Raw genomic sequence first — 60948 nt, 5'->3', positions numbered from 1 at the left:
TGACCCTAAACCTGGGCCCCACCTTGTGACCTATCTCCTTACCTTGACCTCTCCTTCTGAGCCCCAGATCTGTATTTCTCTCCAGAATGGACACCCCACTTGGACTTCCCTAAGTCTGGCCCAAATCTCTCTTCAACCCCTTACTTACTTCCTTACCCCCCCGAATCATCCCCTTACCGTAACTTACTCATCTCACTCTTAGACCTGTTCCCCCACGGACCCTTTTTCTCATCTGACTTCTCACCCCAAACCTCCCACTCATGTCTTTTTCCTTGACCCCAAACTTCCCTTTCAGACCTCCCTACCATAACCGGGACCTCCAAACCCTACCCTTGCCTCCCTGGATATGTCTGACCTCTCTACCTTTGTCAGCAGGGGCTGGGGGCCAGAGAAACCAGCTACAAGAGGCAAGCATGGAGAATGGAGAGAGGAAGAAGCTGACTTCCACTTTGTCCGATGGAGATCACAAAGAAGAAAATAGTCTGTACCTTTCTTGTTCTGCATTTTCCACAGCCTTACTCAAAGGAGCAGGCATGGGGGCTTGGGAATAGTGGAGGGGGCCCAGATTCAGTTGCCCTCGGGGCTCCTGAGGCTTCGGAGGACGTGAGAATCAGATGCGTTGGTTCTGTGAGAGACTGCTCTGGCAGTACAGGGTAAAGCCCTTTGTCCTAGTGGGTCACTGCACTTGCTCTTCAGACGTGGTTCGCATTCACTAACGAATACTAAATATCTATAAGTAAAATCACGTGTCATAGACGGTTACACATTTAGTTTTAGGAGATACAGTTCGGGGCCTGGGATGCGGTACACACCTTTAATCCCAGCACGTGGGAGGTAGAGGCAGGATGATTTCTGTGGATTCAAGGCAAGCCTGATCTACAAAGCCAGTCCAGGGTAGCCAGGACTCTGTTACACAGAGAAACCCTGTCTGGAAAAACAAAACCAACCAACCAACCAAACAAACAAACAAACAAACAGACAAGAAGATTAGCTCAGGCTTACCAGCCGGGGCATTTCCCATTGGCCACGCAGCTGGCATTGCTCTCGCCTTTAGATCACTCTGGTGGGTGCTACCAGTCTCTCTATGGCTTTTTTTTTTCCTATTTTTTTTCGGAGCTGGGGATCGAACCCAGGGCCTTGCGCTTGCCTAGCCACTGAGCCAAATCCCCAACCCCTCTCTATGGCTTTTTATTAGCAGTTCTCTTACATCCACGATGGGGAAGTGTTTACTCCGAATCTTGGCCACTATTAGTAATGAGTCTTACTGGATTTCAGGCATTCCTTGTACATTCTGGATACCAGCTCGGTGTTGGGTTGATGCATTATAGATGCTCGCGAGGATCTGTGGTTGGGGTTTAGCTGGTTGGTTGATTTTGCTTTTCTTTCTTTTTCTGCTTATTCGTTTGGTTAGTTGGTTTCATTTTCAAGATAGGGTTTCTCTGTGTAGCCCTGGCTGTCTTGGAATTTGCTATGTAGACCAGGCTGGCCCCAAACTCAGATCTACCTGACTCTGCCTCCCTAGTACTGGGAGCAAAGACGTGCACCACCGCTGCCGCCGCCACCCCTCCCCCTTTGAGACAGGCTCTCGCTATGTAGCTCTGGCTATCCCGGAACTCTCTCTATAGACCAGGCTGGCCTAGAACTCCTACCTCTGTCTCCCCAGTGCTGGGCACTATATATCCTGACTGTCCCGGAACTCACTATAGAGCAAGACTATTTTGAACTCATAGAGATCCACCTGCCTCTGCCTCTCAAGTGCTGGGATTAAAGAATACATCACAATGCCTAGCCTGTGAATTTCTGGTGTTAAGAAGACCTACTTACTGATCTTTTCCTATAGTGAGAGCCCTTCTGTCTTCTACCACCTCCTTGCAGAAGGTAACACCCTTTGCCCTGCTCTTCCTTTAGAAGCTTTGTCATTTCACGTCTTACAGTTCAGGTCTGCCACCTAATGGGACTGAGGAAGACAAGACTTGCTAGTCTCATCCTAAATTTGAGTATTCAGTGGCCCAGCTGATGCCTGGCAGTGTTTCTTCGGGGGGTCAAAGAGGTGTAGGTCTTTTGGGGGGCTAACCATCTGTAGTCCTACTCTTTCTGTTCATTCTTTTCCCACGCCAGTGTTTTCATTGCAGAGGCTTCATAGTGAAGGACTCCAAAGCTGGCCTCCAAGGTTGCCTAGGTTCTCGTGGACACACTACTGTGTAAAATTTAGGACCTGATTAACATGCACATGCACATACACATACACACGCACATACGTAAAAACACATAAACATATATATTCTGCCAGGGCTATCGTTATTGTTTACATTGAATTTATGGGTCAGTTAACATCTTAATATTAAATCTTTGAAAATAGAAACATTTAGTTATCTCATTCCTCTCAGCAGTGGTTTATAGTTCATTGCGCAAGTGTACAGTGTGTCTTTTGTTTGATTTAATCCTTTATACTTGGTGTTTTTAAATGCTGCCATAGATGGCTTTTTAATTTCATTTTCATGTGTGTGTGTGTGTGTGTGTGTGTGTGTGTGTGTGTGTGTGTGTATCTGCCTCTCAAGTGCTGGGATTAAATGTAACCACTGACTTTTCCACCCATGCCCAAGTTCCTGAAATAACATAACTGAGAACGTAATGTTTTACAGGTAAAAGCCTAGGTCATAGCTTGTTCCCCAACGAGCTTGTAATTCATTTAATCAATTTGTTCTATTCTGAGAGTGCCACATGGTCGGTTACCTCATCTCAGCATCTCAGTTTTATGAGGCCAATTGATCCACATATCAGCATTAGAGGTGAATCTCTCTGGGCCTGACTCTATTCCAGAATCCTTTCTTCCTGGGGGCACATCCCACCTCCTATTTTATGCCGAAGCTAATAGGCCAACAGCTTTTTATTGACAGGTGATGCTTCCACCCAGTGCACAAAAGATTCTCTCTGTATTTAAATATGTGCACTACCAGGTGGTTCTCTGTGAGTTCGAGGCCAGCCTGGTCTACAGAGCTAGTTCCAGTACCTCCTGGGCTACGTAGAGAAACATTGTCTGGAAATAAAAAAGTTTTCCGAGTGTGTGTGTGCGCATGCGCGTGCGTGCGTGCGTGCGTGCATGTAGAGAAGGCAGAAGAAAGCATCTGATCCCCCAGAACTCAGATTACAGGCATTTATGAGATGCCTTGTAACATGAGCACTAGAATATGAACTCTGGTCCTCATGACTGAGCAGCAAACACTCAAACTCAACCACTGAGCTATCTCTCCAGCCTCTGCTTTTAAGTTGTTCAATTTTAACAATTACCAACTGTTATGTATGTTTTCTTATGCGTCTGCTAGGTCGTCGTGTTAATTTTATATGTTAATATGGCGCAGTATGCTAACAGCTTCTCAAGCGCTAAACCAGCTCTGCATTTTGGGATAAACTCCATTTGGCAGTGTTTTGTTTTTGTTATTTCTCCCTCTCGCTAGATTTAATTTATGAATGTATTAATTAGGGTTCTGTCCATAATTAGAGATTAGTGTGCACTATTCCTTCCTTGTAATGTCTTTGTCAGGTGTCGGGGTTAACAGTATAGCTTTATGGTTTACATAAAAAAAATTCCCTTAAATACTTGATAGACTATAATATTCCAATTATGGAATTAATGTCTTGAATGGGAATAAGCGGATCTGGATTTTCTGTTTCTTTGATGCCCGTTTCCATATGTATTTTAAAGAAAATGTCCATTTCATATGCGCTGCCCAATTGTTGGCATGTGTGTGCTAATAAAGTTTTATTATTATCTTAACATCCACAGTCAGTAGCAATATCTCCCTCTTGTTCTCGATGTTGCTAATTTGTGTCCTATGCATTCCTTTCTTAATTTTCCTAGATAAAACTTCCTCTGATTAAAATGTTCTTTTCCTTCCTCCTTTCCTTTTGATTCTCCTCGGTATTGGGATCCAACTCAGAGTTGTACACGCTCGGCACGTGCCTGGCCACAGAGCCTCAGCCCCGGTACCGCCCCACCCCCAAATGTCTCACATATCCAACTCTCTCTTGTGCTAGTTTTCTCTAGAATACTTTTCACTTCACTGAATTTTGCTCCTAACTTACCCTTTCCTTTCCTCCAACCTCCTTGAGTGGATCGTTTTCTTTCTACCCTCTTGGGCTAGCATAACGACAACTTTTAACGTGTCTTCTTTTCTGAAATCTGTATTTAACAACCGACAGATTCCCCTCAGGTTACTACTTGACCTGCATTGTAATGCTTTGATATGTCATATTTTTTCTTTTTTTTGTCGGAGCTGGGAACCAAACCCAGGGCCTTGCGCTTGCTAGGCAAGCGCTCTACCACTGAGCTAAATCCCCAACCCCCATATGTCATATTTTTAATTCATTTTTAATTGATTAATCAATTAATTTTTATACTCCAGATTTTATTCCCCTCCCAGTCCACCCCCCTCCAGGGCTCCACACCCCATATCACCCCCCTACAGTCTCCCTCTCCACAAGGATGTCCCCACCTCACCTCGCCAGACCTCTATGTCAAGATTTAATTCATATTTTTTTCAAATTTACATTTAATTTGTCCTAAATGTGCTACGAGTTCTGGAGCATTTAGGGCAAAAATCTACTTGTTTTTATATACTCCTGGTTTGATTTTGGTAACTGGGAGGAAATTCAACCTCTGTGCTTTTTTGTCTCTGTGACAAAAATCTCTCACGAGTCGACTTAAAGAAGGAATTACTTATTTTGTCTCAAGGCTTAAGAGGATTCAGTCCATCATGGTTGACAGTGTCAGGAGGCGGAGAAAGGGAAGTAAGAAAGGAAACCAGGCAACACATAGCCCTAGTGACACCCCCCTTGAGACCAGACACCTAGAAACATGAATGCACCACAAATGTAGGCATCTTTCAATCTACATCTCGGTAAGCTCTGTTGGGTGTGTTGGGGCTTGGAGGCTGAGTCTTGGATCTCTCTGTGCTTAGGAATGTGGTCGCTCATCCTGTCGTCCAAATTGCTGTCTTGTGCTGCTCTTTTTGCTTAGTCTTTCATTTCCCAAAAGAAGCAAATTCAAATGCCCCAGTCGGCTATGGCTTCGCTTCTGTCAGTGTTTCTGTTCGAAGCTATACTATTAGCTGCACGTACATTTAGAACTGTTACATTTTCCTGACAAATTATTTTTACTGAGTTTATTGATAATCTCTAAATGTACCTAAGGCTTTCTAATTACTCTCTCATCCCCCTCTACCCTCTATCAATTCCCGGCCCCCTACAAGTCCCTTTCCCAGATTCATGTCTCTTGATGTATTCAGCATCCCACTCAGTTCAGCCAGTGATCGACTGATCATCAATTTGGAGTCACGCACTGGAGTCTGGTGGGCTCACCAGTGGGTGGCCCCATCTCTCAGAATGTGTCCAGGGCCAATAGTTCATCTGTGAGGTATGGGGCCATCAGACCCTGTCCCTGACTGTTCACAGACCCACTTCTGGCAATCCAATCCGGTGTGAGTTCGTGACTGTTGTCTTGCCAAGAGATGGCAAGAAATCCTTTTCCGCAGTGTTCCTTGGGCCTTGGGATGGGTGTTAATGACGTTTACTGGCTGAGCATCCAACTGTCACCTATCAACACTTTGAGCACGAGTTTGCATTTACTGCTATTCGCTGACAAGAGGGGCTGTCCTCATTACAGCTGAGATAGAGTTGTATTTCTCTATTTATTTTTACTTTTACTTTATGTATATGAGCACTTGTACCTGTGTGTGTATATGTGCACCGTGTGTGTGCAGTGCCGATAGAGACCAGGGAGCATCAGGTACCCTGGAACTGTAGTTACAAACGCTTGTGAGTGGCAGTCTCTCCAGCCCCACTACACCCATTTTTAATGTTATAAAAATGTCTCCCCTTTGTCTTTAGTGATTTTTAACTGTTTTAAAATAAATATGTATACCTATTTACATATTTACTCTCTAAAAGGACATTTTTATATAACCAAATACTCTCTTCACTTTCACAAAGTTTACAATGATTCCTTAATAAAAAAAATATAACCTTAGGATATGTTTGTATCTCCCTGGCTTCCCTCAAAATAACTTTACAGTTGGTTTGTTCATATCCGGATCTCCTTGACCACACACTGTCCTTCTTTTAATTAATCTTTCCTCTGGTATGGCCCATCTTCCTATGTTCAGGGTGTGGACTTTCTACCCAGGATGTCCTTGATCGGTGGGAAGCCTTAGGTTGATCTTGGCTCCATTCTGCCTTCCTGTGGTAGTTCATCTGTTCCTCTTACCCTTAGCTGGGCCCTGGATCTGGAGGGGACAGCTGTTGCCTCAGATGGACTTTCCTGGATGCTTTGAGTTGGTTCAGTTTCACCATATACATTACATCTCAACCATAGTCCCCCCCCACCAACTCCTTTCCTCCAATCCTCTCCCTCAGACCAGCTCCTCCTTTGTTTCTCTACAAAGGAAAACAAACATCAGGTCTCCCAGGGATAGCCACCAAATATAGTCTAATGAGATACAGTAAGACTGGGCACAGACCCTCATATCAAGGCTGGACAAGGCAACCCAGTAGGAAAAGGGTCCCAAGTTCAGGCAGAGTCAGAGACACCCCCCCGACACACACATTCACTCCCATTGTTGGGAGTTCCACAAGCACACCAAGCTACACAACCATAAATCATATGCATGGGACCTAGCTCACACCCATACAGGGTCTGTGTTTGTTGCTTCAGTCTCTGTGAGCCCCTATGAGTCCTGCTTAGTTGGTTCTGTGAGCCATGTTTTTGTGGGGTCCTGAACCCCTACAGTCTCTTCTCCCTCTCTCCTACAGGTTTCCCCTGGCTCTGAGTAGTGTTTGGCTGTGGGTCTCTGCATCTCTCTAGCTTGCTCTCTGTTGCTGTCCTTGGTGGTCATCCCACAGTACTAGTATCTCCAATACGGTAGATCTCCGTTGAAACTAAAACTCTACCTCACCAATGGCCTCTCCTGGTCTTTCTTCAGGGTGATTTCAATGTCGCCACACAACGCCTAGTCTCAGCTAGGCCCTAGTCCATGGCCCTTCATGACTTCCAAACTGGTACCATGTGGTGAACTCCTTAACATTATCAAGTTCGGCTGCCGGCTTGAGTTGCAGCGTTGGGCCTTGTAGTGACCCTGAGGAAAATCTCACCAATGTTGGTCTTATTAATCGCAGCTGATTTGTAAGCCCCAGCCAACCCTCATCCATTGTTCCAGTCAAGCAAGATTTTCCATAAAGTGGTGCTTGGTCTCTTGTTAGTCACAGCTTTGTCTTCAGCTCCAGGTTACCAGAAATCAGATTTTAGTCTAGCTTTTAAATTATTTAATATCACAATCACAGTTGCCCCCTCCCTCCTCTCCTCCCAAAACCCCCTCGCCCTCCTCACCCTTCTCCCATTCTTCCTCCGTTTCTCTTCAGAAAAGGAGAGGCCTCCAATGTATATCAACCAGCCCTGGCACATCACGTTGCAGTAAGACTAAGCCTATCTTCTCCTGTTGAGGCTGGATGAGGCAGCCAAGTAGAGGGGAAGAGTCCCAAAGGCAGACAATAGAAGCAGAGACATCCTCTGTTCCCTCTGTTAAGAGTCCTACATAAAGCCAAGCTGCACAACTGGAACATAGGTCAGTCCCATGACTGCTCCTCCCTGGTTGGCGGTTCAGTCTCTGTGATGCCCTATGCACCCAGGCTAGTTGATATTTTGGGTTTTCTTGTGGTGTCCTTGAGCTCTCTGGCTCCAACTCTTCTTCCTCCACATCTTCCACAGGATCCCCCAAGCTCCTCCTAATGTTTGGGTGTAGATCTCTGCATCTGTTTCCCTCAGTTACTAAGTGAAGCCTCTCTGAGTACTATTATGCTAGAGTCCTGTGTACGAGTACAGCAGAATATCATTAACAGTACCAGGGGTGGCCGCCCTCTCATGGCATGGGACTCAAACTGGACAAGTCATTGGTTAGCCACTCCCACAATTTCTGCACCTTTACTCCACTACATTGTGTAGTAGGAACAAGTTTTAGGTCGAAGGCTTTTTGACTGGCTCGATGTCCCAGTCCCTCCACTGGAAGCCTTGCCTGGTTACAGGAATTGGCCCATTCAGGCTCATATCCCCATTGCTAGGAGTCTTAGCTAAGGGTCACCCTCATAGATTCCTGGGAATTTCCATTGCCCTAGCTTTCTAGCTCATCTCAGAGATGCCTCCCCTAATTCCAGTTGTCTCTCTCAGGACTCTCTCCCTCCGTCTTCACCCTACTTTATTTCTCCTGTTTCTATCCACATCCCCTCCCTCACCCAGTCATCTCCCCCCCACACTTGATTCCTCCCCACCCTCTCCCCCCACCCAGTCCCTCCATGTCCCCCACTGTGTCTATTCTATTCCCTTCTCAGTGAGATTCATCCATCCCCCCCTGGAGCCCTCCTTGTTACTTAGTTTCTTTGAGTCTGTGTGTTGTAGCAGGGTTCTCCTTTACAGCTAAAACCCACTTATAAGTGAGTACATACCTTGTTTGTCTTTCTCGGTCTGGGCTACCTCACTCAGGATGATGTTTTCTAGTTCCATCCACTTGCCTGTAAATCTCATGATATCATTGTTTTTAATGGCTGAGTAATACTCCATTGTGTAGATGTACCATTTTCTTTATCCATGCTTTGGTTTAGGGACATCTAGGTTGTTTTCAGTTTCTGGCTGCTATGAACATCGTTGAGTAAGTGTCCTTTTGGGAGGGTGGAGTTTCTATTGGCTGTATGCCCAAGAATAGCTGGGTCTAGAGGTAGATCAATTCCCAATTTTCTGAGAAGTCCATATTGATTTCCAAAGTGGCCGTACAAGTGTGCATTCCCATCAGTGATGGAGGCTGTTCCCCTTGCTGCACAGCACGAGCTATCACTCAAGGTTTTGATCTTAGCCATTCTGACTGGGGTGAGGTGGAATCTCAGAGTCAGTTTGACTTGCATTTCCCTGATGGCTAAAGATGTTGACCATTTCTTTAAGTGCATCTTGGCCATTAGAGATTCCTCTGTAAAGAATTCTCTGTTCAAATCTATACCCCAGTTTAAAATTAGATTATTTGGTTTGTTGATATATATATATATATATATATATATATATATATAGATATATATATATATAAATCAGTCCTCTATTAGATGTGGAAGGTTGTAAAGATCTTTTTTCTACTCTGTAGGCTGCCATTTTGTCTTTTTGATGGTGGCCTTTGCCTTACAAAAGCTTTTCAGTTTCCTGAAGTCCTATTTAACTGTTGATCTTAGTGCCTGTGCAACTGGTATTCTGTTCAGGAAGTTGTCTCCTGTGTCAATGTGTCAAGGCTATTCCCCACTTTCTCTTCTATGGGGTTTAATGTATCTAATTTTATGTTGAGGTCTTTGATCCACAGCTGATAAACACCTTCAGTGAAGTAGCTGGATACAAAGTTAACTTTAGAAAACTCAGTAGCCCTCTAATAAACTAACAAACAGTAAACAGGCTGAGAACAAAATCAGGGAAACAGCACCTTTCACAATAGCCACAAATAATATCAAATACCTTTCTATAACTCTAAACAAACAAGTAAACAACCTGTATATAAGAACTTCAAGTCTTTGAAGAAAGGAATTGAAGAAGGAAAAAGGAAAGATCTCCCATGCTCACGGACCAATAGGGTTAACATAATAAAAATGGCCCTCTTACTAAACACAATCTACAGATTCAGTGCAATTCCCACCCAAATTCCAACACAGTTCTTTACAAACCTTGAAAGAACAGTACTCAACTTTATACGGGGGATAGAGAAAACAATCCTGTACAATAAGAGATCTTCTGGCGGTGTTACCATCCCTGATGTCCAGCTGTACTACAGAGCAATAATAATAAAAACCTAATGGTATTGGTACAAAAACAAATGGGTTGACAATCAGAATGGAATTGAAGACCCAGAAGTAAATCCACATACCTGTGGATACTTGATTTTTGACAAAGAAGCCCAAATTATACAATGTAAAAAGAAAGAAAACGGGGTTGGGGATTTAGCTCAGTGGCAGAGCGCTTGCCTAGGAAGCGCAAGGCCCTGGGTTCGGTCCCCAGCTCCGGAAAAAAAAAAAAAAAGAAAGAAAACATCTTTAGCAAGTACTTCTGGTCTACCTGGATGTCTGAGTGTAGAAGAATGCAAATAGATCCTTGTCGAAACCAGATTCTTAATTTAAAATACTTTTAGCTAGCTGACTTAGACATGGTAGCACTTGCATTAATTTCAGCAGGCAGAGGCAGGCAGATCTCTGTAAGTTTAGGACTAGCCTGGTTTACATAGTGAGTTCCAAAACAGCCAGGGCTAGATAGAGAGATTTTATCTTAAAAAATAAAAAGTCACAGGAACATCTCTGATCGATTGCTTCCCTCTGAAACTTCACAAGCCAGGCCTACATTGTCTGCACTCTTAGCCTTCTCTTTCAAGTTGCCACATAGATCGATAAACCCTGAACACTTGCATCCCAACAGTCCACACTCCTCCACCCCCAAAAGCTACACAGTCAGGTCCAACAGTAACATCCCCACATCCCTGATACCAATGTCTGCCTTAGTTTGTTTTCTACCACCATGATAAAATACTTGACTAAAAGTAACTTGAAATGTAACCTAATTGACCAGGAAAAGCCAGGGTAAGAACACAAGGTAACAACCTAGTCAGGAGCTGAAGCAAGAGACCGTGAAGGGATTCTGCTGACTTGCTTTCCAAGGCTGTTCAGCTTGCTTTTCCTACACAGCCCAAGAGCTCCTAACCACGGTTGTTGGCACCAGAAAATGGCCCGAGACCTCTCCCAGCAATCATCAACCCGGAAAATGCCCCACATGGAGAAATGGCTAGGCAGTTAAGAGAAATAGCTACTCTTCTAGAGGACCCAGGTTCGATGTCTTAACACCTACCTGGTAGTTAACAACCATTTTTTAACTCCAGCTTTGGGGGAAATCAAAGCCATCTTCTGGCCTCTATTGATTGGCACTGCATAAATACACACTCTGTGATTTTTGTGATATATCAGGCAAAACACTCATACACATATTTTCTAACATACTTAGAAAATACTCCCACAGACTTGTCTACAGGTCAGTCTGAGAGTTGAGGTTACCTCTCCCCAAGTTGACAAAAACTGGCTGGTATGTCATGTTGTGACGTTCCAGTGGGTACATCTCTGTGTCTTTTTGCCGTATCCTGGTAGTCTTTCTAAGAAATCATTACTAGCATGTCCATAGATTCTTTGGGGACTTTTGTGTGTGCATATGTGTATTGTGAGTGTGTGCGTGCACATGTGTGTGTGCCCCTGCACAGAGTATGCACATTAAGGCCGGAGGTCAGTGTTGTGTGATTTCTGCATCATTTACTGCCTTATCTTTCCCTGGGATTAGGAGAAAGTTCGGTGAGCATGAGTGTTTCTCATTCCCTTTTTATCTTCGCAGCCAGGACTCTTGGCGCATCCAGAAATCACTGATTGGCTAGACTGGCGATTCGCTAACAAGCGAGTTCCCGACCTGTCTGTTCCCATCCCCCACAGTCAGGATTACAGATACGCATGACCAAACCGAGCTTTTTCCATGGATAACAGGGATCCAAATCCCAGTCCTCGTGCTGGGTGGCAGACACTTTGCCAACTGAGTCATCTCCTCGATCTGTATTCTGGTCTTTAAATGTTGCCAACACATCTGAAATCCCTGGTAGTCAGCCTCTCCTGACTCCATTCCTCCAGTGAGCGAGTTTGTCCCTTCTGTAGGGGAGAAGCGTGACAACTGGGAACTGGTGGTTAGTATCGGTTATTGTCATCTTGACATGATCTGAAGTCACCTAGGAAGCAAGTCTTAAGGCTTAGGGAATATTTAGTTTGGGTTGTCCTCTGGGCATTCTTGTGAGGGAATGTCAGTTAACCTCAGGTTAACTGGTATGGGAAGACACAGGGGAAGAGTGGGCAGCATCATTCCCTACGCTTGGATCCTGAACTATATAGTAAAAGAAGAAAGCTAGATGAATGCCAGCCTTTGTCATTCTCCGCTTGTCATCACATGTAATGTGGTCAGCCCACCATGATGGGCTGTACCCTGGAAGCATGCGCCAAAATAAACACTTTCTCCATCCCTTAAGTTGTTTTTGTTGGGGTGTTTTACCATAGCAACAGGAAAAGTAACCAAAAAAAGAAACCAAAACACCAGGATTGGAGCCAGGTTTGCTATGGAGCTGAGAGATTTAAGCCTGAATGGAAATTTATTTATAGTAATGACTTTTCTTTAAGTTTTAAAAATTGTGTGTGTGTGTGTGTGTGTGTGTGTGTGTGTGTGTGTGTGTGTGTCGATGTGGGAGTATGTACACATGAATGCAGTTGGCAGAGGCTAGAAGAGGGTGTTGGAACTGGAGTTACAGGCAGTTGTGAGCCATGGGATAATATATACTGAAACTCAGCACTGTAAGAGTATCAACCATTCTTAACCCTGGAGGACCCTCTCCAGCCCCTGGTAACAGTGTGTCTATACCTATGGGGAACTAGCCATTGAGATTCCACTATGTCCACCAAGCCTGAATGAAAGCCAATTTTCATTACTGATGTTTTGCTTCTGTATTAACATCTCTTTATCTGTAATGTGACTTCTCTTCCTTCTCTTCATATGGTTTATGGCAATGTTGACCTTCAACCTAGCCACAGGAGGCTCCAAAGTGGCAACTGCTTCTTTACATGTGGCCAGAGTTTGCTCAGCTCTTGGGCTTGATCTTGTCATCTATGGCCCGTAGGCCTGTGGTCTCATTTTCTTAGAGGATTCAGGCAGGATTCAGGCACCACAGACATGGCAGGTCATGGGCATGCCTCTCCTTCTAGCAAGTGTTGTTTAGGATGAAGGGTGGACAGAATCTTCCTCAATGCATCAGGCTTGGAGTGTTCTGATGCAAGAGTTTCGAATTCAGATTTGGCCGCGGTATCAGCATATTCTTTTTATCTTCTCTTTGTATTTTCCAAGGCATTTGGATGTTTTATCTAAATTTCAAGTTTATTACCATGAAGTTCATAGTTACCTCAGTACAGAAGCACATCCCTCACCCCTGAAGGACGAGAGAGTTTATTCTGGAGTCAGATGTGAGTGACCATAGGCAGGAATCTAGATCTAGAGTAACTCGAATTCCGTGTTCTACTATGGAACACAGTTGCATGAAATCTGGGTAGTTACAAAACACACTCATGAGTTGAGATATTTGCAAAATAATTGGTTGAGCCACAGGTGGCAGCGAAACAGGAAAATTGCCTCAGGGTTCAAATGACACCTGATGACATTTCTAGATTTGGATTGATGGAGGCTAGGGGTCTCCTAAGAACGAATTTTAAAGCCTTGATCATCTCAAGGATGTTAGGTCAGACCCATGTGGGCAACAGATGGCATTCATAGGACTAAAAATAGCCCAAGATAATCACACTCGGGTCTGCAACGTTTTATCTCTCCACATTGTCATTTGGCCTTGTAGGATATTTAACACAGGTACAATATCTCTCCTCTGCCTTCTGGAAACTCTGGACATTCACATCTTTTAGTTTTTAAGTATCTAAGGAGTTCTCTTGTTTGTTGTTACTTTTTGTCTTTCATCTCTTTTTAAAAAGTATCTTTTATATTTTATTTTTAATTATATCTTTGGGTCATTATGTGTTGATGAATGCAGGAACCAGCAGAGGCCAGAGACACTGATGTATCAGGCAGTCATGAACCACCATTCGTGGGTACTGGGAACCGAACTTAGGTCTTCTCGGAGAGCAGAATGTACTCTTAAAGGCTGAGCTATCTCTCCACCCACTTCATCTTTTTAATCAATAAATCTCACCAATGAGTTATTGATTTTACTAGTCTTAAGCCTTCGGCTTGGTAAATCTGATTTACTGTGTTGAAAATGTTTCATGGGCTGGGGAGATGGCTCGGTAGTTAAGAGCACTGGCTGTTCTTCCAAAGGACCCAAGGTTCAACTCTCAGCACCCACATGGCAGCTCACACAGCTGTCTGTCATTCCAGTTCCAGGGGATCTGATGCCCTCACACAGACATATATGCAAGCAGAACACCAATGCACACAAAATACAAATAACTACTTTTTTTTCTTTTTCGGAGCTGGGGACCAAACCCAGGGCCTTGCGCTTGCTAGGCAAGCGCTCTACCACTGAGCTAAATCCCCAACCCAAATAACTACTTTTTAAAGAAGAAAATATTTCATTAATGTCTGTCTCCTTTTCTCTAACAGTTTCTTTGAGCTTACCTTTACTGTGTCCTTTCTAGCTTGCTGAGATCTATGCTTAAATCATTGGTTTGTTTGTTTGTTTTTGTTTGGACCTGGTTTCTTAAGACACCGTCTCTTATCTATGTCACCTGCCCTGGAGTTGCTATAGCCAAGAGTGCATGTCACCTCCATATTTTCCCGCTTCTCCAGCTGCCAAGGTTGGAAATGCAGGTGTGTGTCATCGCACTCAGCTTTGAATCCATGTTTTTAGCCTTTGTTTTTTCTCTTTTTCTTTTTAATTTTTCAAGACATGATTTCTCTGTGTAGTCCCGGCTGTCTTGAAACTCACTTTGTAGGCCAGGCTGTCCTCAAACCCAGAGATCCACCTGCCTCTGCCTCTTGAGTGCTGGGACTAAAGATGTGCGTCACCACGCTCAGCTCAGCCTTTATGATTTTCCGATAGGTGCGTTTATATCTGGAAATTTCTTTATAGTCACAGCTTTTACTATATCACACCAGATTTGAAATTTGGTGTTTTAGCTGTCTTTGGCTAAACAGATGAAGTAAGTTACACCTTGGGTTTGTTTTTGGTTTTGTTTTTTTTGTTTTGTTTTGTTTTGATCCACAGATCATGTAGAAGTATACTTGCTAATCTACACATGCTCAGGGGTTTTCTGTTATTTTATATTGATTTCTGACTTAATTGCTCTGTGTTCGGGAGAGTTCTTAGGACTCTCAAACCCTTTGGAATTGGCTGAGAGTTTCTTTAAGACCGACTTTAATGACTATTCTAGAATAACAATGAATGCGTTAGCGTTGAACACAGTAAGTTCTGCTGGCTGTCCCGTTCATCTTTCTGTTCATCCATCTGTTACTGAAAGCCAACTACCTCTGTGACTATGGACTTAATGATTTCTCCTTGTTTGATAACCTCTGTTCCGTTTTGAAGCATTATTATTTGAGCATCTTTACTGACTTGCTTTCCTTGCACATTCTCCTATGCACCCCTACACCTTCCTATACACCCCTACACTTTCCTATGAACACCCACACCTTCCTATGTACCCCCACACCTTCCTATACACCCCTACACTTTCCTATGAACACCCACACCTTCCTATGCACCCCTACACTTTCCTATGAACACCCACACCTTCCTATGCACCCCCACACCTTCCTATACACTCCTACACTTTCCTATGAACACCCACACCTTCCTATGCACCCCTACATTTTCCTATGAACACCTACATCTCCCTGTACACCCCGACACTTTCCTATGAACACACACACTTTCCTATGAACACCCACACCTTCCTATATACCCCTATACCTTCCTATATACCCCTATACCTTCCTATGAACACCTACACCTTCCTATGAACACCTACATCTCCCTATGCACCCCTACACCTTCCTATACACCCCTATACCTTTCTAGACACCCCTATACCTTTATAGACATTGCTACACCTTCCCAGAATAAGCCACTCCTACACCTTTCTATGAACCCCTACACTTTCCTATGCACCCCTGTTCTCTGTCCTGGTCCCCATCTTTATAGAGGACTTCTGTCAGCTCTGGTCTGGGCTTGTCTAAATGGAATCCTTCACTCTACACCTTTTGTGTCCAAGCAGTGTATTTGTAAATATTGTTCCCCATCTATGGCTTGGCTTTCCATTTTCTTATAATTTTTGTGCAAGCTATATACATCTGTACACATTTATGTGCATACACATTTATGTGCATACACATGTATATGTATATGTATATCTGTAAAGACCAGAGGTCGAACTTGGGTATCATTCCTCTGGAGTCGCCTGCCTTGTTTGGAGACAGGGTCTGTCCCTGGACTTGGGGCCCACTGATAGGTTAGACAGGCTGGCCAGCAAGGCCTAAGGATTCTCCTGTCTCCATTTCCCAGTGCTGGAATTACACAGACACCATGCATAGCTTTGTCCGTCTGTGTTGGTGATGGGACTCAGGTTCTCCTGCTTGCAAGGGAAGCGCTTTGTCTTAGTCAGGCTTGCGTTGCTGTGAAGAAACACAATGGCCACAGCAACTCTTATAAAGGAGAACAGCAATCATGGCTGGCTCACAGTTCAGAGGTTTAATCCATTGTCACCACGGTGGGGAGTTTAGCTGCACACAGGCAGACATGGTACGAGCTGAGAGTTCTTCATCTGGACTGGCAGGCAACAGAAAGAGAGGATTACACTACGCCTGGCTTGGGCTTTTGAAATCCCAAGGCCCATCCCCGAGTGACACACTTCCTCCAACGAGGACACGCCTACTCCAACGAAGACACACCTCCTAATAGAGCCACTCCCTCTGAGCCTATCGGGAGAGGCATTTTCATTCAAACCGCCACACAGTTTACCAATTATACTATAGCCCCAGTCTCAGAGCATTTTAACCTCAACAGCTCCAAATGTACCAGTTCTGACTTGTGTGTGTGTGTGTGTGTGTGTGTGTGTGTGTGTGTGTGTGTGTGTGCCTGCCCCTGAGAATGTTTCTCTAGGTGAGGTTGTGATGTGTTCTGTTAGAAGCTTTGTGTGGCTTTCACATGCTTCGGAATACATTCTGAGCCTCCTAGAGTGGATTCAGGGCGGGGAAAGCCACAGGAGGGGCAGGTGGGCAGGGTTGGTTTATGCTTTCTGAGCTTGTCCAGGAGACCGGGTCAGTGTGGTCTGGAGAGATAAGTTCATTTCAGGGAGGCAGCAGCTGTGAAGACTCCACATTTAGGGCTTGGGGAGAGAAGGGGAAGTGTGAGGGGTATGAGGGCAGGGGGATGCTGGTCAGCCAAAGGCCTGTGATGCATGATGGGAAGACGCAGTGTACCCCGCAGACATGGCCTGTGGAGACCCAGCAGATGGAGAGGGGGCAAAGAAGAGGGAGGCCTGGGACACAGCAGTGGTTAGCATGTGCCTATGGGAACAGTTGGCATCAAAAGGTTGCCAAGAGAGAGGCTGGTGTCAGGGAGGGCATCCAGAGTGGAGGAGACATTGGGGGACTTCCTCCAGGCAGGAGAGAGGATGGCTACTGAGTAAAAGCCAAGGACTTGGGTGGGGATAATAGGGGTCTGAACTTTCTCTCATCACACATTAAAAACAGAGAGAACCAAGACTACCCAGTGCAGGTTAGGTGTGGTGGTGCACGCTTCAGACCCAGAAGCAGGTGGGTCTCTGTGAGTTCAAGGCCAGCCTGGTCTACAGAGTGACTTCTTGGACAGCCAGAGTGATGGTAGAGGGAACCTGTCTCAAAAACAAAGAAACAGGTAGAGATTAAGCAATGCCAGAGTGGCTGAGGGGCTGAGGGGAGGGTGTGTCAAAGACTCGCAAAAGGTAGCAAGGGCAAAGAAGACTGAGATACACAGGGAGTGGGCAGAGGCGGGTGGACATGAGGCCTCTGTGTGCGCCTGCTGTCAGGCTGGAGTGACTGTCTGAGCCACGTGCCCTTTCCTTTGCCTTGATGTCTGTTTCTCTTTTGCAGAGTTAAAACAAGGAATTCCCCAAGATTTGTCTTCTTCCCCCAAATTAGACAGATACAAAATAGCAAGACAGTTAACAGAGAAAGCCATCAAGGTAAATGTGTTTCGGGACTCATGAGGGGAGTGGGGGAAGACATTCTTTTTAAAAAACAGGAAATTGTTTTGGAATTACATTTGGGTGTTGGCCTGACTGGATTCTTCGTCCCATGTGGAGATGGTGCTAGTATCACTTTGGAATTTGTCTGAATCTCCCGTGTAGCCCCAACAGCCAGCTCCTCCTTGTGCCCTGTGAACAGGTGGTGGGGTGGTGGGCATTTGGATGACTTTCCCATTGAACAGTAGTTTGGTGGGGCCCTCTGACCCATAGATATCCTGGCATCTTCTGAGTATTCTCCTGGACAGGGTCAGATCTTCCAGTGGGACAAGGTCTCTGTTACCTGGCAAGACAAAATGTATCCATAGAAAACATCGCTACAGTGTCTCTGTCTGGGATCTCCGTGTTGGACCCTGGGCTCAGCTTGTCTCTGTTCATGTCTGTGTGATGGGCTCTGGGCTCAGCTTGTCTGTGTCTCTGTGACAGAGTCTGGACTCTGGTGGTGGCTTGGTTTGCTGACCAAGATCAGGCTGGCTCACTCTCTAAGCTTCTCTTCTTCCAGCTGTTTGGGAATTGGGTGAATCCCTCCTCTGTGGGGATGCTCTGAGCTCCAAGCCTCTGTTAGGAATACCCTGATGAGTTTCGGCCCCCAGAACACTGACCATGTGTCCATCAGAGCCTATGGCTTAAGGCCTCAGTGACAGCTGCAAAATTCTGTCACAGATTTGGGATGATGCCAGTGACTTTGGTATGTCTTGTCACCATGCTGATTAGAGTTCAGGGACAGTGTCCTGCATGTGTGCCCTATCGGGATCTGTGCATGTGCTGCAGGACTGCAGTGGCTCTGAGCCACTCTTCCTGCCTGACCCCAGCTAACCCTGCCTGTCCCTGACACTGCTAATGACCGAGTACACAGGTCACATCCCAGCCTTCTCCAGGTGGCTTGGGGTGCCCACGTGAATGTGAGCTTTTTTGTCTGTGGCTACACAAACTACCCGAGGCCTTGCACTTTATTAAGAAAAGGACTGTACTTGCCACCCAGCTTTAGAGGCTGAAAGCCAGAGCGTGAGTAGTTCCTCCTGTCTGGCTCTGTCCCCGTGCGGCAGATGGCATCATCATAGGCACACGTGTAGGAGGAAAAAAATATTTGATAAAGGAGATCAGTGGGAGATGGGGACTTGGCTCATCCTTCCTTAACTACTCACTGCGTGAGAGCTCCCTGACACTTACCCTTCCCAGGCAGGTCCCCACTCCACTCTGGTGACCACGCCCCCAGCACATGAGTCCAGCCTGCCTGCTCATCCACAACCAGTCAACCATCTCCAAGGGATCAGTCAGCATTCTGACAGTTTCTGGGTGGACCCTGCCCCTTCCTCTGTTTCCCGCTATTTTTTCTCTTCCTGCCATTCTGAACTCAGGGGCCCACAGCTTTTATAAACATCTCTTTTGTGTGTTAAAGACACCACAACCAAAAACATCTTGGAGAAGAAAGGGTCTATCTCATGCTACAGGCTTGTAGTCAAGGCAGGAACCTGGAGGCGCAGACAATGAAGCAGAGGCTCACTCCTCACTGGCTTACTCCTCTGGTTGGCTCAGCCTGCTTTCTTAAACAACTCTGGACCCCTGTGCAGGGGGCGGCCCCGCCCACAGTAGGCTGGGCCCTCCCACCTCTATTGTCAATCAAAAAAATGCCCCCATGGGGAGGCACAGTCCAGCCTTGTGAGGGCATCTTCACAGTTGAGGTTCCTCTTCCCAAATGATTCTAGCTTGTGTTCTGTTGACGTAAAATCAGCAGGACACTCACTTTTCCGTAAGAGACAGCCACACTGGGAGTCCACAGTTATTCCTTGACCCTCAGGCATTGCATAGCTGTGTGTCCCACCTGAATCCCAAATCCAGAAATCCTGAGTCATGGCTACAGCTGCTCAGGAAGTGCTGATTTCCCGGTTGTCTTTTGGCCCCCTTGAGTGTGTGAATGAGTGTGTAAAGGTGATCACCTCTGTAATCCCGACCCAGTGATGAAGAAACCCAGTGCAGCAACTGTGGGGATTACACGTTTGAGCCCCCACGCGTGTGCAAATGCGCACGCTCACCCTTCTACATGCCGAGGGCATTCCTGTGCTCTCAGGGCAAAGCGTGTTGCCTCGCCATGGTGCAGTCTGGTCCTCTCACTCTGGGAACTCACCTCAGTCCCTTTATAGCTGAGGACCTCGGTTAAAACACTGACGTTTTCAGGAGAAGAAGATTTTCTCCATCTACGGACACTACCCTGTCATCCGGGCCACGTTGAGGAGAAAGGGCTGGGTGGAAAAGAAGTTCAATTTCTTTCCCAAACCTCTTCAGAACGTTGAAGGTGAAGGTAGCATCTTGTCCCACGAAGGGGACATATACATCCTAGGTGTACTGACTTAATACTCACTGGTATCTGTCTTCATGTATCCACCAGCTTCCCAACCTCACATGTCCTAGGCAACCGCACTCCTACTATGGTACCAGTCACTTTCTGGTGTCCCCATGCCCACATCTCGCCCTAGTCATCCTTCCTCCAGGTCCATCCCCCACCAAGGACATTCCTCCCCAGACTCATACCTCAAGCCTCTACTGCCCCCAACCCTGGTCCTCATCTGGTCCTCAGCATCCCCTCAATCCTGACCTAGCACAGCCTAGGTGGGGTGGTGCACAGGATGCTGGAGGGAAGGCCACAGGTGGCCTCCACAGCCGCTGCCCCAGAGGAGACCTCGCTTGGAGCTTTTAGTAGTCGAGCGGCCATCCCTCCCTAGCGGGACTCCAACCCTACAGGGAGTTGGGCGAGGAACCTGTGTGCAGTGGCAGCAATGTCTCCCTTGTGTTTCGTTTGCAGATAAAAGTGCTGAGACCAAAGAAAATCAAGAAATAGCCCTGGAAAGATTCGATGATATTCACGATGTGATGGTAGGCCCTGTGGCCTGGTACTGGGGATACCATGGCCTTTCAAAGTAAGACAGCGCACACTGGGCGGAAGAGGGACTCCCGTATAGGAGCATGGGGCATCTGGCTTCCCTGTATCCTGCCCCTAGCTCCTGCATCCCACACTGACCAGCACAAGTAAAGGTCTATGTGGCTGTGGACTATGAGGGGCTGAGCGGCGGGGTCAGAAGTCCACATATTACAGGATGGAGGCAGAGGGTGCCTGGCCAGTGACACAGCAATTGTGGCCCAGCTGCCCCTAGCCTGGCTTCTCTGAAGCCCTCTCAGTATCTTCTATGAAGAAGACAAAAAGGTCAGTGACAGGGTGAAGTTTTTGCCAGACATGTAATTTAAAAGATCAGGTGTCCATAATGTCTGTGTATATCACACATCACTAAACAACCATATCAATGGACAGAATCAGCTCACAGGTGGTCAGGCCGTAAACACACTAGGTTGATGGAGTTAACACCATTTTGTAGCCAGCTGTGCACTCAATCTAATTTATTCTCCTGTGAGTACCGGATCCGAGCCTTTCCCCTGCTCTACTGTGGGGAGAAGCTGCCTCCTAGGGGTTCTGGGAGAAAGCTTCCTCTGGACCCTTCCTCTGCTCCTGAATCTCACAGAGACCAGGCTGGGAAGAGTTCAACTTCACCTTCAGCCCCGACCTGAGAAAAGCAGCTGGCTTCTGGGCAGCAGACACCCTGCGTGGTTTGGGTTGTCCTCATACCAACGTGTGTGGCCCTCAGGAGCCGTGGGACTTCAGTTGAGATGAAGCCTTCAGCCAGAATCACCCCAGTCTAGATCCCATCCCCCCGACCCTCAGCCATGTCCCAGCATGTCAAAGAAACGGAGCCCCGAATGCTGGATGTTGATAGATGGCTCTTCTTGCCAGTCCAGGTTGGTAAAGAACGAGATACCGTACCTCCTCTGGACCATCAAAAGGGATGTCGTGGACTACCACAGCCTGACGTGTGACCAGATGCTAAACCACTATGGGAAGACAGCATCATTCACGACCAAGGTGGATGGGAGGGCCTGGGCTCAGTCTGAGCTGGGAGGACCAAAAGGAGTGGTCACATATAGGCTTCTCCCAGGGACACCCCCCTCACCTCGTATCCCACATGCCCACCTGCCCACCCGCACCCCTGTTCCTCCCTCTGTCTCTGGGTACTCTCAATGCCATGGAAGGTCCCTTCCCAGGGAACATGGGCTGAGTCAAACGTGGGTCCCCAGTGGTATTCGCTTTGTGTGGGGCTGCCCACTGAGGTACCTGATGCACTGCTCTCTCTGGAGATTGGACTCTGCCTGAACATGAGGAGTCTGCCTTGGTACGTCCAAGCCAACCCGAACACCTTCTTCCCCCGTTGCTATGGCCTTTGCACTGAGAGCGAGAAGCAGGAATTCTTGGGTGAGTGACCTATGGCCTTCTGAGGTGTGCCACACTTCCCTAGGGCCAAGGCTACATCTCTGGTCCACTGGGAAAGGTATGTCCACAGGCGATGTTGACAGCCTGGGAGAGCCACCTGAGGCAGACAGAAGCTGTAGAGCTAAGTATTCAGATCTTGAGGGGACCCAGCACTGGCTCAGGGCAGTACCACCTACCTCCGATCTCTGTGTGGATATCTTTCTGCTCAGAGCCTAGGTTTGCAGGATGCACAGCTGTGCCACTCTGCCTATGTGCTGAGTTCAAGCAAGATCCCTCACTAGAGGAGAGCTATGGTCCAAGGTGTCCAGAGAGACCCCTTAGATTCCTCAGAGGATCCTAGCAGTGCAGCAAGGGGGAGTACAGGGAATATTCCCCAGGTCTCTGAGGGCAGGGACAACAGAGAACAGTGGAGAAGGGGAGAGAACAGTGGCTGCAAAGAGCAGCTGTTGGGATGGGTGTGGACAGGTGGGTGAGCAACGCATGGGGAGCACCCGTCGAGTGAGGCAGGGAGGCCCACAGGCGTGCTCTGCTGCCTCTCTGCTCTGGGTGGGCAGTGGGAGCGAGGCCTCGGTGTCCTTCCAGATGACTTCCGGCGTACAGTGGCTGCCAGCATCCTCAAGTGGGTAGTCCATCACCAGAATTACTGCAACAGAGTCAAGGGCAAGAGTAAGAAGGAGGAGGCCAAGAATGGTGACCCCAGCCCCAAGAAAGGTACACGGCTATGGGGCGGGGCCCTTAGGCCTGATGGGGCGTGGAGTCTCTGGTCAACAGGAAAGATCTTTAGCTGGTGAGGCAGTTGGGCACTGTGGCTTTGGCGGTCCGACAGGCATGGAGGAGGAGACAGTGCTTCTGGCTTATCTCCGGTTCTCACGACCTATCCTCTGTTGACAGTCGGCTTGGTCATCCTTTTTGCAGAACGTAGCAGTAGCAGGCACCATTATTTCAAGATCACATTAAATCCTGCCCCTGCCCCCATGCCCCCACCACACTGGCAGCGTCTAGCCAGTGATCATTGCTGTGACCCTCCGTATGGCCCTGGAGGTACCATGTGATATAGCGGCAATGCTATGTGATGTGGGCACACAAGCAGTCTCTGGGGTTTAAGGGTTTCTGTTGTTGATGACGTTGTTGTCTGCTTTAATAACATTTGTGGGTTTCTCCTCCTTCTCCCTCTCCTCCCCTCTCTCTCTCCTCCCTCTCCCCTCCCTCTCCCCTCCCTTTCTCCCTCCCCCTTTCTTCTTCTTCTTCTTCTTCTTCTTCTTCTTCTTCTTCCTTCTTCTTCCTTCTTCTTCTTCTTCTTCTTCTTCTTCTTCTTCTTCTTCCTCTTCTTCTTCTTCTTTTCTTCCTCTTCCTCCTTCTCCTTCTTCCTCTTCTTCTTCTTTTCTTCCTCCTCGTCCTCCTCCTCCTCGTCCTCGTCCTCGTCCTCGTCCTCGTCCTCCTCCTCCTTCTTCTTCTTCTTCAGCTAACAGCAAAATTGAGAAGGCACCTTGGTTTCTTATCCACCCCGGTCCCTGTGCACCCCATTGTCAATGTCCCTACTCCAGAGGGGACATTTGTTAAAGCTGTTGTAAAGTAAACTTTGGCATGTTCGAATCTTTAAAGGATGTGTTTAAAATGCAACTTGTTAATAAGGCAGCTTCCAGCTCTGAGAGGAGGCTTTTGTGGAGTGGATGTGAGTTGGTTGTGGCTGAACTGTAAGTCAAGACATATAACTAAGCCGCTCATGCCAGGCTGAGGTAATTTCTGCAACTCCTGGTCCTTTTTCTCATTTCCGTGGTTCTTGCTTTATCAGGATGTCTACAGCGGAGACATCCTGACTGCAGCCTGTTCACACCGGCTTCATGTACTTAGCAACAGGCTTTGAAGTTTCTTCCATGCTTGCTGCTTTGTGGTTAGGGCTGAACAGTTCACCAACGGGGTGTGCTGGGTCATTTATCCCTTCACCCACAGAAGGACTCTTCTCACAGATAAAACTGCTGCAGACCTCTATGCACAAGTTTGCACAGCCGTAAAACTTCAGCTTCTCTGAGGGAACCAAAAGGAGTGTGATCGGATGCAATAGCTCGTCAAGCGCTCGGCATCCCTTTTCTAGGATGTTTCATGTGCAGATACCCAGGTGACTGTGTTGCGGATTTCAACCATCAGCTAGGTCTGTAGTTGTCACGCCGTTGTTTCATTTGTCGTTCATTAGTGACATATGCCATCAAACATTGTTTCATATGTCATTTGCCAGCAGGACATCTCTTGGGACAGGTCCGTTTTTTAAATCGGGTCGCTCCATTTTCTTACTAAGCTTTAGGAACTCTTTGTATACTTTGGGTAGCGTCCCTTTATCAGACGTGTGCAGATGTAACCAACCCCCCTGCCAGTCTTTGGATGTCCTCATTCCGCCAAAAATGACTTCTGCCCAGCACATACTTTTCAGAATTTTATGAAGCCAGCTTACCAGCAATTTCTTTCTACATCAAGCCTTCAGTGTGGTATCTAAGGCACACGACAGAAAGCTCGAGGTTCCCCCTGGAGTCTCCTCTGTTTTCTCATCTAAGAGTTTTGTGGCTTCTCCTCCTCGTTTAGACCTAATAACCCTTTGGAATTAGTTTTGAAGTTGAGATCTGTATCTAGATTTGGTTTGGTTTTTGTCTTTTTCTTTTAGAGATTTGTTTTTATTGTTTTTAAGTGCGTGCGTGTGTGTGTGTGTGTGTGTGTGTGTGTGTGTGTGTGTGTGTGTGTGTGTGTGTTGTGTTCATAAACAGGGGCCAGAGGTGCTGCTCTGATCTGGAACTGGAGTTACAGGCAGCTGTGAGCCTCCTGACACCGGTGCTGGAAGTCAAACTCTGCTGCTCTTCTGAGCGTGGGCCCTAAACTACCAAGCTGGTCTTCTGGCACCACCTAGCCCATCTTCCAGAACCTTCCATCACCCCATCACTCGTCCCAGACTGGTGTCCGGTGCCAAGCTGAGAATATATATATATATATATATATATATATATATATATATGTATGTATGTATGTATGTATGTATGTATGTATGTATGTATTGTTTGAGAAGATATCTTTACCTCGTTGTTTTGTTCCTTTGTCACATGCATGTTGATCAGGTCTGTGTGTGACTTCTTTGGGAAAAGGTTCTATTCTACTCCATATTCCATAATCTACATATTCTCATGGTGATACCGTATTGTTTTAATGACTGTAAGTCTTGGACCCTCGAATTTTGCTTTCTCCTTTGGTACGTAACGCGCAGTCCTGGTCTTTCACTTTAGCAGTTGTGGACATTCTCCATGTGTCTTTCTGGGATGTTGGTTGCGTTTAGCCCAGGCTGGGGGGAACTGGCACTTTCATACTGGCCTTTCTTGTTTGTTCCTTGGAATAGTACTCCCTGTTAGTTCTTCGGTACCATTTGTTAGAGACTGGAGTTTTCCTCTTATAGATGTTACGCTCGCTTTGCTAGATTCATTTTTACCTAGGAAATATACTTCTAGCTGGGCAGTGGTGACACAGGCCTTTCATTCAGCCTCTGGAGGAAGCAGCAGGCAGATCTCTGAGTTTGAGACAGGCCTGGCCTCAGAGTGGGTTCTAGGACACCCTGGCTACACAGGGAAATCCTGTATATCTCACATACACACACACACACACACACACACACACACACACACACACACACACGAGGTTCTACTGTGAATAGAAATTTTTAAACTTCAAATTCCAGTTGTTCCCTACCTATGAAAGGACCCTAGCAACTTTGCAGGACCCCATTGAATCTTTCGCCTTCTTCTACCAGAGAGAATCCTATCATCTGTGCCTGAGGACCACTTGGCTCCTTTCCAGTCCTGTCTTATTGCATGTTAGTCTGACTACTTGCTGGAAATCAGTGGCGAGTGGGGACTCTACAGGGATGCCCCCTCTTTCAACTCCAAGATTAGTTCTATTCAAAAACTAATAGTTTTTTTCAATTGTTTTCCTGTTTTCACTTTCTACTCTAATTTTCGTATTTTCTTCCATTTACTGAGTTTAATTTTCTTTCCTTTTTCTCACTTCCCAGCAGTCACTGAATTAAATATTCTAAGCCGTGCTCCGGTGCCATCCCGCATGCTTTCTAAGTCGTGACTTCACTTTCACCTAATCGAAGCTTCCCTTTGTCTTTTCTTTACTGTGTGTATTATTGTTTTTACTATTTTTGAGACAGACCCTCACTGTCCTAGTTAGAGGACATGTTTTCTGGGCTTTTTTTTCTGTTTGGTTTGGTTTTTTTTGGGGGGTTGGACATTTTTGGCATGTTTTACGGCCAGGCTAGGATCACTGTGGAGAAGCATGTTTTTGCTGCTGTTAGTGGATGCTGTGTCTTATTCAGGGTTCTATTGCTTTGATGAAACACCATGGCCAAAAAGCAAGGTAGGGAACAAAGGGTTTATTTGGCTTACACTTCCAGATTCCAATCCATCATTGGAGGAAGTCAGGACAGGAACTCAAGCAGGGCTGGAACCTGGAGAGAGGAGCTGATGCAGAGGCCATGGAGGGGTGCTGCTTACTCACCTGCTCCTCGTGGTTTGCTCAGCCTGCTTTCCTACAGAACCCAGGACCACCAGCCCAGAGATGGCCCCACCCACCATGGGCTGGTTCCTCCTCATTGGTCACTGATTGAGAAAATGCCTCACAACTGGATCAACTGAGACTCCTTCCTTTTTGATGACTCTAGCTTGTGTCAAGTTGACACACAAAACCAGCCAGTACAAGGAGCATGGAACATCAGTTAGAGCCAGTTGACAGCCGGTGCTTTTCAATTATGCTGTCTACCGATTTTCTGCCTACTGCCTCTCGTGTCCCCCCTTCCCAGGCTAGTCTTCTAACTTGTCTGGACCTTTGTTCTTCTCTCTCTCTCTCTCTCTCTCTCTCTCTCTCTCTCTCTCTCTCCTCTCTCTTCTCTCTCTCTCTTAAATGGTTTCCTTTTCTCTGTAGATTAAATTCAGGACCTCACACATACTGAGTGTCTTACCACTTATGGCCCAGCCCTTGTTAAATGTCAAGGCAGAGTCATAGAGACTTAGGCTGGTCTTGAGCTCAACCAGATGAACCTTCAGCTTGTGGTCAGACTCTTGTGTAGCTGGGACGGCAGCCCTGAGCCACAGGCTCATCTGGACCTGCCCATTTCTGATATAGGGGTGTCAATGTCTCCTTTTAGGACTGTGGGCATATTTCAGTTTGTCCTTGAAGCTGTGTCAGCTTTTTGCTGCTTTGAAGCTCTGTAGTTAGAGACGTGTGTGATAGTTATTGTTATATCTTCCTGGAGAACTGACTCTCTCATCACATAAAGTTTCTTTCACCCAGGTTGGGGATTTAGCTCAGTGGTAGAGCGCTTGCCTAGCAAACGCAAGGCCCTGGGTTCGGTCCCCAGCTCCGAAAAAAAGAAAAAGAAAAAAAATATTTAAAAAAAAAAGTTTCTTTCACCCATGATCACTTTCCTGCTCTGCAATCTGCTTCGTTGGGTAGTAACACATCTTTCTCCCCTTTCTTCTGATTAATGTTAGCATAGTGTATTTTCTCTTCTCTCATCTCTTTATCTATCTATCTATCTATCCATCTATCTATCTATCTATCTATCTATCTATCTATCTATCTATCTATCATCTGTCTATCTATCATCTATCTATCTATCATCTATCTATCATCTATCTACCTATCTATCTATCATCTATCTATCTATCATCTATCTATCTATCTATCTATCCATCCATCCATCTGGTTTTTTGGGACAGGACTTCTCTGTGTAGCCCTGGCTATCCTGGAACTCACTTTGTAGACCACGCTAGTCTTGAACTCCCAGAGATCTGCCCGCCTCTGCCTCCTGAATACTGGGATTAGCATTGTACACCAGCATGCCCGGTTCCATCGCTTTACTTTTACTCTAAGATAGCTTTGTATTTTAAGATGTGAGTTTCTTTTTAATTAACTGATTATATCTTATTATTTAATTAATTGACTTCACATCCCTTCGAAGTTTCCCCTCCCTCCCTCCTCCCAGTCCTTTCACCTCTTCCCCCTCCTGCCCACCTCTTTCTCCTCAGAGAAAGGAGGGCCTCCCATGGATATGACGCACCTAGGCATATCAAGTTGCGTAGGACTAGGTGCATCTTCTACTGAGGGTAGACAAAGCAGCCCAGCTAGGGGAAAGGGATCCAAAGGCAGGCAACAGAGTCAGGGTCAGCCCCTGCTCCTGCTGTTAGGGGTTCCACTTCATGGGGGTTTCTTAGAGAAACTAGTTGTGTCTTGTGTTCATCTACTCTGTAAATCTGTGTCTCTCTTTTTTTAAAAAGATTTATTTATTTTATGTATGTGATTACGCTGTAGCTGTCTTCAGACACACCAGAAGAGGGTATCAGATCCCATTACAGATGGGTGTGAGCCACCATGTGGTTGCTGGGAATTGAACTCAGGACCTCTGGAAGAGCAGTCAGTGCTCTTAACGGCTGAGCCACCTCTCCAGCCCAAATCTGTGCCTCTTAACTGGTGTGTGTGTATTGGTATTGTATTGCCATTGGTAGTGAAAGTGATTGTCAGTACGGTGGGATTGATTAGAGCTGTCATGGTGATTACTGTTTTCTCTCTGTGTCTCTCTGTCTCTGTCTCTCTCTGTGTGTGTCTCTCTCTGTCTCTCTCTCTCTTTCTCTCTCTCTGTCTCTGTGTGTGTGTCTCTCTGTCTGTCTCTCTCTCTGTCTCTCTCTGTCTCTCTCTTTATGTGTGTGTGTCTCTCTCTGTCTCTCTCTCTGTCTCTCTGTGTGTCTCTCTGTGTGTCTCTCTGTCTGACTCTGTCTCTGTCTCTGTCTCTCTCTCTGTCTCTCTCTCTCTCTCTCTTTATGTGTGTGTGTCTCTCTCTCTCTCATCTCCCCTCTCTTTCTGCTGTTTCCTTCTCCTCTCCTTTTCCACCCTTTATGACACGCCCTTCAGAGCGCATGCCCGCAGCCAGGTTTTCCTACTCCCATTCATTCTGTTTCCACTCCAGTGAGCCATGATTCTCCATATTCGTCTGCCTGTCTCCGATTTGGGGGAAACTGGTTTTGTCTTTGACCTCACTTCTTTGGAAGATCGGGAGTTGTTGGTTGTTTAGCTCGGCTTTTTACTCAAGAGAAAGTACTGGCATCCACACCTCTCGTACATGGAAGCCAGAAATGTCGCATTCATTCTTAAATGGCTTATGTTCTGTGGGTTTCAAATGCCCCTTGTCCTCTCTGCAACTGCCACATAAACTTTGCAGCATGCTCAGTGAGCCTGCACCCCTCACAGCAGTCCTCAGTACCATGCCTCTACCAACACTGTGCCTGAAGCCCCCAGCTGTCCCTAGAGCGTGCCTCATCCCTGCGGGCTACACAGCTGGCCAGGGCGGAGCCTCAGCCTGTTGGCCACATCCTGGAGACCACTCGAAGAGTCTGCTTTCTGTCTGTACTTTCTGAGACTCAACAATGGTCCTGAGTTGTGGGGTTGAGAAGGATGAGACACCGTGTAAGGATTCAGGTGCCAGGACCTACCAATGACCTCTGTGTGGTCCAGGAAGCTCTGTAGCAATGGGAATTAGCAAGTACAGCATCTCAAAAGGCTCACAAGTGTCAGAGCAACACAGGTCTGGCCACAGAGCGTGCGATCGGAAAGTGTGCTTTTCATGACGATTCGAAAATACTGTCTCCTCTTCATCATGGCAGCCATGAGCTCCTGACGGCAGTCGTGGCACTGAACAGTGGGATTGACAGAGGAAGCTCCTGAAGGGAGGACTCACCTCCCAGGGAGAAGGGCAGAACTGGGGGGAGGGGTGATGGGAACAGGAAGCAGCCTCTGTGCCCCTGGTAGTGATTACACTCAGTGTGTGTGTGCTTGGGTTCCAGATCCTGAAAATCCTGACCTCAAGTTACCAAGCCTCTCAGGACAGGTTGTAGACACAGCATGCAAGGTGTGCCAGGCCTACCTGGGACAGCTGGAGCATGAGGACATCGACCTGTCGGACGCGAGCGCCGAGGCCTTGTCCGAGGAGGAATGGAACGACCTGACACAACAATACTACTTGCTGGTTCAGTAAGGCCACCTTGCTGCCTTGGCACCACAAGGTGTCACCGCACGCACACACACTGGGATGCATGTCTGGGTGCTGGAGCACATACCTGGGTATTGAGGGCACTTGCCTTGATGTGAGAATGCTTGCCGAGTGCAGGGGCGTCTGTCTGAGTATTAGGGTACTTATCTAACTTGTGACGTACCTGTCTGAGGTTGGGATATCTCCTGAGTCCTGGGACGCCTTCTGATGTTACAGCCCCTGCCTTGGGGTATCATGGGTGCCTACCAGCTGTTGGGGTTCCCAAATCTTCTGTTATTCGTTGAAAAGAGGACACCTCCCGTGGATGTCTTTGGGGGATGCCATCTCATTTTGTACCTCCCCCAAGTCTTTTCATATTTGAGCCACTTACACCCACAACAGCGCCGGTAAGTTTGTACTGCTCAGGGCCTGGAGGACTCTGCGTGGGGAGTGAAGGTGGGATGAGGTCTTCATACTGTCCCGGATGCCGGTCACCCCTCACCACCCAGGCCCACATGCTGATCTCCTTATAACGACCACCAGCCTTCCACCCCTTATGACAACCACCAGCAGGAAAAATGGGGTTGGAAGCAACCCAGGCACCCTAGGGGAACAAAATCAGGGAGGCAATGTGTGTTTCAAGGGTCTGTGGTACCCCACATACCATCCTGATGTCTTTAGCCTTTGGTCCCTCTTTTTTTTTTTTTTTTTTTTTTTTTTTTTGTTCTTTTTTTTTTTCGGAGCTGGGGACCGAACCCAGGGCCTTGCGCTTCCTAGGCAAGCGCTCTACCACTGAGCTAAATCCCCAGCCCCCCTCTTTTCCTTTGATATCAAGCATTTTCCTTTTCTCTTCTCCCCACTCCTTGCCTCTCTCCTCCCTTCCTCTCTCCTCTTTTTCCTCTTTTCTATTGACTTATGCCTGTGATCCTAGCACTCAGGAGGCTGAGGCCAGAAAAGCACGAGCTCTGGGCTGGACTAGGCTATGCCTTGAGTCTGAGGCCAGCATGGGCAAGTTAGCAAGACTCTGTTTATTTTTTTTAAGCCAACCCTGAAAATTACAATGTAGTTTTTGAGTCTAGCGCAAGTCACCACACTCAATACCTTCTTTGTGTTTTGCTTTTCCTCTTTAGAATTTTCACTGCTTCCCAAACAAAACATGGCAACATGACCTGTGTGGCTTGCTGCCCCCTGTTCCTGACACTCTTGTTGTTCATTTCTGACTATCTTTCTTTTATTCCCCTTTTAAAATATCTGTGTGCGTGTGTGTGCGTGTGTGTTCGTGTGTGTGTGTGTGTGTGTGTGTGTGTGTGTGGCTGGGTCCAGTTACTGGATCATGAGCCATCTGACGTGGGTGCTGGGAATGAAACCTGGGTCCTCTCCTAGAGCATTAAGTGCCGTTAGCCTCTGAGCCATCTCTCCAGATGCTCTGTTTGAAAAGGGATGAGCCGCACTGGTTGCTGCTTTCAACAGTTACTCTCAGCTTTTGCACATCAGCCATTACTTTGGTTCAGAAAAGAAAATCCCTTAATATGCTTTCTAGCAATGCTCTACTGATAGAAAACTTTCTCCAGCTTTTTTTTCAATCTCAAAAACCTAAAAAAAAAATTCATTTTTGAAAGATGTTTTCTCCAGGATAGAGTTCTCGGTTTGCAGACATAAGCTGCTGTCACCGTGGAGATGCTAGCTCTATGGTCTTCTGGCTTGTGCTGCTTTGTTTAGACATTTTCCGGCTGGTATTTCTGCTCTTCTCTTTCCCTTTGGCTGCCTTAAGACTTTTGTGCTTGGTTTTTAGCAATTGTTTTTATCACGTTCCTAGGAATACTTTTCTTTGTGTTTATTCTTGTTTAAGTGTGTGGGGTCTCTTTTAAGTATGAGTTGACGTTTTTCTCTCCGAGTTGGACCCTGGCTGATATTTCTAGAAGCGTTTATTCTCTCTCTTCTCTTTCTTCCTTCCTAACGAGGCTGGTTATATCTTCATATTTATTAGCCCCTAACACAGGAAATTGTTAGCTGCAGTTAATGGGAAAAAAAGTTGACGAAAGTGCTTTGCATTGACTTGAGAGCTGTGTTTCTCAAAAAGCACTGTGAAGAGGACTAAAACGGAAGCCGCGAACTGAAGACAGATCCACTGCCCACAAAGCCCAACAGAGGTTCAAATTTAGAAGCTGCAGAGTTAGCTACAACAAGTTAGGGGGAAGAAATGAACCAAATTAAATGCTGAGTTTGCAGATTGCTTCTCTGTCTCATACTGAAGCCCTGAGGTCATTCTCCAGGACCTCATAAACTAAATGTGGTGACCCAAACATTCGGGTTGGACATGACTGTCCACCTGACCCCATATCCTTGTTGGTGACCTCAGACTCGTAGGAAAAGGCCTGACTTAGAAACCCATCATAATCTCAGGATGTAAGGGCAGGAATAAGTAGAGATGTCTGGGAAGCTTTCAGATTTGAGGGTACACTACTGGCGCCTGGGAGAGAGGCATCTACCACAGTACCTGCAAGGACACGGGGTCAGGAGGCAATAGCAGGAGGGTCAGAAGTTCAAGGTCATCTTCATGCTCACAGCAAGTTCAAAGCTATCCTGGGCTCCACGAGACCCTGTCCCAAGAATAATCATGGGACAGACTCTTTATTCAATACAAATCAGCCGTCCAGTCAGACTAGATAGTAGCCAGCACTGGTGCTTTCCAAAAATGCAGCTTAAAGTCACAGCGAAGCCTTAGTGGTAGCTCCCGAAATCCCAGGAGGATCTTGAACTCAAAGCCAGCTTGGGCTATATATGAGACTTGTATCTCAAAAGCTGCAAAAGGAAAAAAGAAAAAAACAGAAACCACCCATGACGAGACACACCAAGACAGCTGAATGAAGACTCGAGACGCCGAGTATCGGCCTGAGTAAACAGCTCCAATGCACCACTGACAGGAGTGTTGAGCATCAGCGTTTTGGAAAAGCAAGAACTACATGCCCTGGGACCCAGCTCTTTTACCCCTGCAGAAATGGGGCAGCCTCAGAAAGACCCGGCGAGCCCAGACCTGACAGACGCTAGTTAGCTGTGTCACAGCAAGGGTTGCAGAAGGCAGAGCCATGGACAGATCTCCGAGTTGTGAGGCTAAGAGACACTACATAGGAGAAAAAGAGGAGAGGAGGTGGACAAAGGGAAGAGTGTGTGGGTCCGTGTCATCCATGTGGTGTAAGGTTCAAGAAAGGGAGAGCTTGTCCCTGTGGTCGAAAGTGCAAGTGATAACTAGCTACCATCGGCTGGATTATAACACCAGAGAACTTTCTGAGCAGCCCAGGCTGTATGCAGCTTGAGCTGGCGGTGATGGCACAAGAGTACGGCTGAGCAAACGTGCCCAAACTTCTCTTTTCCTGTGTGAGCTTTCTGTACTCAGCCACATTTTCTTAAACTGCTACTGAAGAGAGCCCACTAGGTGGCAGCATTGGGCTCCCGTGTGGTATGGTGTGACTGTTAGGTGAGCAGGCTCTGGGGTGCTTTGCTGTGACTGCCCACTTAGGAGTGCCAAGACCTGTGGAGAGCCTTGGGGCCTGTTTGATTCTTATTGAGACTTGCAGATTCTCACATGGACGCTTATGCGTCAGGACCCAGAAGGCCAAGAGACTACACGTCATGGGACCTGCAGGGACCCTGTCTGTTCTTGGATGAGCATGGATATGTCTAGAATCTGAGCATCCGTTGGTTCCAAAACGAGCCAGGCTCCCGCCCCATTTCATCAATCTCTCGACTTTTATAGGGTTCATCCTTTCTTTATGTGACGTCGGTAACATGGCGTGGTGACACACGAATCGAGTGCTGGCTCACCTTCAGGGGTGACTTCCAGGGCCCAGCCTCCAGGGTCCTGCAGAAGTCATGAGGCTTCCTTCCCACTGGGACAGCAAAACGCTTGTCTTTCTGGAGCACAGTAGTAAAAAGCATTCATGCTATCAGTCCACACCAATAAAACCATCCCATTACACTAGTCCAGCCCAGCTCTATGGCCCTGATGGTGGTGTTGGGACACTTGGGGTTCTCTGTACCTGTTTGCACCATGTAGTAATTATGGCAGAACTGTCCCACCATTATGGAATTAACCAACATGTAACACCTGCAGAGGAAGCTCGCATCTGGTAGAAGAGGGGCGTGGGCTCTGCTTGGTATCTGGCCAACAAGCGGCAAGATCACTCCATCACAAACCAACCTGTTTCCTGCACCCGGGGTCAGAAACTGACCCCACTAGGACTCTTGCTGTCTTGAAACTCTAACGCACCTAGCCAGAGATTACCATCATTTACTTTCTCCTAAATGCTGCCCCTCCTTTCTCAGCAGGTAGAAACAGCACAAATGCCTCCTGTCCCCAAACCCTAGCTTCCACCTCCTGGCTGCAGCCAGAATGGTGGCTGAGCAGTAGACATGGGTTAGGCCTTTTCCTACAAGTTTGAGGTCACCAACAAGGACATGGGGTCAGGTTGACAGTCACGTTCACAGGACAGTAAGCTCTACTGTGGACAGGTAGGTCCGCATTGCAGTTTGTCTCCCTTTCGAAGGAACTTTCTGACAACAACAGTACAGGCGGTGTCTTTGCACAGAGACCCACCCATCTCTGGTTTTCCTTTGGTAGAGGATTGGTGTCCATTTCCATATATACAATTCATATGTCAGGGTGGTTTGTTTGTTTGTTTGTTTTTGTTTCAACTGGGTCTCTTATTGTGAAACCTTGGCTGTACTTGCTATGTTAAACCCTGCAGGTTTAAAACTCAGGATGATTCTCTTGCCTCTGCCTCTGCCTCTGCCTCTGCCTCTGCCTCTGCCTCTGCCTCTGCCTCTGCCTCTGCCTCTGCCTCTGCCTCTGCCTCTGCCTCTGCCTCTGCCTCTGCCTCTCTGCCTCTGCCTGCCTCTGCCTCTCTGCCCTCTCTGCCTCTCTGCCTCTCTGCCTCTCTGCCTCTCTGCCTCTCTGCCTCTCTGCCTCTACCCCTCTGCCTCTCTGCCCCTCCTCCCCGTCTTCCCTCTGCCCCTCTGCACCACCATGCTGAACTTAGGTCCTTACTTCTCGACACACCCTGTCCAGGTACAACCTCTAAGTCCGTGAGCTCAGGCATCCTCTGCTGCCCTTGATCCTTTCTTGCCGTACCAGCCTGTCCTAGAGTAAAGGCATCCATCAGTCACTGAGGCTGAGTGCTCTCAGAGCCTCACGTCCTTTCTGGATCTTGCTTTCCAGTGGCAATGCGTCCATCACGGATTCGAGAAGTTACTTTGCTCAGTGCCAAGCTCTGCTGAGTAAGATCAGCTCTGTGAACCCCCAGACCGAGATTGATGGGATACGAAACATCTGGATCATTAAGCCTGCCGCCAAGTCCCGGGGCCGAGGTGAGTTCAATGGGCAGAGCCCTCCCCACGATGCAAGGCGCCGAACTTGACAGCCAGCAGCTCTGTGGTGGAGGGAGATTCAAGAAAAGCGCCAAGGTCAGACGAGTATCCAAGCAGGGCTAGAGGAGAAGGAGCCTCATCTCTGGGGGCCTGTTCTGGAGTTTGCTATTTTAGCTCGGATTTTTCTCATTTGTATTCACTAGTTAAACAACCCCAGAGTGTCGGCTTTCATGTTACCTTGATCTTAGCAATAGGCTTATTCTAGCTTCTAAAAAGTGTGTGGAGGATCTTCATCTCAAACAACGTACCTCCTGTCCCCCGGATCCAGGGTAAAAGCACCTCGGAGGCAAATTCTGAACACCTCATAAACTTTGCCTGGGAGTTATTCACATATTCACACTTACCTACCCAAAGTATAGCCAGAATTACATTCTCTTCTCTCTTAATGGTGTGTGTGCACATGTGTGATGGTGTGCACATGTGTATGTGAGCATATGCGCATGTGTGTAATTTCCTAATTTTATTTGTTTCCAAAGTCAATGGTCTCAGTTTTTCCTATGAGGGATTTTTCTTCTTGTCTCTGATTTAAACACTGTTTGTTTATTTCCAGGCTTTCCTGTGAAATAATAAAATATTTACGGCTACCAAATTTCCTCTGTCTGTGACATTAGCTGCATCCTCTTGTCTCTGTTAGAAAGCTCTGTTTTCCTGTAGTATTTAAACAGACTTTTTAGTTTGTTGGTCTCTTGACTTATTCTGAACTTTTGTAACTCACAGGTTATTTATGTGATTTAAAATATTTTTAGATTCATTTATTTTGTGTGTATGAGTGGTTTCTTTTCTTGCATGTGTGTATGTGAACCATGTGTGTGCCTGGTGCCCGTGGAAGAAGAAGGTGTCAGAACCCCCAGGAGTTACAGGTGATTGTGAGCCCCCATGTGGGTGCCTGGAATGATCTTGTTAATAGCAAGTTAATAAAACTTGCTATTAATGTGTAGATTTATCACATCCAGGCCCAGAGTTGTTCTATCCTGGTTTATTTTGCTTCCTGAACATAGGTGGTCCATTCCCATCTGGCGTCCTGTAGACAGTCAGGGTGATGCTACTACCTTGCTCTGTAGCGCTGTAGTGCTGCGTTCCTTCCTGGGCTCTGGACTAAGCCCCCTCCCCGTCCTAAGAAGTCTCTGTCTCCTCCCACCTGTTAGGCCTTCTTCTCACTGAAGACTCCATCCTCAGGGATGCTCTGTGGACTGTTCAGACATGCGGCTCTCAATAAGTGTAGGTTGACTGCTTGTGTCCTTGCCTAGTGCTGGTGGCCCTTGGTGACTTCCCAGGTGACTTCAGCAGTTCATTTCATTTTAGGCAAGGTCTCAACTTGCCATGACTAAAGAAATGGAAGCCATGTGCCTTGTGAGAACTCACCTTGTGCCCACAGGACCCTGTGGATGGAAGCCTCTCTCTACCTTCTATCATCAGAATTGATGACCAGATGTGCTGTGGAATGGTCCCCCAAATCTCAGCAGAAACTCGTGTTCCTGGGCAGATTGCAAGGGTGCTCTGCCTATCTTGTGGCCTCCCTCTTGTCCTACATTGCCATGACAGGGGAAAGTGAGCAGCAGGCTCTGTCACTGTCATTAAACCCTGCATAGCTCACAAGGAAACACTTTGCTCCTTCCTGTCTGCTGCACAAGTCAGGCAGGCCTACTTTAGGGCCAAAGAGTCTGCCTATGGGTAAAGGAAACCAATGGGGATAAATTAAAGACCCCCTACCTGTGCCAGTTATCCCATTTGGCTGGTCACTCCTGTGGCATTAGCCCTTACTGGTCTCCAACGATCCTGCTCGGAGAGCACACCAAACCCAAAAGCATGTTCTTGAGTGATTCCCTGGTCTGTTCTCACTTAATCTCCATGTGCTCTCTGGAGTGTAGGGTTGGCCCCACGGCAGGAGAGAGGAACACATGGCCTAGAGTGTAAGGTTGGTGCCATGGTGAGAGAACTGAACAAGTAGTCAGTGCCAACTGTGTGTAACTTTGTCCCCTGAATGTACTCTTGGTGCTGGACCGATGTCAGGGTTGGGGTTGGGGCCTATTTGGCTGCCTGGGGACTGTGCTGCACTGGGCCAAGGTATAACCTCTTGTTCTTGGAGATATTGTGTGCATGGACCGTGTGGAGAACATCCTGGATCTGGTGGCCACAGACAGCCAGACCACGAAGGACAACAAATGGGTGGTCCAGAAGTACATCGAGACCCCGATGCTCATCTATGACACCAAGTTTGACATCAGACAGTGGTTCCTTGTCACAGACTGGAATCCCCTAACCATCTGGTTCTACAAAGAGAGCTACCTCCGGTTCTCCACGCAGCGCTTCTCCCTGGACAAACTGGACAGGTCAGCAGTGGGAGCTCCATGTTCCTCTAGACACCTAGCAGGAGGGAGGCCCTTGGGGAAGTGTGGATAAGGCACCTCTGACTCTTTGCCACGATGAATCCTCTAGGTCACTGCCAAAGCATCAAAGTTATCCAGACTACCAGGCTCAGGGGGGTCTGGGGATCAACAAATACATCCCAGAGAGGGCAGGATATTGAGACCTATCTGAATCCTCAGGGATGACTCAGGGCTCCCCCCCGCCCCCCGTGGTTTAGTGATTGTCCCTTGACAGGCAGGACTGGGAACCTGGATGCCCTAGGGGACTCTGAGAGGGAAAGTTGGAATCCTGGGAGGCTGAGGGTTGCTCAATTGAAACTTTGCTGGGAAAACTCTCCCCTCAACACACCTGGAGTCACACCTGTTAGGTCACACCTGGAAGAGGGCTGGGCAGAGCCAAAGGCAACCAACCTCCCCTATCTGTGTGTGGCCTCTGGACAAGGAGTCTAGAGCAGGGTCTAGAAGCTCACTGTGCAAATGGAACCCGGGAGCAGCACGCAGCCTCTAAACATGGGCTCAGCTGAGCCATCGAGCCATGAACTCTGGCAATATTTTACGCTCCCTTTCAGCTTTGGCTGATAGGAGATTCCCAGATGAATGGGCTTAATTCAGCTGCACCGACAGAAGTTAAAGAAGTAATTTGAAAGCTACCATATAGGTGGCTGCATCCTTTAAACGTTCTCCTTTCTTACATAGGTCTGTGGAGCAGGCCTCATTCTGGAACTGGAAGAAGGTTCCCAATGTGGCATGCCTACCCCATCCTGCAGTTCAAGTGAAAACTCCCTTAGTTCTAAATAGTGTCTTACAGTTTAAAGGTATTACTTGTTTCAAGTGTGTGTAGAGCTCGGCAGGAGCATAAAACTAACTCACTGGAAACATTAGGTAGGTGGCTCATCATAGGTTTTACAGACATGTGCATTTGGGGAAACTGAGGCATGGGCAGATTTCTTTTTCCTAGTGGTTGGTTCTGCATTGGTGGACCTCTGCTATGTCCCAGTTACAATCCGTGCTGTTCCCCAGGCTGGTTAGGGGTGAGGTGGAGGGGGTCCATGCTGCTTCAGGGTAGCAGAGCAGTCCCAGGTCTCCTGCACCAGGCTTTATGACTTCGGGGCAAGCTGGGGAGACTGTACTGGCTCTGTGTGATGGTTGCTGGCATACAGCAATCTCACAAGGACCTTGCCCACAGCGCCATCCACCTGTGTAACAACTCCATCCAGAGGCGTCTCAAAAATGACAAAGAACGAAGTCCACTGCTACCTTGCCATAACATGTGGACCAGCACCCGCTTCCAGGAGTACCTGCAGAAGAGGGGCCGAGGAGGCACATGGGGTAGTATCATCTACCCGTCTATGAAAAGAGCTGTCACCAACGCCATGAGGGTGGCCCAGGACCATGTAGAAGCCCGTAAGAATAGCTTCGAGCTCTATGGAGCAGACTTCATTCTGGGGCGAGACTTCAAGCCCTGGCTCATCGAGATCAACTCCAGCCCCACCATGCACCCCTCCACTCCTGTCACAGCTCAGCTCTGCGCCCAGGTGCAGGAGGACACCATCAAGGTTGTGGTGGACCGAAAACTGGACCGAAACTGTGACATCGGCAACTTTGAGCTTCTGTGGAGGCAGGTGAGGATAGCAGCCACCCTTCCTAGGCTGCTAGTGTCTGCCCACAAGGTGGGTGGGCTTGGGCTCCTGGGTGGCAGCCACCTCATTTTCAGTCACTGGGAAATGGGGGACACGAATCCTGTTTCTTGGGTCTAGACAAAGTGCTCCTGGCTTCATGCAGGACTCTCAGGAGCCTGGCTCTGCTGATCTGCCCCAAGCTCACCCTTCTGTGTGCACCTAGCAAAAGGTTTACTCTAGACATGGAGGCTGAACAGCCCTGTCACTTGGGCCCTCTGGCTTTCACAATCTAGCCTTTCTACCTGTCGTTTCTCCTTGTCCCAGCTTTATGGGTAATAGGAGAGGCCTTTGCTTGACTAGCTGGGGACGGTTCACAACCCCCTGGGCCCTTATAGACTTCTCTCTTCAGAGCCTCCTTCTGAAATTTCTCTAGCACCTTCCCTTCAGGGATGACCCAGCAGACTAGGCATCAAGGTCAGGCTTTTGTCTCTGGGCTTCTGTCTACCCTGTGGTTTGAGCCCCGGGACCTGTAGGAAGACAAGCCGGTTGCTCCTCTTCAGGGTCCAGTGAGCACCCGAGAGCTACAGGCAAAGCTTCTGAGGTATGGCAGGCGGCTTGGTGTGGGACCAGCCAGGTGACTCTCCAGCTGCAGCCTCCGGTTTCTGAGTCAGGGAGGAATCCTGACAGGTTACTTCTTCTCACAGCCTGCTGTGGAGCTGCCACCGTTCAATGGGTCTGACCTCTGTGTGGAAGGTATCAGTGTGAAGAAAGCCAAGAAGCAAATGCCGCCCATTGCCAACCTCGGCTTTTCAGACTCGCTCTTAGATGCTCCAACCAAAGCGCGGAGCGCCCGGCCCCTGCCGGAGACAGTGATTGGGCCCTCCAGAATGACCGTGAGACCGGACTGGAAACGGGAAGAGGCAAAGGTACTTTCAAACACCTGGTCGGTGCCAGTAATGGCTGCTGAGGTCAGAGGTCAAGCAAAGCCCACCTATGCATTCGACGTCAATAACTACCAACATGTAGACAGTAAGATCTATAAGAACACTTTTACCAAAGTCCAATCCGGTAAACACTCAGAGGTAAACTTATTAAGTGCGCAGTATCCTGCCCTGGTGCTACAGAATATGAAAACCACGCAGAGGACCCAGTCTCCACCACCCAGAGCGTCGGGTAGCCGTAGGGAGTCTGTGCCTTTCTGTCCCATTGTATTTGAGGAGCTCTGGCTTCACCCCAGATCTCAGAGAAGACCTTCAAGCTGCGTTCTCCAAAACAGGGCACAGGGCTGGATCAGGGGTATCCCCTGAGAGGATCTCACAAGCAAAGGGGTGCGGGGGCGCACTGGCACTGACCTGGGCAGACACTAGGTGTAATGTTGGCCAAGGCGAGTAGCATACTTACTCCTGTCACAATAGTGGGGTGTCCAGTGGGGTTTCCTCAGTACTCTTGTTTCCTCAGATAGAGCAGGGATCCAGGGACAGGATATAGCGCTCAGACAGCATCACGTGCCATGAATGTGCAAGGTGGAGGAATCGCTGAGCTCTTGCACACGCTTTCCTGAAGATTCAGGTGGCGAGGACACATCTGTGGTATGGGCTGAGGTAGCTGAGCTGTGTTTATACCCAGGACTTCATGTGGCCACCTGTTAACTGGCATTGGCTCAGAGAGTGTTGCCTCAGGCCCCCACTTTGCTCTGTTAAAGGATGCTTGTGCCCCCATGCTGTATCCCTCTACCTAGTTAGTCTCTCTTTCTTACTGCCTCCCCCACCCCACCTGGTCCTGTCTATAGCTCTCTTCTCTGTGTCCCTGGATGGGAAGGTCTGGAGTAGGGTCTCTCACTGCCCTCTTTGCAGCCGCACCCTACTGCCAAGGATGGCAGTGATGTGTGTCAGGCGGACACAGGGATGTTGCCAGTCGAGGCTTTCGGTGAGCGGGGAGCATCTGGGTTAACCTCCATGCCTGTGCCTAAGCCATCCTGTGTGGATAACTCTGCAAATGTGTCTCTAGGAACCCTGGGACTGCGCACCTACAGACCTCTTCCTGTAGGGAAATGTCAGCAGAAGCAACAGCTCTAGCTGACAATTTGAGTGTCTCTGTAACAACAACCACACACACGGGTAGCTAAAAAGGGAAGGTTTAACTCTGATAACCAGGTCAACAAAACCATGCTGCTGAGGACAGTAGAGACCGTCTCCCCTACAGTTCCTGGTGCCCGCCAGTGATCTCTGATGACTGGTGCTTGCTTCGCTCCCGCGCTGATCTCCATGCGGGCATATGCCTTCCAGTGTCTGTTTAGCATTCCCTTCCATAAGAATAGCGATCATCGTGTTAGACCTCCCACCCGCATTTTAGTATGACCTCATTCCGTCATAGCATCAGCAAAGACACGATTTCCAAAGAGGAAGGACAAAAATCTGGGAGGATGCGAATTTCACCCCCGTTGCAGGTATAGATTGTACCGATTCACACTCTGGCCAGCACCCCACGGGCAGCTGTTGCCCGCAACACTGCTGTTCCTGCCTCTTGTGAAGTATTAGTACGCTTCCCGCATACCTCCACTTGATAGCGAAGTGAAAATTATCTACTGTCACATATTCAGCAACCACTCTGCTTTCTTCTAGAAAGTTCTGGCTTGCATCTTTGGTCAACCGTCCAGAGGACCCTGGGTCCCACTTTTCTCTTACCTGTCGTAGTTTCTGTTAAAGACTCCCCCCTGTTCTGTTGCATATTTGTTACGAAACATTGTTTCCTACCCTGTATATGGTCTTTTCACTTCTTCCTGGTGTTTTTCTTTTTATGTAAGACCATCTTAACTTTAATACAATCAGTTTAACCAACATCTCCAAATTTGGTGGGTTTTTATTTGTTGTTGTTGTTGTTGTTGTCATTTGTCAATGAAGGACTCAAGAGCATAACCAGAACCCCAGGCGTCTGCTAGCAACTGGAGTTCTTAGAGTGGGAGCATCGTTAGCAGGAGGCAAGGTCAATAGAGTCCAAACAGACCCCTCTGGGAAATCCTCCCCACTTGGGTGGTCACCTCTACCAAGAGGTCTATGCTCGCATACATAGACAGGCCTGCCCCTGCGTGTGCCAGCCTGGCTCACTGATCTAGTCCTCCACCTTAGGTCAATGGTACAGTGTCTTCCCCCTGTTTACGGACTTATTGCCTAATGCAAATCTCTCCATCTTGTTTCCTTGGGAATGGCTGAGCTGTCCTGGACTGGTACTGTCACATACGGTCAATATCAAGCAAACACCAATGGTAAACACTATTAGAATTTTAGGGTACGGCACAGGGCACCACTTTGAACTTGTATATCAGTATATACAAATCTACATTTGTATTCAGGGTCAAGCTGTTTCCTTTACCACACCGAGCCTTACAATTCATGAATGCAGTGTGCGTATTCATCTGCTTATCCTTGGGGGTCTTTCTTTAAATGCCAATACTTTAAAAATATTACAAGATGAGCATTTGATATTTTTTTCATGCATATGAGTGTTTTGCCTCCATGCGTGTATGTGCAGCGTATGTGTCTGGTGCCTGTGAAGGTCAGAAAAGGTTGTTGGATCCCCTGGACCTGGAGTTATGGATGGTTGTGAACTGGGAACTGAACCCAGGTCCTCTGCGAGGCTAACAAGTGCTCTTAACTGCTGAGCCATCTCTCCAACCCTTAAATGCTTAGAATTTTTTAAATGACATTTATTTGGAGTGTGTTTGTGCATGCGTGTGTGTGAGTGTATATGTATGTGTGTGAGGGTGTATATGTGTGAGTTTGTATGTGTGAGAGTGTGAGTTTGTATGTGTGAGAGTGTGTGAGTGTGTGTGTGCATGAGTGTGTATGTGTGAGTGAGTGTGTGTGAGTGTGAATGTGTGTGTACATGAGTGTGTGAGTGTGTGTGCATGAGTGTGTATGTGTGAGTGTGTGTGTGAGTGTGAATGTGTGTACGTGAGTGTGTGTGTGTGTGAGTGCATGAGTGTGTATGTGTGAGTTGGGGGGGTGTGGGGGGGTGTGGGTGTGTATGAGTGTATGTGTATTAAGGTCAGAGGACACTTATGGGAGTTGATTTTCTTTTTCCATATGTAGTCCTGGGAATTGAGCCCACATCTTCAGGGTTATTAAAAGTGCCTTTACCCACTAAGAAAGCTCTCTGGAACCTAAACTATAATTTTCTTTGCTTCTTTTCAGCAAATTTCTTCCTCTGCATATTTTCTTTGTAAATGGTATCTTTTGATATTATTTTATTGTATCGCAAATCATGCTCACTTTATAGCGATTCTATTGATTTTTAAAATCACCATCTGAATAAATCTTATCAATTCTTTTAATTTATTTAAAGATTCACTGAATTTTTGTCACGAGCACCCTATGTCAGAAACATAGACCAACACAGTTGTCAGAGTTTCTTGAATAACAAACAATAAATTCACAGAGTACAGCTGCTTCAGACACAAACTGCAATGAACCAGATACTTCTGATCTCCTTGATAGCCCTGGTCAAGGCAGACGCTCGGTCTTTGATCCTGATCTTAATTGCTAATATTAACTCTGATCACACACATGATACCGCACACAGTAAATACATCTGTGTGTGTGTGTGTCTAGGTACACGTATGCCACAGGGTAGCTGGAAAAGGTTCAGACGCTCAGTCAGTTTGAGTTTCCAGAAGCCTGAAGGCAGGGGTGGGTCAGAGACTCAAAGAGAAGCCATGTTATTAAGATAAGGTCGCCAGATAAGAGCAAACTGTGTGCCTGAGTCCAGCTGTAGCGGTGAAAGGGCAAAACTAGCTTCAAACAGGAAGACCGGAAGCGGAACAGACAAGCCGTCTGAGTAGGTCACGTCGGCCATGGGGACAGAACTAGGCTGAAATCCAGAGAGGATCTTTTATCAGTCTGCGCTGCCTGGGGGATACTGGACAGATGCTGTGTCCAATGCTGTGTGCCCACTTAAGCTGAAAGTCGTCCTCCACCCTACAATGAAATAAAAAACCACTTGTGGGGCTTACTTAAGTCTCTTAGGGTAAGACACAGCCGGAAATACCCGTTTACACAATAGGGAGTAACTTAGAGCAAGGCACAGCTTAATCAAAATAATTAGATCAGCTGAGAGGTTTTCTTTTTCCTCGAAATTATTATCATTTATTTATTTTTATAATTATACTGCACCATCCAGGACCTTACTTTGTGTGTCTATTCATTAGTCTTAATTCTTGATTGGTTTTGGTTATTTCAAGACAGGATTTCTCTTTATAGCCTTGGCTGTCCTGGAACTCACTCTGTAGAACAGGCTGGCCTCGAACTCACAAAGATCTGCCTGCCTCTGCCTCCTGAGTGCTGAGATTAAGGTGTATGCCGCCACCAAAAGGCTGAGAGCTCTTTTGTAAAGTTAGGGCTTGGGGTGGAACTTCATACATGCTACACTCGCTTCTCCGTGGCTATGATGAAAACGCAGAAACAACTCGCGGAAGGAAAGGTTTTATTTGGCTTGCAGGTTCCATCCCATCAGCAAGGGAAGTAGGAACCTAGAGGCAGGAGCTGAAGCAGAGACCATGGAGAAGTCCTGCTTACTGGCTTGCCCTCACTGGCTTGTTCAGCTATTGTTCTTATATAACTCAGACCCATCTGCCCAGAGATGGTACAGAATAAAGGACTGGGACCCTCCTACATGAATTAGCAATTAGAAAAATGCCCGTGCGCGTGCACGCACACACACACACACACACACACACACACACACACACACACACACACCACCCATACTCATGCCCACAAGTCAATCTCAGTTTAGATTCCCTCTTGCCAGGTGTGTCAGGCAGAAAGCTGACGCTAACTGTGAGTCTAGGGCAAGCACTCTACCGCTGAGCTACACCCTCAGCCCTTGGGTTATTTTTATAATGTAATAAGGGGCAAATGGTGGACTCCACTTACCCTCCCATTCTTCCCCTCTACTCCTCTCACTTGAAAGTATGTGTGCTTGTGTGTGTGTGTGTGTGTGTGTGTGTGTGTGTGTGTGTGAATTCAGAATTGAATTGACATTCTTTAAACGTTTTTATTACATTTTTATTTGGGAGAGGGGGCATGTGGGCCATGACGTGAGAGTGTGGGAGTCAGAGAACAATCTTCAGGGATCTTTCTTTCTCTCCGCCATGTGTATCCTGGGAACCCAAGACGGGTTATCAGGCTTAGCACTGAGCTAGAAATGCTAGTTTGTAGAAATAACCAAACAAAACAATTGAAAACCAGCAAATGAGAACAAAATAACCATCTTCTGTAGTGCTTAAAACAATGTACACGTCTCACCAAGAATGCACAGAGAGAAGAAGCATAGAAAGGTGGTGGCGAACACCTGGGATCCCAGCAACAACGGCAGGAGGATCTCTGTGACTTCAAGGCCAGCCTGTTCTACCTAGCAAGTTCCAGGACCGCTAAAGCTACAGAGTGAGACCCTGTCTCAAAAAAAAAAAGAAAAAAAGAAAAAAAAAGCATAGCCTTTTGGAAAAAAAGGAAGCCTTATGGACTCATCGAATTACCAGCAATCATGTAGGTTTAAGAACATGTGCAGTCATGATGTAATTTCACTGACTACACATCCCTTCCTCCCCTGAGAACTGTCACTTCAGAGGCGCTTTGCATGGGTTTCTGTGTGGTGGTTTGTATTTATAGTATGCACTGTGGATATTTCATCCTCTTTTGTCCTCTTGACTCTTCCGCCCCTTCCTCCCCAGTGTTAGGATTACTACCTGTGCTCCAATTTGATACTTAGAAAACAGAGGCCTTTTGATTGCTAGACAAGCAAGCTACCAACTGAGCCACCCAAAGATCCCCTTGAACAACATCTGATGTAAACAAAGGTTGTTCATTTATTGTTGTTGTTGTTGTTGTTGTGTTGTTGTTGTTGTTGTTGTTGTTGTTGTTGTTTTCTTCACGACAGAGTTTCTCTGTGCAGCCCTGGCTGTCCTGGTATGTCTTCCTCTATCCTATCTTATTTCTTGAGACCAGGTATCTCTTTGAACATAGTGCTCACTGATTGCAAGTTAGCTGGCCAAGGAGCTCTAGAGCGCTCTTCCCTACCCCCACTCCGAACCCCACTTTAAGGTTGCAGGCACTTGAGGCTAAGTCTGGCCTTTGACCTAGTTTGGGGACTGAGGGGAGAAGATGTTGTTCTTGGGAGCTGAACTCAGGTCCTCACCAGAGGACTTTATCAATGGACCCATTTCCCTGCCTTAATGTTTCAATGCACAGGAATTATTCATTTCAATACATTTCCATATCTGCTTTTCTTATAATTAGCAGTTCTTCACTGTGGGCATTGCTCATATAATCCCAAATTGTGAAATCCTTCTGTTTCTTCTAAAACGTTACATTGTTTCTCCTTTCACACTTGGCTCCCGTACTCCACCCATCTTCGAGTGTCTGTGTAGAGAGTAAACATCCATTACCTTTTCTAGTGAGATATTCCACTCACCCGGGAAAATGGCCGCCATGTGTGCCATGCATCTATGTGTCAGTGTTCCATGCTGCAATAAAGCTGGTAGCTCTGAGTGTAGGGTTACGCCTCTGTAATGGAAGTCTGCTTTCCCATCTATTTTATTAGCCAGGTTTCTTTGGTAATAATTCTCCACAAAGACCCACGCCAAGACAGTGGCTTCCAAACGATGGTTTCTCACGGTCCAGCTGGACCTCTTCTGGTCCTCTCGGGGAAGACTGAGCTGGGCTTCAGGTGCAGGCTACTCTTATCTGACTCTTCCTCCTGGAACCCACCCGAGGACATTACCACCTCCACCATTTTTCCACTCTGGCACTGCCTCTGCAGGAAAAGGAGCAGAACCAATCCCCTCCACGTCTCTGAGGCTCTGCAGTCACAGCTACAAAACCAGCCTCCTCTTCAGTCACCCACTGGCAGCTTCCGTGTGAGGGACTGAGTGTGTGGAGCTGGCTTCACACTGCAGGACGATGTCAGTCAGTCAGAGCACCGGGGTGCCGAGGGTAGTCCACTGAGACTCCCTGTTGAGAGCTCACCTGGAGAAGGTGGGTGAGGTGGCACCAGCCCCTGAGGAAACCATCCCAGCACCAAACAAATGCTGGGAACCCCAGGGGTGGCTGGGAGCCTTGAGTGCCCTTGAAGACATCAACTACTGACCAGTTCAGACAATCGAACTATGCCCGAGGGCTGTTTTTTGTGTGCTCTGTCGACTAAGAATGTTTTTTATGTTTTCAAAGGGTTGGAAACAAAACAAAACAAAATGTATAACGGAGGAGTCCACGTGTGGCCTCCCCAAAGCCTAAAATAACTGCCTTGATTCGATGGTGAACAAGGCTGGATGCGACTCAGGTCAGTTTCAGCACAGAGGTCCAGATAGAAACTATAGTTCTGCAGCCAGGGTGTCTCCTGATCAGAGTGCACCCACAGTGGAGCGTCCCTCAGTCACCCTGAGAGATGCCCGACCTCCGTGTCCTCAGCGTACCACAGAGATTGAGGTAACATCAGGGCGTACTGGCCGCCCTCTGTGCAAGGAATTCAGCAGGAGACTTACATCCATGGGCTACTGTGTCTTTTTAAACTGAGGCCTCTTCTGAGTTCCAGGCTGTGCTGAGAGGTGACAATCCTGTCTGGGCCAGTGGTCTGACAGGGTGGTGACCCTTGGGTTGGCAGGCCTCCCGAAAGGCTGGTTAGTGCCAACTGGACCCAGCAGAGAGCCTGTTTCCCCGTGAGCTTCTGCCTGAGTTATGACACGTCCAGCCGTAGCCCCTCTACATAGCAGTCTAATTTAGGTTGGTAAAGATGTAACAAAGGTCATGTGAGCATGTGGAGCCTGCCAGAGCTACTGGAACCATAGCAGTCACTGCCAGTGGCCAGATCTGAGGTGAGGACACTCAACTAACCTGTCAGACCCAAATGGAGCAGCCCATCTAGGAGGAGGCCAGGCAAAGGCACTTTGAACCTGTGCTCTGGGACAGGCAGGGCGTGGGCATAGTCTCTCAAATGGGTAACTACCCAAATAGCTCTAGAGCCAGCCCTGCGTGTTCTTGACTATGCACTCCTGTTGGCAGTGCCTCCTACTGGCCACTGTCAGAACTGACCCCAGAGTGAAGAAATTGTAGCAACCTGGTTGTAGATGAGGCTGGAAATCCAACCTCCAACAAGGGTGGCTTATTTGGTGGCTGCCTTAGTATGTAAAAGGAATTCCCAGGAGACCCAGCACCTAAGCCTTGAAGACTAACCCTGTATATTTTCTCCTACTGAGCCCAATGACAGGGAAACAAACTGAGGGGCAGTCTTTGGGCCCCAGAGTTCCCTCTCAGAAAGTAGCAACCCTAAATGTGAGGCTGACACCTGGGATGAGAGACTCCCAGTGAGGAACTCCTGCCTGCACCCCCATGGGGAAGTTGCGGCAAAAGCCAGGCCCCTCAGTTCTGGGCCAACATGAGTCACCCAGCTCTGTTTTGCAATTCTAAGTTCTGGGGCTCTCACTGCCCCAGTGGACTATGGCATATACTTAGGAAATTCTGAATCCATTGCTCCCAGCTCCAACGAATACCCATACAGTTTTCATCCACGCAAAGCTCCAAGCCAATCAGCAAGTCTTGGCTCCTGTAATCATTTGTCTCAGCCTCTGGCCTGCTTGGCCCAGGCCCAGACCCAGTCATAGCCATTGCCTTTCAGTCAGAGTGTAGTGACGTCATCCCTCAGAAAAGGATTGAGGGGTGAAAAAGGCACTATGGTATAGTGGTTAAGAGGTTGGACTCCCGTGAGAAACCTTACAGGTTCAAATCCCACCTCTACATTATAGCAGCTGATTAATGCCATGAATTGCAGAAAAGGATTGAGCCCCAGACCCAGCCTGGCCAAGGTCTGTGTTCGTCATACTTGCTGCTGCACGAATCTGAACACAAGCTCACTTCTGCTGACTAGAGCACTGGGGAACTTCTCTCACTAGGGCCAGTGGTGAGAATTCCCTGGTCCTTCACTCCCACAACAGCAGGACTGCCATTTCCCCATCCATATTTCTCACCTAGCAGATAGCAGCAGAAGACACATTCCCTGGGTCACAGAGGAAGGATGTTTGTGACTCACTCAGCAGGTATAGCATGGTACAGTAGGTCTGTGTCAGCTCTGGAGGCAGGGGATCACTCGCTTCCAGTAGCAATAAACAGCCTGCATTTTATCCCAAAGGAAAATATTGCCTCCTGCTTCAAAATTGCCTAAGGCCAAGAGGACGCTGGGAAATGGCCAAGGGAAGAGCAGTCAGACATTTGGGGTTCCTAGAGGAGTTTTTTCATCTCGAAGTTCAGACGACCCCAAAATGGTCTCTCCTTGCCTGTACAGGTTATCTGCATGAACATACGTCATACACCCTGCCTACACTCTCCCCCAGCACACACATCATCATGTCTATTCCTGAACTGAGGCACGTCCCCTCTGTGTGCTTTCATTTTGCTAGCCTAGCATTTTTGTTGCTGCAGCCTGTGGCCCTTTACCTCTTGTGGTGCTGTGTCCCACAATGTTTGCCTCTTTCTTCTGAAGTCTCAGATGGAGTTCAGACTCGTGACGGTCCCTGGGCCCCTCCCAGCATTAAAGGAGCACAATCACAGATATCATCATGGCTTCACTGCTTAGCCACTGGACCCTGTCATCTCCCCAGACGTCCCCTTGGGCCAAGGACTGGATAAACTCTGCTCATCTGGAGCCTTGTGCCCACTGAAGCTAATGGTCCAGCCAAGACAGCAAAGGCCTTTGGACACATGCTGTTTCCCAGCCATGAAGCTCTCCGCAAAGACACCTGCGCTCCAGGGCTCCATGCCCAGCTCCTGTGAGACTGTCACTGCCTACCAGTCCTCGGTGCTTGTCTTCACCAGGCACCAGACAAAGAGCTGGGCTGCCCCACTCTCCTATGGATGGGGCCAGTTTTCTTAACTCCTTCTTCAAATATGTCAGCCGAGTCCACAGCAATCCTGCCTCAAACCCTTGTAGTGAGCACGGGGGCACTGCACACCTCTCTCGAGAGTTGGGGTTCCTCACCACCTGTCATTTCAAAGCTAGCACACATCGAGGAATCATTTTTTCATGTGAGTGATGGGGTTCAGCACCCTACATGATTCCTCTTCCTTTGACTGGTACCAACCAGGCACGTTTGCCCCTTGAGAACCAACCAAGCCAGTAGATTTAGACCCTCACAAGGTGCCCTGGGAGACAGTGAGTTGCCTGGCCTTTCCAGCTGTTGGGTGAGGAACCAAATCCCATAAGCAGCTACTCCTGATCCTTCATGTTTTCAGAGGTGTTTCACAGTCAGCTTGTGGAGTTGAAACAATACTTTGCTGGGGTTTTGACTACTAGAGTCTTGAGCCTACGGATCACCTTGAGATGATTCATTGTTCTGAAGCAGAGGCCTAGCATGGCTTTCATAAGATCTTTTCTGAGGCAGCTGGTGCTCTCTGATGCCTAGGAGATGGCTTTCTTTTCATCATGTACTATGAAACAAAGCTCATGGCAAAAACGGATCTCTACAGAAATTGATGGGTTCTCGCACATGATGGCCAGGATCAGCATAAGGAACACTTTTTCTTGTTCCTCATGTCTGGGAGATGGCTGCCATTTAGCTTAAGTCGCCATAGATGGCTTTTGATTGTCTCTCACCTCTAAAGGGAGAAGTCACATAGCCAAGCATGGCTGTCTAGCCTCACGCTGATGCACGCTGGGATATCTACTGTCCAGGTCATGGGCTCATCTTCACAGCTGAGCAGATCTTGTTTCGGTGACTAGGTCTACAGTTTCTCTAGCCTGCTATTGGTGGAAGCTATGCTGGTCTTACCATCCCTCTAGGACTCTTCATGTGACCTGTGCATTCGCTTCTTATTCAAGTATTCAGGCTCACAAGTAAGGCTTATATTTTACTTTTGTAGAAACCCACAGTTTGCACAAAGTGGCTGCAACCTTTTACACCTGCAAGTCTTAGCCTTGAGGGATGTGATGGGTTTTGTCTTCTGATTGATCCGTACTGATATTTTTCATTGTGGTTGTACTTTGTGCTTCCTGACATGTTAGAGCATTTGCATTCCCCTACCAAACTCCTGATGTAAACAGCTCAAAGGAAAGAGTTCCCGAGTTTAGCTCAGGCCTTCAAAGACCATCAGTCCATCCGGCAGAGACTATGTACGGAGCAGAAATGCTAACTTCGTGGTACACAGAAAACAAAATAGACCCCTTTCAGGAAGAGTAGGGCAAGCAAAGCCCTTGAAGACGAGCTTCCATTGACCTACTTCCTCCAGCCAAGCCCCACCTTCCATAGCTCCACTTCTCAATATAATCTACTTACCTTTAACTCTGGGCTGGTAGAGTGATCGCCTCACTTATACAAGATCCCTTGGGTGCATAAACCAAGAGCGGGACGGCACACGCCTCTAGTCCTAGCACCGGGCTTTGCAGCCAGCCCAAAAAGAACTGGGTTTGACTCCGGGAATGGATTGAATCCTTTGATAGATCTGAGTGCTCATGCTCTGTCTCTGGCGATGTCATCCCAAACACAACAGAGGTGTGCTTCACCACTGAGGGCTCTCACCTGGTAAGTTGTCAGTCAAAGTACCTGTCACCCCAGATGAGTAGCCCTGCTCAGTGTAGCTTTCACTAAGTCTTTTCTCCATCTTTAAGTTGCGTTGTTTGCCTTTTGGCTTTTGGCTTTATAGTGTTTTTTTATACATTCTGTGTGTTCACTTGGCAGATAAATGAGCTGGCAACTGACCTCCCAATGGTTTGCCTTGAACCTCTTCTTAGTAATGTCTCTTTCTTCCTTCTTTCCTTCCTTCCTTCCTTCCTTCCTTCTTGTATTGGAAATCTGACCTGTGGTAGAAGCTTCCCTACCATATACATCATATGTACTATACATCATCTTTGTGATGAAGGAATCCATTTGTCTGCAAGTTTCTCCTGGTGTGGCTAGTACTTTGGTGTCCCTTCTAAAAACAGGAGGACCCTCCTGTGCTTCTTTCTCGAAGCCTTTGGCGTTGGCTTGCTCACTGTAGCTTGTTGACTCATTGGGAATGGGTCTGTGTACAGTTCAGGGCTTGGACTCGTTTGTTCTCTGGTGTCCAGATGCTTCGGCACTACTATAAAACAAATGCAGCCTCCCTTCAGAGGCCTGCGGCATCTGTGTCGAGAGTAGTCTCTGCAGAGGTGGCGATGCATACCTGTAATCCTAGCACTTGGGAAGTAAAGGTAGAAGGATTGACGTTGTGTTTCAGAGTCACCTAGGCCCTGTCATGAAAAAAGGGGTTGGGGGCTGGTAGGGAGATGGTTCAGTCCTATGAGCATGAGGATATGAGCTCAGATGTCCAGCACTAGATAAGGGCCAGGTGCCATGGCACACCATGCCTGTAACCTCAGTAACGAGGGCAGCAAAGACAGAAGCTCCCCAGAGCTCACTGGCCAGACAATCTGGCAGAAATGGAGGTCAAAAAAAAAAACCTGTCTCAAAATAAAATAAAATAAAAATGGTGCAATAGATAGAAAAAGAAATCCAACATCAACCTCTGTCCTCTGCACATGCCTACAGAGACACCTGTACACACACACACACACACACACACACACACACACACACACACACACACACACACGGTACACTCTTAACTGGGCGTGATAGTGGATGCCTGTAATCCCAGCACTTGGGGGAGGCTGGGCAGGAAGGTTGCTGAGAGTTTGAGGCCAGCCTGGGATATAAAGTAAACCCTGTCTCAAAAGCGAAACAAAACCAAAACCAAACAAGAAAACTTCTTGAATGGGCCCTGAATTTCATCTCTCCTGCCCCTCAGTCTGTTTACTAATTTTATGCCAATTCCACATCGCCTTCATTTTTATTAGCTATAAACAGATCTTGTGTAAGTTTCTCAACTTTGTTCCTTTTTTTTTTCCAGTGAGTTTTGAATTCTCATGTAAAGTCCAAGATCAGCTTGTCAATTTCAAAAGGGCCTTGGAGATTTTTACTGATACTGTATCAAACCTGTAGATCCCTTTAGGGAGAACTGACACCCCACAATGGAAATGTCTACTCTGTCGAGCTATATCTTGGCATTACTTAAGTATTCGTTACTTTGTTTTAGGTATATAGTATTAGCCTCTGAGAGTGAGTTACTGATCAAAAATACCAAGGAATTTTTAAGACAATGGTACAGCTCACAATGTAACAGTATCTATATGCTGTGTAACAAATGAAAATAAAAACAAGTGAGACATCACCAAGCCTCTATGGATTTATCATTCCTGATGTTATTTGTCCCTGCTCAGGACACTTAGTAACTATAGCGCTCCTAATCAGCACTTAGCATTAAAGTCCAGAAAATGTTACACATTACAGGCTTCATTTGAAATCCTGATTTGTTTTTACTTATTGACATATATTGATACTTTTCTAAATACATTTTATAAATAAATTTTGACGCTTTAAAAAATGATATTTGGAATTTTACTTCCTGGTGTTTGTGACTTTAACATAGAAAGTACAGTTGGTTGAGTACATTGGCACCAGGGTCCCCAAGTGCCATTTCCTAGTTCTGGTTACTTTCTAAATGTCTTTGGATCTCTAACCTCTACTTCACCTGCAGCTTGTCCTCCTTTCTCGGTGGTCTCATGCCTTTGTGCATTGCTCCTAAGAGTGGGCAGATACCCACTGTGAGCCTCCCCGAATAACGAGCAGGTCTCTGCACAGATACTGCCTGGAAGGAGTGTAGCAGAGAACGAATGCTGTGATGAACTGCACCAGGGAGGTCAGAGGACACAAAGAGTTCCAAAGGAAAAGTGAGAAGTTGTGTCAGGACCAGTCACGGGTAGTGTCAGTTGAGAGACTAAAGAGCTGTAAGGTTTTCTGAGAAGAGTCCCAGGGCCCTCTCTCCCAGCCCACCGTACCAGCAGTCTCCTAAGACGGTGCCGTGTGCAAGGACCCCTTCTTCACAGTATCCTGGCTTGTTTGCTCTCTCCTTTCCTTCCTTCCTTCCTTATTGCAGTTTGACACAACTCCACTTTTACTCTGACAACTTTCAAGCATAGCATTGGCTGTGGGGCACATGGGCTGTTTAGTTATTCATACCGCTGGGAGTTGGCTTTTGACTTAGCTACGAGCATGTCTGAGTTTGTCCTGCATTCATCTTGCCATGGCTGTCCGTTATCCTTCCCTAATATTTATTATGTTTTCCATCCCATACCCCTTCTTGATCAGCTTACCTAACCCTGTCTAATTTAATTGTATCTGAAAAAAAAAATAACACAGTGGTTTGGGGTACTATTAACCCAACCATTTCTAACTTTCATTACAGTGGTTTCTTTGATCTTGCTGTGACAAAAAAGCAAAACAAAACAAAACAAACAAAAACCGATCAAAAGCAAGTTCAGGGGGAAAGGGTTTATTTGGTTTACACTTTCAGGCCATAGTCCATCACTGGAGAAAGTCAGGACAAGAACTTGAAGCAGAAACCATGAAGGAATACTGCTTGCTTTCTCTCTTCAGCTCATGCTCAACTAGCTTTCTTATGTAGACCAACCACTTGCATAAGGAATAGCACTGCCCACTGTGGGCGGCTCACCCCCTTGCACCAATTAATAATGAAGACGATGTCCTACAGACATACTCACAGTCCAATCTGATCTAGGCAGTCCTCACAAATGACTCTAGGCTGTGTCAAGTTGACAAAGCTAACGAAGACCCAAAGTTATTTGGACTCTGTTCTCCTCCTAAAAAATGCATCAGTATGGGGCTTCACTTCCTTTAAGCTGACTTGTTAGTGACCAGAAACCAATTGCCTGTGTGGCTTTACTCTATGACCTTTGTACTGAATTGATTAACTTTTGTAAATATCCCACTGAGAGCAAATAACATGAAAGTCCTCGACGGCTGAGCATTGTAAGTAAGGTCAGATTTGTCTATGACATTTCAGAAATGTGTTTGTTTCTTTCTGTCACCTTGCTCTGTCAGTTGCTAAACATGATCAGCTTCTCTGGGGATATGCTAGTTTCTTCCAACAAGCTTGTTCATTCCCACCTTATATCTGCTAGTCATAAACCTACTTTGACTAGACTTTTTCTTCTGTCTCTCTAATCTCATGGCTTACACCAGTGTTCTCAACCTTCCAATGCTCTGACCCTTTAACACAGTTCCTCACGTTATATGACCCCCAACTATAAAAGGACTCTGTTGCTACTTCCTGACTGTAATTTTGCCACTGTTGTGAACCATAATCGAAATGCCTGATATGCAAAATATCTGCTCTGTGATTTCCCTGTAGAAATCTTGACCCACAGGTTGAGAACTGCTGCCTTAGACATTTCTGTGTGAAATAAATCCAACATTTGCAGCATATTTCAACCTGTGCATTCAACCTTTACCTTTCATATCAACTGAGCTCTGTGGAAAGCCAGTGCTGAAGAAAACACAGCTTCAGGACAGGGTAGCCTCAAACAACACATGCTGACTTGATCTGCCTCCTGACGTAGGCCGTGAAAGCACAGAGATGCTTGGGTGCTGTGGCCTGTTGGGATACCATGCCACAATACCAACCATATTCATTTTCCCCTGTGTCTATCCTGAAGCTGTGTGGAAGGAGAGCACGCATGTGCTCAGGGGCCAGGAGGGGTCACTAGAGCCACTGGGGCTGATGGCCACAACATCTAACACTGATCTTACCTATTTCCCATCATCCACCTGCCCTCAGTCTCTTTCTTTCTTTGACACAGGGCCCTGTGTATCTTAGACTGGACTCAAACTCTATACAGAGAGGATAACCTTCGACTTCTGATCCCTTTATCTCCTGGAGTGTTAGGACTATAGGCGTGCACAACCACATCCAGTTTCTGCAAAGTGGAGGGGGTGGGGCAGATTAGACTCGGGGTTTTGTGCTAGCCAGGCAAGCACTCTGATGACGGAGCCACATCTCCAGACTCCTCTACTTTTCTTTCATTCCAGTGTTTCCTCTCCTGGTTTTTGAGTCTGTTACTGGTGTTTTAGAGGTCCCTGAAAATCCTACTTACCAAATTCCAAAGCAAGAAAAATTGAGCTTTTGTCTCCTACCCAGGTAGCCTAACAGCCTTGAGGTGTATAGGAGTTCCTCTGGTAGAATTTTTGCTCTTGTCAGTTGACTAGCATTTGGGTAGGGGGGTGCTAGGATGGATCCCACAACGTCATGCCTGCTAAGCAAATTACTCAGGGCCAATTTACAACTCAGCCCTGCAATGCCTCTTACACTACAGTGACAGTGTCGTCATTATCCAGTCTGTTTCCAAATGCGCCTGCCTCTGTCCCTCTTGCCTTCTGTGTGGGCCCATGTGTCTCAGACTTTCAGGGCAGAATGTTTTTATTTGACCCAAGCGGCATCGCCCAGTGAGGTTCTGGCATGATCAGGTGACTAAGTCGTCTCCAGTTGTCTCTTACCTGTACCACACAGACAGGCAACAGCCATCTGCTCTCAGCCCATCCTCGGGACACTGTATCTACAAGAGCTCTGCCTGCTTTCAGAAAGCCAGCATTTGCAGGGTAGCCAGGATGGTTCAGTGAGTAAAGGTGCCTGCCATCAGTTGCGATGACCTGAGTTCCAGTCGCTAGAAGCTACACAGTAGGAGAACACTGGCTTCGAGTTGTCCTCTGATGTGCACACATGTGCCGTGACACTTGTGCCCATATGTGTGCATGCTAAATAAAAGTAAAAAAAGAAAAAGAAAGAAGGAAGAAAGAAAAGAAAAGAAAAGAAAGAAAGGAAAGAGAAGAAAGAAAGAAATCAACAACACTATCATCATCCCTTCCTATGGTAAGCTGTCACCCTTCCAGTCATCCAAGGGTGTGGCTTATTCATTCATCCTGGGTTGTTTGGGCTTCTATAAACTGTGCACTGAGCCAGGGTGTGGTGGCACCTGCCTTAATCCCAGCACTCACAAACAGAACAGAAGCAGACTGAAGCTCTGTGAGTTCCAGGCCAGCCAGAGCTCCCAAAGTGAGAGCCTGTGTCAAAAACAGACAACCAATACTAACTACGCTGTCAACACTGGCTGATTAGACACCTCTTGAAATCTTGCCCCTCTCTCTTTCCATCACTTGAGCATCTGGCTGGCCTTTGCTAAACCTTCCCAGTGGCTGCACACGGTCCCCTTCTACATTGTTTGAGCTGCCTGGCTTCTGTGTTGCCTTTTGAATGATTCTTTGTTTCCCTTTCGGTTAATTCCTGCCATTGTAAAATCCACTCTTTAGAAGTTCTGCCTTTGGGGCCTGGGGTGTCACTTAATTGGTAGTTCTCGCCCAGTTTGCACGCAGTGCTAGGCTCAGTCTCTGGCAACTCCGGGAGATCGAGGCAGGAGGAGTAGAAATTCAGTGGCCTTGAGCTTTGCAGAAAGGACAGCCTAAGATATAGGAAACCGCGTCAAAAGAGTACTACTAAGACTTGTGCTTCAATTATATACTACTAATACCTATGGGTTGTTGGTTGGGTAGTAGCTTAATGAAATAGGACTTAGCCAGTGACATGTATGTGCTTCATACCTGACCACGAACATGCATGCCCACACCTGTTTATCACACACACACACACACACACACACACACACACACACACACACACACACTCCTACCCTGTGGTCATCTTCATAGTTTATTTTGTCTCATGCTTTCAACATTGCATTTGGAATTACGGGGCTCACGTTTTGATTGTCTAGTGATCCTAATGGTCTTACCCGGCTTGTTCTTTCGGCAGTCTCTCCTCGAACTTGCTCGTATTTTACCGTGACCTGTTTTCTTTATCAAATTATTAGTAGAGCTCGTTTGCATTCCTTCCTGGATGAGGGTTCACAAAGTCTGCTCCACTCCTAACAGAGCCACCTCGGGCGTCTCTACTTCTCCAGCAGCCAGATAAGACTTTGTCTTGCAAATCTGCAGACACAGGTTGACTTGGCATTCCCTTTTTCTAAGGATCTCTCCTTCAGTTCTTCCCAGGGTGGGTGAAACAGGGCGGAGAAACCCTTCGTGGTTTCTGTCTTACTGGGGGCAGGGATCTCTTTACTCCGGAGGATAATTTTGTCTCCTTGCAGCTGGCGTCCTTTGGCAAAGCCTCAGAACTGAGACCTCAGGGTCTCTCTCCTCTTGCCCTTTCTGCCTGTATGACCGTCCTTGCTTTCTGCTCTGTCAGCTCCCTGTGACTTTACAGCACTGTTTCTCCTATCTTCAGCCCCACACTTGTTTAGCTTGGAGGCCACTTACATGGATGCTTCCCTAAGACCAGAGACATCCTCCTTAAGTATGGCTTCCCAGCCTCTACCAGGGTCCTGTCTGGTGGTGTTCCCTTCCACACATCCTCCCTTAGAAGGCCTAGGCCCCCTGGGTGGCGAAAGGCAATTTGTCCTGCCATGACTCCTTGGCTTGGAGCTAGCTAGCCCGTTCTCATTTCCTGACCCTGTCTGAGAGGACACACACTTAAGCTCCTGGCACTGAGAAGCCACCTTGGCTTTCTTCCTGGTCACCTCCTGGCCTGGCATCCAAAGGTCAATGACTTGGGCCGCACATGGGAAAGGGACTTGACCCAAGTCAACCCCAACTGAACAGCTGCAGAATAACAACTGCTGGGTTACCCTTGCTTCCTCTCTTCTCTCTCAGTCCCCTGTGCCCACCTCCATCTTGGTCAGGACTCAGCATTCATGTCTACCTAGGGCAGAAAGGTCTGGGGTTTCGAGTGTTCTGTTCAAGTGTCCTGGAACAGCCTGGACACTGGGTCTCCCCTGGGCACCACCTCCAAGAAGGCAATAGGTAGGCAAAGATCTGGAAGAAAGACTTGAAGGGACAGGCCAGTTTCAGGGCCAGTGGGAATCTTCTCTGGAGGGCAAGCCTTTTGGAGATGAGAAGAGGTTGCAGTCCTCTTGAACTCTGAGCCCTAGCTCCATCCAGCCCTCTGATGCCCTGCTGCCTTGGCTTCTCAGATAGAACCCTGGGGGTGGTGTCTAGCTTCCTACCCAAGTTGGAATGGCGCCTCTGGTTCTGTTTCAAGCCCAGCCTTACAGTGTAGCACAGGGCTCAGCCTACCCACTCCTCCCAGCTGGGACCGTCCACGCTTTGGTCTTGTTCAATGGGAGGCAGGTACAGAGGGACAAAATGGAGTCATTCCCAGCCCTTGTGGTCTTTACTCCAGATTACTCACCACGCACCCCCCACCCCACACACACACACACACACACACACGCACACACACACCACCACACGCACTCATGCCTTGGCCCCTATTTGACTGGGCTTTATGAAGCTAGTAAAGATGGGGCGGTATCTATGAAGTGAGTACGGTTGGGAGCCCGCTGGTACTGGGCTTTCGTTCTGTGGGAAGTGAAGGTGTGAAGTGAATCTGCCCATAGAATCTTCCGTCTCAAGGACCAAGAGGAGTCTGACGGTTGGGCTGGTGGGCGTGGTTTAATGGTATAATGGGTGTGGTCTCAGGATGCGATGAGTGTAGGCAATCAACCGGTGGTCCTAGAGTTCACACGCACCAGGGCAGAAAAGGATCGGCGTAGGAGACAGTTCTCTACTGTTGGCACAGTTCAGAACGAGTGGGGTGGAGAGATAGGGACGGAGAAATAGTACTTCAGGCAGCCCAACGGTGGAAAACAGTGGCTGTGGCAGCGGATGTCGGGGCGTTGGGTATGGGAGAGTAGGAGGAGCTGTAGGGCGGGTCAGTGTAGGGTTGGGATAGTGATGGAGCAGTGAGTGGCAGATGACCAGTAGTTTGGGAGGAGGTCGTGGGGTTGTGCTGTGGAGGCGAGGCCGTGGGCAGAGCAGGAACGAGGCGATAGATGGCGACCGAGCAGTGTGAACAGTGGGATAGGGCAGTGGACAGACACGTTAGTGGAATAGGGGAATGAGAATAAGGTGATGGATTGGGGCAGTGGACCTGGAGCAGGGGGAAACAGTGGGTTGGGGCAGTAGGTAAGTGGGAACAGCAGTGGGAAGGCACGGGGCAGGGGGTTGCTCCCCATCGGGCCAGCGGGGCGGGTCTCAGCACCCCTTTCCTCGCAGGGCTTCCGTGTGACCTCCAAGCGCCGTGCCTAGTTTGCTGTGGCTTCCGCCCGCACCGCCCTGGCCCTGCAAGCCTCTCCGTGCGCCTTGATACCGCAGGGCGCCTTCTGCTGCTGCTGGGGCGATGAGCGGCCAGGCAGCTGGAGGAGAACCCAGGACGAGGACCAGGATGAGGACGAAGACCGGACCGAGACGCCCCCAGATCATGGCGTCTCTGCGGGAACCGACACATAGATGAAGGACCTTGTATACAGAGCTATTTTACAGAAATTGCGGTTGCCACCATG

The 60948-nt window shown here is 47.6% G+C and overlaps 1 protein-coding gene across 1 annotated transcript; it reads left to right on the top strand.

Annotated features, from left to right (window-relative positions):
• Window positions 1-260: 260 nt before the first annotated feature.
• Ttll8 (tubulin tyrosine ligase like 8) lies at window positions 261-42478 on the top strand. The gene is made up of 12 exons (XM_032919319.1): window positions 261-480; window positions 17708-17799; window positions 20035-20152; window positions 20660-20730; window positions 21641-21769; window positions 22042-22156; window positions 22757-22885; window positions 30046-30232; window positions 35446-35594; window positions 37741-37984; window positions 39207-39642; window positions 40344-42478. Exons 1-12 carry the CDS (start codon window positions 261-263, stop codon window positions 40944-40946), a joined length of 2493 nt encoding a protein of 830 aa, XP_032775210.1. The 3' UTR covers window positions 40947-42478.
• The last annotated feature ends 18470 nt before the right edge of the window (window positions 42479-60948 follow it).

This window comes from Rattus rattus, chromosome 1, assembly GCF_011064425.1.
Source record: "Rattus rattus isolate New Zealand chromosome 1, Rrattus_CSIRO_v1, whole genome shotgun sequence".
In the NCBI taxonomy this organism is placed as follows: Eukaryota; Metazoa; Chordata; class Mammalia; order Rodentia; family Muridae; genus Rattus; species Rattus rattus.
This window is presented reverse-complemented; position numbering and strand designations above follow the sequence as displayed.

Excerpts from the sequence above, each read along its gene's own strand:
- Ttll8 (XM_032919319.1), top strand. The coding sequence starts at position 261 with ATGTCTTTTTCCTTGACCCCAAACTTCCCTTTCAGACCTCCCTACCAT. Across the intron at positions 20,731-21,640 it reads ATGATATTCACGATGTGATG|TCCAGGTTGGTAAAGAACGA; the intron begins GTAGGCCCTGTG and ends TCTTCTTGCCAG. Across the intron at positions 37,985-39,206 it reads TCCCTGGACAAACTGGACAG|CGCCATCCACCTGTGTAACA; the intron begins GTCAGCAGTGGG and ends CCTTGCCCACAG.